General features: G+C 46.2%; 7 protein-coding genes, 1 long non-coding RNA gene and 1 other non-coding gene across 17 annotated transcripts; 3 read left to right on the plus strand and 6 right to left on the minus strand.

Moving 5' to 3' along the window:
- Positions 1-7,378: 7,378 nt before the first annotated feature.
- LOC125509557 (protein WEAK CHLOROPLAST MOVEMENT UNDER BLUE LIGHT 1) lies at positions 7,379-19,472 on the plus strand. Its single transcript, XM_048674545.2, has 3 exons — positions 7,379-8,117; positions 16,821-17,460; positions 17,548-19,472. The coding sequence occupies exons 2-3, from the start codon at positions 16,891-16,893 to the stop codon at positions 19,348-19,350; spliced, it is 2,373 nt and encodes a 790-aa protein (XP_048530502.2). The 5' UTR covers positions 7,379-8,117; positions 16,821-16,890; the 3' UTR covers positions 19,351-19,472.
- Positions 10,808-13,737, minus strand: LOC147971821 (uncharacterized). The gene is made up of 2 exons (XM_087526363.1): positions 11,871-13,737; positions 10,808-11,761 (listed from the first exon to the last, which is right to left on the minus strand). The coding sequence occupies exons 1-2, from the start codon at positions 13,586-13,588 to the stop codon at positions 11,062-11,064; spliced, it is 2,418 nt and encodes an 805-aa protein (XP_087382489.1). The 5' UTR covers positions 13,589-13,737; the 3' UTR covers positions 10,808-11,061.
- A 252-nt stretch (positions 19,473-19,724) lies between the features above and the next one.
- Positions 19,725-21,797, minus strand: LOC125509558 (galactoside 2-alpha-L-fucosyltransferase). Its single transcript, XM_048674546.2, has 2 exons — positions 21,469-21,797; positions 19,725-21,366 (listed from the first exon to the last, which is right to left on the minus strand). Exons 1-2 carry the CDS (start codon positions 21,665-21,667, stop codon positions 19,892-19,894), a joined length of 1,674 nt encoding a protein of 557 aa, XP_048530503.2. The 5' UTR covers positions 21,668-21,797; the 3' UTR covers positions 19,725-19,891.
- An 801-nt stretch (positions 21,798-22,598) lies between these two features.
- Positions 22,599-22,672, minus strand: TRNAN-GUU (transfer RNA asparagine (anticodon GUU)). Its single transcript has one exon. It is a non-coding gene; the product is annotated as a tRNA-Asn (tRNA).
- Positions 22,673-23,446: 774 nt separating this feature from the next.
- Positions 23,447-26,563, plus strand: LOC125509560 (receptor-like protein kinase At3g21340). 2 transcript variants are annotated; one of them, XM_048674549.2, is made up of 9 exons: positions 23,475-23,944; positions 24,040-24,592; positions 24,671-25,140; positions 25,260-25,395; positions 25,481-25,552; positions 25,638-25,706; positions 25,848-25,919; positions 26,040-26,108; positions 26,224-26,563. In XM_048674549.2, exons 1-9 carry the CDS (start codon positions 23,866-23,868, stop codon positions 26,255-26,257), a joined length of 1,554 nt encoding a protein of 517 aa, XP_048530506.2. In that variant the 5' UTR covers positions 23,475-23,865; the 3' UTR covers positions 26,258-26,563. The 2 variants fall into 2 exon arrangements, 1 of the variants encoding a protein (XP_048530506.2); XR_007284150.2 differs by lacking the exon at positions 26,224-26,563 and having other exon boundaries at positions 23,447-23,944; positions 25,481-25,548; positions 26,040-26,107.
- Positions 26,564-26,700: 137 nt separating this feature from the next.
- On the minus strand, positions 26,701-27,756 carry LOC125507092 (uncharacterized). Its single transcript, XM_048671786.2, has 3 exons — positions 27,554-27,756; positions 27,198-27,417; positions 26,701-26,919 (listed from the first exon to the last, which is right to left on the minus strand). The coding sequence occupies exons 1-3, from the start codon at positions 27,584-27,586 to the stop codon at positions 26,756-26,758; spliced, it is 417 nt and encodes a 138-aa protein (XP_048527743.2). The 5' UTR covers positions 27,587-27,756; the 3' UTR covers positions 26,701-26,755.
- A 1,640-nt stretch (positions 27,757-29,396) lies between these two features.
- Positions 29,397-30,673, plus strand: LOC125507093 (uncharacterized). The gene has a single exon (XM_048671787.2). It carries the CDS (start codon positions 29,483-29,485, stop codon positions 30,671-30,673), a length of 1,191 nt encoding a protein of 396 aa, XP_048527744.2. The 5' UTR covers positions 29,397-29,482.
- A 174-nt stretch (positions 30,674-30,847) lies between these two features.
- LOC125509559 (disease resistance protein RGA5-like) lies at positions 30,848-35,669 on the minus strand. Of its 7 annotated transcripts, none has more exons than XR_007284144.2 (6): positions 35,326-35,497; positions 34,331-35,238; positions 31,731-33,633; positions 31,503-31,598; positions 31,311-31,415; positions 30,848-31,206 (listed from the first exon to the last, which is right to left on the minus strand). XR_007284144.2 is itself a non-coding variant. In XM_048674548.2 (4 exons), exons 2-4 carry the CDS (start codon positions 35,149-35,151, stop codon positions 31,590-31,592), a joined length of 2,733 nt encoding a protein of 910 aa, XP_048530505.2. In that variant the 5' UTR covers positions 35,152-35,238; positions 35,326-35,497; the 3' UTR covers positions 31,242-31,589. The 7 variants fall into 7 exon arrangements, 1 of the variants encoding a protein (XP_048530505.2); XR_007284148.2 differs by having other exon boundaries at positions 31,311-31,434; XR_007284145.2 differs by lacking the exon at positions 35,326-35,497 and adding an exon at positions 35,509-35,669 and having other exon boundaries at positions 31,311-31,598.
- An 840-nt stretch (positions 35,670-36,509) lies between these two features.
- Positions 36,510-37,566, minus strand: LOC125556159 (uncharacterized). 2 transcript variants are annotated; one of them, XR_007305023.2, is made up of 3 exons: positions 37,236-37,566; positions 37,085-37,158; positions 36,510-37,008 (listed from the first exon to the last, which is right to left on the minus strand). It is a non-coding gene; the product is annotated as an uncharacterized LOC125556159 (long non-coding RNA). The 2 variants fall into 2 exon arrangements; XR_007305022.2 differs by having other exon boundaries at positions 36,510-37,158.
- Positions 37,567-69,132: the final 31,566 nt, after the last annotated feature.

A 69,132-nucleotide genomic window follows, 5' to 3' on the forward strand; every position in this document is an offset into this window, starting at 1 on the left:
GTTCCGGTAACGTCGCGTTTGTGAGGACCCGTTCGTATACGTCCGTTTGTCTTCTTCATGGACTCGTTCTTCTTCCTTGCAGGATTTCAGGCAAGATGACCATACCCTCGAAATCACTTCTATCTTTGCTTGCTAGATGCTCGCTCTTTTGCTATGTCTATGCTACGATACCTACCACTTGTTTGTCATGCCTCCCATATTGTTGAACCAAGCCTCTAACCCACCTTGTCCTAGCAAACCGTTGCTTGGCTATGTTACCGCTTTGCTCAGCCCCTCTTATAGCGTTGCTAGTTGCAGGTGAAGATTGAAGTTTGTTCCTTGTCGGAACATGGAGTTGTTGTTCCTTGTTGGAACATGTTTACTTGTTGGGATATCACTATATATCTTATTTAATTAATGCATCTATATACTTGGTAAAGGGTGGAAGGCTCGGCCTTATGCCTGGTGTTTTGTTCCACTCTTGCCGCCCTAGTTTCCGTCATATCGGTGTTATGTTCCCGGATTTTGCGTTCCTTACGCGGTTGGGTAATAATGGGAACCCCTTGATAGTTCGCCTTGATTAAAGCTTTTCCAGCAATGCCCAACATTGGTCTTACCATTCGCCACCTAGCTTTTTCTTTTCCCTTGGGGGTCGCGCGCCCAAGGGTCATCATTATTTTAACCCCCCCGGGCCAGTGCTCCTCTGAGTGTTGGTCCAACCGAGCGATGTCTGGGGCTACCAGGGGAAACTCTGGGCTGGCCTACCCGACGTCTTGCTCATCCGGTGTGCCCTAAGAATGAGATATGTGCAGCTCCTATCGGGATTTGTCGGCACATCTGGGTGGTGTTGCTGGATTTGTTTTAACTTGCCGAAGTGTCTTGTTGTACCAGGATACTGAGTCTGATCGGAATGTCTCGGGAGGAGGTATATTCCTTCGTTGACCGTGAGAGCTTGTCATGGGCTAAGTTGGGACACCCCTGCAGGGATTTGAACTTTCGAAAGCCATGCCCGCGGTTATGGGAAGATGTGAATTTGTTAATGTCCGGTTGTAGATAACTTGAACCTTAACTTAATTAAAATGAGTCAACTGCGTGTGTAACCGTGATGGTCTCTTTCCGGCGGAGTCCGGGAAGCGAACACGGTGTTGGAGTTATGCTTGACGTAGGTTGTTTTAGGATCACTTCTTGATCATAGATTTTCGACCGTGCTTTTGCCTTCTCTTCTTGCTCTCATTTGCGTATGTTAGCCACCATATATGCTAGTCGCTTGCTGCAGCTCCACCTCATACCTTTACCTTACCCATAAGCTTAAATAGTATTGATCGCGAGGGTGTGAGATTGCTGAGTCCCCGTGACTCACAGATACTTCCAAAACCAGCTTGCTGGTGCCGATGAGTCCGTGCAGATGACGCAACCAAGCTCCGGGGGAGCTCGATGAAGATCTTGTCCTTTGTGTTGTTTCGTTCTAGTTGGTCAGTAGTGGAGCCCAGTTGGGGTCGATCGGGGACCTTTGTCGCATTTGGGGTTCTTCTTTTATTTTGGTTCCGTAGTCGGACCTTGATTGTATCTGGATGATGTAATGCTTTATTCTTGTATTTGTGTGAAGTGGCGATTGTAAGCCAACTATGTATCTCTTTCCCTTATGTATTACATGGGTTGTGTGAAGATTACCTCACTTGCGACATTGCTTTCAATGCGGTTATGCCTCTAAGTCGTGCTTCGACACGTGGGAGATATAGCCGCATCGAGGGCGTTACAAGTTGGTATCAGAGCCTTCCCCGACCTTAGGAGCCCCATTGCTTGATCGTTTTAGCAGCCGAGTTGTGTCTAGAAAAATGTTTTGAGTCATTTAGGAATTATATATTGGAGAGTTTAGGAATTCTTTTTACTTCCCAGTCTCCTCATCGCTCTGGTAAGGCATCCTGACATAGAGTTTTGACTCTTCTCTTCTCAAATTTCACTAATTTTTTTTTAGGATCACGCGGGTATCTTGGAATCGTTCCGATGGTTTTATGACGAGAACATTGTCTTGGTGCCTCCTGTCAGGGGTTTTGTGGAAGTGTCCCGGGGAGTTGAGCTCTGAGGTGTTGTCGTCATAATTTTATCGTTGCAGTTCTGGAATACCTGAGTTTAGTATGCCGACATCGAAAATCTCTTTTATGCAGTTCCTTGGTGAGATAACCTCGACGCCACCCAGTACTGGGGCGGGAGTTCTGGAGTATTGCCATAACTTGTATAACGGATGCTTTTCGAAGGTTGAGGTAGACGATTTCTGAAGGTTTCTTGGTTATGTGTTGAAGGATGGATACAGCTGGATGTAGGATTTGCTAGTTTTGGGTGAGATATTATGCTTCCCCTGTATCCCCAACACCTGATTGCATAACCGGAAAGGTTCGGGAGTTTCATAAGTGGGAATTCAAGTAGCTCTTAGGATATCTTTCCAACGGATGTATGATATGAAATTGGGGTTCGACGTCTAGTGGTCCTCCTATTCACGGTCGGTTTTACAGTGGTCTCGTTGTGTCTTAAAGAGTCCTTGGCTATGCCGACTCGGGGACGCTTCGTATGTCATGTGCACTGCCTTGTACATGATGGTGTTGTACGATCGAGCCCGTGTAGGCCCCACCACAAAAACTTCGGACGAAATCTCTATCATATGTTTGTTCCGGCTTATTCTGCAAGCCAATCCTTTGTTTTTGTTTTGAGTTGTGGTATTCGAGTTGCTTCGAAGTCAACTGTTGATTCCATACCTTTCCCAAGTGGTGTTCTCATACTCCGATGTGAATAATAATCCGTCTTGATCATCGAGATTGTGTTGTCAACCCTTTTCAACCGGCGTGTTTTCTCTCAAAGTGGTTTCGAACATTTCAACATCCGCAAGATCCAGTCTCAGCTCAGTGTTCATCTTTTGTTAAGCATCTTGAATGCATCCCTGCCATGTATTTTTATGCCATGTTTGAGTGTTGTAGCATGTTCATCTCGTTGCATTTAGATGGCTACTTGCTGTAAATCGCAGTACGTGGTCATATTTGAATTGCTTGCCGTTTCCAAACCGTAACTCCGATCCCGGCGTTCTTTATATCGTTTTCAAGCGATTTCATCTCATCTTTCCAGTGGCACACTTGGATTTCCATGTTGAGGCCAGGTTCTTTCATTTCCTTGCAAATCATGCATACGCATCGCATACCGCATCCCGCATATCATACCATGTTCATATGTTGGTTGTTTACCATGTTGTGTGCTTATTTCCGGTGTTTGCTTCTTCGGGTTGGTTCCGGTAACGTCGCGTTTGTGAGGACCCGTTCGTATACGTCCGTTTGTCTTCTTCATGGACTCGTTCTTCTTCCTTGCGGGATTTCAGGCAAGATGACCATACCCTCAAAATCACTTCTATCTTTGCTTGCTAGATGCTCGCTCTTTTGCTATGCCTATGCTGCGATACCTACCACTTGTTTGTCATGCCTCCCATATTGTTGAACCAAGCCTCTAACCCACCTTGTCCTAGCAAACCGTTGCTTGGCTATGTTACCGCTTTGCTCAGCCCCTCTTATAGCGTTGCTAGTTGCAGGTGAAGATTGAAGTTTGTTCCTTGTCGGAACATGGAGTTGTTGTTCCTTGTTGGAACATGTTTACTTGTTGGGATATCACTATATATCTTATTTAATTAATGCATCTATATACTTGGTAAAGGGTGGAAGGCTCGGCCTTATGCCTGGTGTTTTGTTCCACTCTTGCCGTCCTAGTTTCTGTCATATCGGTGTTATGTTCCCGGATTTTGCGTTCCTTACGCGGTTGGGTAATAATGGAAACCCCTTGATAGTTCGTCTTGATTAAAGCTTTTCCAGCAATGCCCAACATTGGTCTTACCATTCGCCACCTAGCTTTTTCTTTTCCCTTGGGGGTCGCGCGCCCAAGGGTCATCATTATTTTAACCCCCCCGGGCCAGTGCTTCTCTGAGTGTTGGTCCAACCGAGCGATGTCCGGGGCTACCAGGGGCAACTCTGGGCTGGCCTACCCGACGTCTTGCTCATCCGGTGTGCCCTGAGAACGAGATATGTGCAGCTCCTATCGGGATTTGTCGGCACATCTGGGTGGTGTTGCTGGATTTGTTTTAACTTGTCGAAGTGTCTTGTTGTACCGGGATACCGAGTCTGATCGGAATGTCTCGGGAGGAGGTCTATTCCTTTGTTGACCGTGAGAGCTTGTCATGGGCTAAGTTGGGACACCCCTGCAGGGATTTGAACTTTCGAAAGTCGTGCCCGCGGTTATGGGCAGATGGGAATTTGTTAATGTCCGGTTGTAGATAACTTGAACCTTAACTTAATTAAAATGAGTCAACCGCGTGTGTAACCGTGATGGTCTCTTTCCGGCGGAGTTCGGGAGCGAACACGGTGTTGGAGTTATGCTTGACGTAGGTTGTTTTAGGATCACTTCTTGATCATAGATTTTCGACCGTGCTTTTGCCTTCTCTTCTCGCTCTCATTTGCGTATGTTAGCCACCATATATGTTAGTCGCTTGCTGCAGCTCCACCTCATACCTTTACCTTACCCATAAGCTTAAATAGTCTTGATCGCGAGGGTGTGAGATTGCTGAGGCCCCGTGACTCACAGATACTTCCAAAACCAGCTTGCAGGTGCCGATGAGTTCGTGCAGATGACGCAACCAAGCTCAGGGGGAGCTCGCTGAAGATCTTGTCCTTTGTGTTGTTTCGTTCTAGTTGGTCAGTAGTGGAGCCCAATTGGGGTCGATCGGGGACCTTTGTCGCATTTGGGGTTCTTCTTTTATTTTGGTTCCGTAGTCGGACCTTGATTGTATCTGGATGATGTAATGCTTTATTCTTGTATTTGTGTGAAGTGGCGATTGTAAGCCAACTATGTATCTCTTTCCCTTATGTATTACATGGGTTGTGTGAAGATTACCTCACTTGCGACATTGCTTTCAATGCGGTTATGCCTCTAAGTCGTGCTTCGACACGTGGAAGATATAGCCGCATCGAGGGCGTTACACCTCACCGGCCACGTATCGCCACGAATCGATACCGCATCTCTCCTTGACGGTCGTCTGGGGCTGTCCGGTCCAAAATGGTGCTAGACAGTTCAGCAACCACTGCCAGTTGGAGAAGCTGATTTAGCTGTTGAACGGAAGGAAATCGCTGCATGGAGTGAGAAGCTACGAAGAGAAGCTGGATCTGTGAAGTTTTGTGAACTTATAGGGTATCCGAACACACCCTTAATCATCCCTGAAAAATGTAGCATGGAGGTGATTACTCCCTACAAAAAGCCATTTCCATTGGGAAAAATGGGAGATTTGCCCATGTAAAATTATTTTTGTCTGATCTATTCTTCACCAGGGCCCGATCTCAAGGAAAAATTGCCATCACCAAAACTCTTGCCCTCCCTCTCCCCCTCTCACCCTTCCCGAAGTTCATTTTGAGAATAGACAAGACAAATATATCTGAAACTATGCCCTATAAAAAAACATGACATGCAGTAATTATTACTATGATATCTGCAATTTCCATGGTATGAATAAATCAATCGCCATGTTATTTACAAATAATTTGCCCGTGGTCCAGTAGATACAAAAAAACATGCACAAGGACATTGCCATGAAATAATAGTTGCCATCATTGTGATGATTAATTTTCCATTATATATGTAATAAAAACTATAGAACTCATACGTTGAGCAAAACACACAAAAGAACACAAAACAAATTGCAATGATTTATGGAAATAATTTTTGCCATGTGGAAAATTTATGAAAATTTCCATTTGAGTAGTACACAATTATTTAAAAAATCCAACATTATAATTTATGTTCTCTAAAATGATAGCAAAATTAGGAAACACAAAATAACAATAAAGATATAGCAACTTAAAAAAAATCTTTATAAGTCATGGCAAATGCGGAAAAAAATTCGATCGATGACATGGCAAATGTATAAATTTTGACAAATAGGTTCACATGGGCTACTTTAAAAAAATTGCCATGCCAATTGTAGAAAACAAAAAAATTGTAAATTTTGCCATGTGAGTAGGACACATGATGGCAAAATTAGGAAAAACAGATCACGAAATAGATATGGCAACTTTTTAAAAAATAATCTATATAGGACATGGTAATGGGGAAATAAAAATCATTGGTGACATGGTAAATGTATATATTTTGAGAAAAAGAGGGTCACTTGGCAAACTATAAAATGTTGTTATCGTAAATTAGCCATGGCAAATGCAGAGAGATAAAATTCTAGGTTTTGAGTATATCCAGAAGTTTGATCTCGAAAGGCAGAAATTCCAAGGCCCACTTAGCGGTTAGGCCAGCCGCATCCCTGTTGTTGATTACATCAGACAGGGGGACTTTGCTTTCTACCGTTATGGGGCAGGCCTGAAAAAAAGTGCTACAGTTTTCGGGATGCCATAAACTCCACATATGTGATCTTTTAATATTGTAAATATCTGGTTTTGCACGAAGAAAGCATCTCTAAAAACATAGTACTGGTCTCTAAACTTTGTATGTGTGTCCTTCCTCCTCGCATTCAACCACTAGGACTGCACTGACCACCCTGTTGGTTCCCTCTAGACTCTGAAGGTTGTCAGCTCCTCCTAGCCATGACTAGAAGCTATGCCCTGGAGGATGAGCTCGCCGCGATGAACTCCTGATTGCCGAAGTCGACAATCCAGCCTACAACGAAGGGTTTGGCGAGCCCGATACGGCCCACCAAATCAGTGATGTAGCACATCACGTTGGACGCAAACATCTGCCCTAGCGCGAAGACGCCGACGTGAACTGTATAACTCATCTGATCTCCGAGCTCGCCTAGCACATCTCGTTCCTGGAGCGCCACTGTCGAAATATTTTTTGGTAGATCCTTCGCTATGGTATTATGGCTAGGCGAGTAGAGCATAGAGGGAACATGAGAAGATTTACCTAGGTTCAAGCCCTCACGATGGAGATAAAACCCTACTTCTTTCTCGCATGTATTGACTGAGTATATGGTTGTACAATAACGATGGAGAGATTAAGTATTAACTATATGGCTCTTCTCTTATCGACTAGCCTAGTCCTGACTTATATGGGTACTGAGGGTGAAGCTTGTGCCTTCGTTTAAAAAAAAACAATATTGAGGGTGTAAATTTTGATGGATTTAGAAATAACTTAACAAAATGGAAATAACTTTTTATTTATTCAATCCTTTTTAAAAGGCCAACTAAATTCACATTATCAGCTCACCCTAATTAATTACTCCCTATGTCCTTAAATATAAGTCTTTCTAGAATTTTCAAATAGACTACCACATACAGATTTATATAGACATATTTTAGAGTGTAGATTTTCTCGTTTTGTTTTGTTTCGTGTGTAGTCATTTGTTAAAATATCTAAAAAGACAAATATTTTTAGGAATATATAGACATATTTTGGAGTGGTAGAAGTATATTTTTGGCTATGTTGCCAAAAGAAAAAACAGTGTGGACCTTAAGCGTCTCGACTCCATGTCCTGTTTTTCCCCCACATCGCCCAATCGCGAAGAAGGGAGCGAGGGCCGCCGCCGCCGCCGCCGATGTTTCTCATGCCGTCCCACGACGCCGGCCTGCTGCCTCGCCCGATGTTGCACTTCTTAAAGCCGCACTCTCCCCGTCCACCCATCAAATCTCCTCGCCGACGCTATCGGCGCCGATGCCGAGCACAGACGCCACTACACCCATCGGCAGCAGGTGCGGCGGCGGGGGGCAGTATCAGCAGCGGCGGAGAGCACAGGAGGGATTAATGTTGTAGGGGGGTGGCGACGGCGGCGAAGGCCTGGGAAGCGGCGGCGCATCTCAAGGTCTCCGTTCGCTCCGCACATGGGGTTAGGCTTGTGGTGGAGTTCGAGCATGGAACAAGCGGGCGAACAAGGCAGCCTCCTGCCCATATTCGCATGGTTAAATTGTGGAACCCCAAGAATAGGCGAACGCTTATCTTTTGGTGGATTCGGGGGCCTCCATGCTTGGCGCGCGGCATTGCCTCCTCACCATCCCCCTCTCTTTCTCCGCCCGTCCTCCCCCAGCCCCGATTCCAGTCCCAAAATCGTCTCCTTTCCCCATCCATCGAGGAGCTTCTTGGCAAGATGGGGAGGAAGGAGAAGGGATTCATGTGAGGTATTGCAATTTTCTCCATGTCCTGCCTTTCTATTAGCTTGATTTGTTTGCTCGTTGTAGTTTTCTGTTACAACATGATCTGCATTTGTTCAATCCGGGCACAAATTCCATGAATTTGTGCAGTTCACCTGGATAGAGTGGGGCTTTCTCTTGCTGGAAACTGTCAAATCGTTGCAAGACCCATGCGAAGTTAACAATCATGCCTTTTTGTGCTATAATTGCTCTTTTTTGTTGTTAACTTTGGCCGTTTCACTGGCCTAATGGGAATTGTTCAGTTGGGCCTAGGACGAGTGTTTGACAAAAAACTACCACTTTAAGGGTCGTCGTCCCACAGAACTACCACTTTTTAAAAAGAGTTAATACATGTTTTAGTACATAAACTTGTGGTGGTGGGAACAGTTTCATACAAAAACTAAAAAACCCCAAAAAAGTAGTACATGAACTCTACTGCCGTAACAAACGCATACAAATTGCTCACAACGTGACATTTGGCAGGCCACGTCGGATAAAGGCACGCGCCCGGCGTCTTGTTATTTTTTAGAAAGCCCCCCACTATATATATTATTTATGTTATTAGGTCCCCTGGTCAGTAGCACACAAAACTCCAAATCCTCTGCTCGCGGCGATTCCCTAATTTCAATCCCTAATAACTTCTCTCGCCCCTTGCCCTCGCCGCCGTTGTTGCTCTCATTCAACACCGCTGATCTCTCATCGCCGGCGAGAGCACAAACTACTGATGCAAGACTCACTGATGGCAGTACAACTACACTGACGTAACTGCGCTTTCGTCTGCACTAACTGAACTGACGAAAGTTCAGACTAGATGCTTACTCCTCGTCGTCCGACGACAGGGCATGAGGGCACGGGTACAGCCAGCCTCGCCGTCGTGCGCCGCCGGCTTGCGTGCGACCATCCTCAGCTGCTGGTCAAACTGTTGGCGCGCCATATATGCGTCACGCGCCGCCTCGTGGTGTGCCGCCACCCTACACACACGGTCAGAGTGTGCGGCCGTAACATGGACGTGCAGCGCTAGTACAGCTTCCTCCCTTGTTGGACGTGCGTCGCAGACGAAACGCCGGGTGGCCTCCTTGCTTGCTGCAGTGCTCACTAAAAACTGGAGTACGCGGCCGTGGAAGGCTGTAGTGAGGTCGCGTCCTCAGCGTAGAAAAGAGATATAACACGTAGTTTGAGCGAAATCCACTGATAGTGTACTGGTATATTGACTGTTGCATGTCACTGCTCATCCTGGGTTCGAGTCCCAGTACCTACAATTTTTTTTGTCATGTTACAGCAGAAGCAAAATTCAGTCATGTTGACAGCAGAAGCAAAATCTGTCAGAAATAGCCGTTAAAATTGGACAGATGTAGAAACTTCTGTTTGCACTGAATTTGACAGCAAAAAAATAGATGTTAAAATTCAGTCCAGTGCAGTAAATTTGGCAGAAACATGCATCTCCAGAACAAGTTTTTACTGAATTCAGACAAGTCTGAATTTGGTAGAAACATTCATCTAAAAAATTCAGTAAGCAAGACAACACTTAAATGTTGAATATGATCACAGTATATTGCAGAACTGATCAAGTTTTTACTGAATTTTGATCACAGCAGATTGCACACAACACTAAAGTGGGTGCATCATTACAAAAATAGTGGCTACACCATTACAAAATGAGCACTTAAAAAAATAAAGTTCATACATGAACTTCTACAAAGTAGCTTGAAGTTTATTTAAGAACTTCAAGCACTCTAGCACTGATCTCCTGGAGGTGCATTATGTGAAACTGGTACTTCATCCGTGGCATTAAGGTCTGGGATCATGTGCCTAGCTCCATCATCTCCAAACATGAGTCTATATAGTGGATACTGAGATGGATCAGTGCCAGATCCAGTCCAAGCTCCTCCTATGTCTGCTCCATTCCAAGCTCCTCCTACTCCTATGCCTGCTCCATTCCAAGCTCCCCCTACTCCTATGCCTGCTCCATTCCAAGCTCCTCCTACTCCTATGCCTGCTCCATTCCAAGCTCCTCCTATGGCCGCTCCATTGTCAAATCCTCCTATGCCTGCTCCATTCCAAGCCCCCCCTACTCCTATGCCTGCTCCATTCCAAGCACCTCCTATGGCTGCTCCATTGTCAAATCCCCTCCTATGCCTGCTCCATTTCCAAATCCTCCTGTGCCAAATCCACTCCAAGCTCCTCCTATGCCTGCTTCACTGCCAGCCCCTCCAATGTATGTTCCATTGGCATCTACTTCTCTGCCAGCTCCATTGGTAGCCCCTCTCCCAACTCCTCTTGCTCTTATTCCTCCTCTGCCAGCTCCTCTCCCAGCTCCTTTTGCTCTTGTTCCTCCTCTGCCAGCTCCTCTCCCAACTCCACTTTCAGTACTGCATGTTGTTGTTTTTCTTTTGTTTTGTCTTCCTGCTTGTGCACTAGAACCAGGTTCATCTAGATGTGTTTGCTCACTTATAGTTCTTGATTTTCTTCTGGCTCTCACCCTTCCTCTGTTGGTTGTCGTGGTCGTTCTTGTCCTTTGAGGAATTGAGTCTATAGCATCAAGCACAAAAGCTGCTTGCTCTGGCAACGGTCCTGGTGGTGTCACTTGGCTCACATATGCTCTATCCTGCAAATGTGAAGATGCAAACAAAATAACTGGATTTATAATAAGCAAGAGAAATAACTAGATTTATACAAGTGCAAGTGCTAGGAGAAGTGCAAGAAATACAGTTATGTGATACTAAAAAAACAAGTGCTTGCTTTATGAATTTTACCTCATGGCCCATCATGTACACCATGCTAGTTCTAACATTCATTGGGTCCAACCTGGGATTTAGTCTTGCTGGCATTATGTCCTGCAAAGATAATGCATGCATAATTAAGTTGGATAACTTGCAGAATTGTCTATGTTGCATAATTAAGTAACTTGCAAAAAGTATATATGTTGCAAAATTCAGTGACTTGCCTGAAGAATTGAAGGATCTTCTATTTCTTCTTCTTCATCTAGTTGAGCTTCAACTTCTGCTGCCATGTACTTGTCATGCCCTTTCTTGTTATGATCGGATTTTCCACAGATAGAGCAATGCATGGTCACACCCTTCTTGTTGAGATATATACTACCATCTTTTTTCTTCTTCTCTTCTGGGGTCTTTTTCCTATTCTTTGGTGGCCTGCCCATTACCTTTGTGAAAACTGGTGGGTGTACTCTAATCCCATTCATTTTCTGCCAGTGAGCTTTATCTCTCATAGGCATGATGTTGTGACCATATGCCTTTAGATAGGTTTCTATACTATAGCATTTGTGGACCAACTCTTCTGGATCTATCCTATCAGCTCTACAGCAAGCAATTGTATGATTGCAGGGCACCCCACTAAGTTGAAATCTTTTACAATCACAACACCTAGCAGGAATGTCTATAATGTATGTGTTGTTTCCAGACTCAACGGAATATACTCCAAGACCACAATGAGTTGGATAGCAGTTACCAGAGTACTCCGCATTCTTGTCCAACTTCTTCCTGATCTTGGGGCAGATTCTTCCTGTCCACTTCTCCATTGCTTCCCTCTGCTTACTCTCATGCCTTACAATCATCTTGTGCATTATACAATCTAGCATAGACACAATGCAAAGCTCCCTTGCATCCAAGATGTAGCTGCAAGTACATACAAATGACAAAATACATAATTAGCTCAAGTAACAAGTGTTGAAGTGACAACACAAATGCTCAAGTAACAAATCATTAAAGTTCAATCAAATCCCACCTATTGTATACTTCTGACATGTTGTTCAGTAGTATGTCACACTTCGGGAAATCTGAGAAAAATGCTTTGACCCACTGGTTCGGGTGCTTCCCATCCAACCAATTGTAAGCTGCTTCATTCTCCTCCTTGAGCTTGTCTCTATTCAATTTCCATTTGTCCATATTTGTAGACCTAGCAATGGCCCAAAGCATATTCTTCATTGTTTCACCTTTGAACTTTTGATGAAAGTTCTGGTACAAGTGTCTAACACAAAATCTGTGTTCTGCATCTGGGAAGACCTTTTCAATAGCATTGATTAATCCCTTTTGCCTATCACTCATGATAGTGAATGGAGAAGTGTTGAGAATATTTAGATCATTTTTTAGTGTAGTGAGGAACCATTCCCATGTAAATGTGGACTCCACCTCAACCATGCCCATGGCAATTGGGAAGATGCAGTCATTTGGGTCTATGCCCACAGCTGTAAGCAACTGCCCTTTATACTTGCTCTTCAAGTGACATCCATCAACAAAGATTATTGGCCTGCAACCATTCAAGAAGCCTCTCTTGCATGCATCATAAGACCAATGTAGTGATGATAGATGATCCTTTGGCTCTAGGTCATCCTTCTCCTTCACCTTTGTTGTGCAAGCTATAAATTTGCTTCCAGGGTTGCTTCTCCTCAATTCCTGGCCATAATCCCATAGCATGCTATACTGAGCTGCTTCATCTCCATTAATGATCCTCAATGCTTCTTTCCTGGCTCTGCCCAACTTCATTCTGTCTGGTAGCAACTTAAACTGTTTCTGAACTTTTCTTCCAAATGTAACCAAGTCCATCTTCTTATTGTCTCTAAATTCATCTATGAACATTTGTGTGAGATATTTAACTGTCAAGCACTTGGAGTTCCATATTTTCTGACATGTGTGGTCTCCATTGTACTCTCTCACAACAATGCTGCCTGTTCTATTGTCTTTTGAAGCTTTAAGCTTCCAAGGACAATCAGATTGACATGATGCGTTTAACCTCTCTGCCTCATTCCTTGGTTTATAAATTTTAACTCTATTTTTGACACTGTATGCAGTGAGTGCAGCCCTTAGTTCTTTCATTTCTCCAAATACCAAGCCAACCCTGAACATTGGGTTGTTGCTATCCAGCTCTGGATTGAATACTCTAAATCTGTAATTAAGCTTCTCAAGCTCTTCCTTGGACAGATTGAGGTCATCGTCATCTAATGGGTCCTCTTCGTCAAATATTTCAGCTTGCTTCTCATTATTGTCATTCAACTCTGGATCCACATTCTCAGCAAACAGATCATCATCCCCATCTTCGCAGTCAAAGTCACTCTCATAAAAGTCCGAGTCGGTCTGTGCATCTTCTGCTTCCCCTGATTCCCCTGCTTCCTCCTCCTCCCCTGTTTCCTCCTCTTCCCTCGCCTCCTCTGCATATGAACCAGAAGTCCCTTCTCCAAACTGACCAGACCTTGGCAATTTTCTAGGTAGTGTTGGGCATCTATTGAGTATGACATCGTCGCCATACAAAGTCCTTATTTTGTTTTCCTCGTCCACTATTACATCCAATGTTTTATCTTCTTTGCTTGCAGTGACCATAGCAGCAATTGCTTCCTCAGTGTCCACACAGACAAGGCCATCCATAATATCTTTCCCTGGCAAAACCCAATACACTTTGAATGGATCAGTGGGATCATAATCCAACCTGGACAAACAGTACTTCACCATGCCCAATGACCATGTATCAACATGGCAGCAGTCGAAAGCATCATGTGTACATCCAATATTTGTATATGATCTGTTTGTAGTTGTACCCTGCCCTATGAATATCCCATTGTGCTCAAACTCAACTGAAAACAACTGAGTGTCTTCTCCATTTGTCACTGCACAAAGCGGAACATTTCAAAACTCAGCAACTGAATTACTTATGTATGCAATTCAACACATAAGTGGACATATGCACTGAATAAAACTGTAACTGGAGAAATATATAAGTGAAAATGGACATAGGCAGTGAAGATAACTCTAAATGAAGAGAGACATGGCAGAAAATGTACTAACATATTTGTAACTGAAGATATGTGCACCCGAACATATTAGTAATTTAAAAATGCAGTAGAAATGAACACTTGTTAAAAATGCACTCTTTCTGACAAATGCACACTTCCATAAATTAAAATCCACTCTTTTAAACTGGAATTGCAGTACACACTTCATTTTGCAGTGATCTTAAGTTCAGTTTTCTGCCCACTCTTTTAAACTGGAACTGAAATTGCAGTACACACTCTTTTGATCTGAAATTGCAGTAGACATGTGCAGTTAAAAACTGAAGTTTTCATCAGCAAACATGGACTCAACACATGGACAGCATTACAATGCTATAAACAGCAGTACAGAGGCATGGATTCCTATCAATAGTAGTAGACAAACTACACTTCCATATTGGTATCTTCAACGGCATCTGAATGCTAAAATCACCTCTTTAATCCCCATCAACAGCACCAGACAAACTACAACAGCAGCACATCAACTACAGAATCAAACCCACACCGATTAGGTTCCTGATTGCAGCCTCGATCCCCAAAAACCTAGTCTACCATCAATCCGCACAGGAAACTCATACCAATCCACACAGGAAACACCTACTGTTCAGCACTAAATATGACGAACATGGATTGATCATCTGGGCCACCTAAACCTAACCAAACCCAGGCCAATTAGGTTCCCAATTGCGGTATAGAGGAAGGGATTCGGTACATACCGTACTCGGGAGGGAACTCCCCTGGTTCGCGAAGCCGCGGCTCCATCGATCGCCGGCGCCGCCACGCCCAAGACGGTGTCACCCTGGGTCGCCGTCGAGGACGAGACAGGGGAGGGGTTTGGGGAGGGGTTACGAGGGCGTCGGCTGTATATCTGAACCGTCGAGGGTGTTTTTGTTTAACTCTATTCAGCCTGGCGCGAGTGAGGACGAAAGACTGAATTTTGCGACAAGTCCGGGGGGTTTCTAGATAAATGCAGGTTGTTGACGTGGCACTCCACGCGGACTAGTTCGGACAGATTTGTATGCGTTTGTTACGGCAGTAGAGCTCATGTACTACTTTTTTGGGGTTTTTTAGTTTTTGTATGAAACTGTTCCCACCACCACAAGTTTATGTACTAAAACATGTATTAACTCTTTTAAAAAGTGGTCGAAAACTACCAAAAATTCTTAATTTTGTGACTAAAAACTACCAGTTTCACTTGATGATCGTTTTAGACGATTTAAATAGAAAACTGACAAAATTGGCCCACCCGTCAGGGCTAATGTGGCTGAAAAGTCAATGCCAGGGGAGACTGGCCCACCCGCAGCCGTCGCCTCCCACCTCTCACCCCCACCCGCGCTGCAGATCGACGCCGCCGGACCTGTCCCCCGTCTCGCCGCCGGACCCGTCCCCCCGTCTCGCCGCCGATGGACTCCCGGGGTCCGACGCCTGCTCCCGTCTCTGTCACGGACGCGCCCAAGGCCCCCAAGAAGCAGGCGCGCCACCGGCCTGTAGCGGACGCGCCCGGACCGGCTGCCAAGGACGCGAGTCCGATGACTTGCCGCTGCCGCCCAGTGCCCACACGCGATAGCTCTCCAGGCGCAGGGGCATGGGTTGTCTCGCGCACCAAGACAAGCGGGCGACGGCGCTAGGCACCAGCGACGGGAGGCGGAGATGAGGGGCGACCGAAGGGAACTCCGGCGAGGCGGCGGACGCGAGGCAGCGGATCTGGTCGGCGACGAGCTGCTCAACCTGTTCGCCGCCAGCCCCGACGGACTAGCTTCCGGCAGCAAGGGCTCGCCGCGACGGTGGTCCTGATTCCGGGGGAGGGAGAGCCGGCCTTCGGCGGCAACCAGGATGACGACGACGTGGAGGACGCCTCGCCGGGCAGCAAGGAGCTGGCGACCACAGCGTGCAGCAGGGGCGTCTCCCCGGCGGGCGCGTCACCGGAGTTTGACCTCCTTCCCTCCCATGCACAGAAGCTGTTTGTGAAAATGCCAAAGAAAGATAGAGAGAGGAGGAAGAAGAATAACGTGTGGGTCCCACCTGTAATAACGGTCAACTGAACGGTCAACATGTTTAAATCGTCTAAACTGTCTATTACCTGAAACTGGTAGTTTTTAGTCACAAAATTAAGATTTTTTGGTAGTTTTCGACCACTTTTTAAAAAGTGGTAGTTCTGTGGGACGACGACCCCTAAAGTGGTAGTTTTTTGTCAAACACTCGGCCTAGGACCCCTGGTTAGTCCTTTTCAAACAAAATTAACAATCTCGGTAACAATTTTAAGTGTAAGGAAGAATGTGAAATGATAGATGAGGATTGCACACGATATTACACTGTACAGGTTGATGCTTTTCAAACTATAAGCTCTTTACCTGGTATTACACAATCTTATGTAAGTGGATGCACAAGCTTAGATAAGCCAGAGTAGCCCTCAAAAGGTCATGGTGGCTATCGTCTTAGAAACTAAAGTATTTGCAAAATATAAGTGCCTTATCCTGAGTTCATCGAGATGCATAGCTTATCTCGTCTGCTTGGAGATCAGATGGCCAGCACGCAGTTCACCTAGCAACTTGACTAGATGTGTATTTTTGCCAGCACAAAGGGCCAACTAACAACACAAATAAGAATTGGGCAGACGCTCTGCCATCAAATATATATATATTTGATTAATTCTATTGATGTAAATACTAAAAGTGCGCATGGAGTTTTCTGGTAGAGCTCTACTGCTCTTGTCCTCTTATGAAAGTTGACATAAATTGACTTGATATATGAGAAGTGCTGAACTCATACGAAATTATTAAGATTTATAAGTGTATGCGTCCTTTCTGGTTGCCAGTCAAGCAATGCTAACCTACCTCATATAATTTTGGTAGTCATGATTCCTGAACATATATCAGCATAATGTTTCATTTATTAACTTGCTAGTTACTTTTCAGGTACCCAATAGTAATGCTATCCATGATAATTATTTGAACTCACCATCGCGTAATTCCTGCATGCCGTGGGATGGAGGAACTGAATGTTGAAGGAGCGCAGAAAGTGGAGGAACTGAATGTCAAAGGGGTGCAGCAAGAGGAGGAACTGAATGTTAAAGGGGTACATCAAGTAGCTGTTGTTCCAGACACTGCCGGCTCACTGGAAAACTTGACTGATTCAAAGCCTCTTGTTTCTGTTGTTTTTACTGAAAGTTCCCCAGATGGTCATAACAGACATTTAAGTGAAGATTTAAGTTCGCTTACAATTAATAATATACGTGTGAATGGGGAGGAGATTTGCCACAACCAATCTAAGGGGAATGGTCACAATAGAAATTTCAGTGAAGATATAGGTTCCCTTACAATTAATGAATGTCGTGCAAACAAAGTAGAGGAAAATTGTCATGACCAGCTTGAAGGGAAGGAACAACAACAAATTAGTCGCCATAACTCAGCTGAAAGAAACATTTTTAAGGCAGCGGAGATCGCCGAACGTTTCATTCAGGCTCTAGATAATAGAGTTCTTGTTGAAACTGCAGCACCGATTGAATCTGTTAAAGATGCTGTTAGTAAATTTGGAGGGATTCTTGACTGGAAAGAGGTGATGGCTCTTTTTCTCAAATGTTTATTGTACTTCTTATTGCCTTGTCTTGGCTCTACAAGCTTATGATTTTAATACCTTTTTCAGAGGCGTAAAAATGTTCAACTCAAACTTGACAAGGTGCGGGAAGAAGGCCCCGAGTACCAGAGAAGATTCATAGCTGAAGAAGTTGAGAAAAGCAAAGTTCTGCAGGAGCTGTGTAGCACCAGGCGGATCATAGAAGGGCTGAAATTAAGCCTGGAGAAAGCACAAACTGGAGCATTGCAAGCACAGCAAGATGCAGAGCTCGCTGAGATACGATACAAAGAGATACAACAGGGTATTGCTCGCAAAGAGAGTGCTGCAGTGAAGGCAGAGATTGTTCTTGCCAAAGAACGCTACGCGACTGCCTTAGCAGACTTGCAGTCAGTTAAAGAGGAGCTAGAGCAGCTTGAGAAGGAACACACAGCTTTAATTACGCATAGGGAGAATGCTGAGATTAGAGCACATGAATCCACTGCCGCGTCTCAGGAGATTGAGAAGATCGTGGAGGACCTTACCCTTGAGCTCATCTCACTGAAAGAGTCACTTACCTCTTCGCACGCTACCCACATTATAGCAGAGGAGCGAAGAATAAATGTGGCTTTGGCGTATGAGCAAGAAAAGCTGGATTCGCAGAATGAGTTGAAGCAAGCTGAGGAGGAGATTCAAAAGCTGAATGGCGAGATCTCGGCCAATAAAGATCTTGAGTCTAAGCTAGAAGCTGCTTCTGCGTTGCTGGCAAATCTGCAAAGTGACTTTACTGCTTATATGGAAGGGATACTGCCTGAGAAGGAAAGCGAGGTTGGAGAGAAAGTGCGATCCATGGTTAGTGTCCAGATGAAGCTGGCAAAGACCAGGAAAGAGCTTGACGATATGAGGACAAACATCGAAACGGCCAAGGATGAGGTGAAAGGGCTGTGGAATACTGCTGCTGCATTACGAGCTGATCTAGAGAAGGAGAAGGCAGACCTCACAGCATTGAAAGATAAAGTGCATCATGCAACAGTTTCTGTCTCGTCTCTCCAGGAAGAACTGAGAAAGACGATGCGTGAACTCAGCGTTGTACAGGAGAGAACAGAAGCGGCTAAAATGCCCATAGAGCTACAGAAGGCTACTCAAGAAACACAACTAGCAAAGGCGAAGGCTCGGTTGGCCTGCGATGAGGTTACAAGGGCTAGTGAAGAGGCAGACCGAGCTAAGGCAGACGTCAACATTGTCCAGTTGAAGCAAGAAGCAGTTTCAAGGGAGATACTCGCGGTTAAAGCATCAGAAGAGATTGCAATGGCCTCAGCAAATGCACTGCAAGAATACAAAGAGGAGGGAGAAATAGATCCCCAAGCTAACCGAGGAAGTGACAAGAGCATGATGGTACCACTTGAAGACTACGATGCGTTGAACAAGAGAGCAAAGGAAGCCGATGACCGAGCTAAGAAGCGGGTTATGGAGGCAGTTGAGAAGATCAAGGAGGCCAAGGAGGGAGAGGTGAGGAGCTTGGATAAGTTGCATCAGCTGACCAAACAGATTGATGAAAGGAGGGAGGCGCTGAGGGACGCGCATGAGAAAGTCATCACAGCACAAGACAACAAGTTGACAATGGAGAACGAGCTGAGGAAAAGAAGAGCCAAGCATGGCCAACATTACACGGCGGGCGATGCCGATCTCGCGATTCCCGGTGTCTGCCTTCTGAATGATAGTGCATGCTCTTTTGATGCAGCGGGATCGTCTGCTTCTCATGCGCAAGGAGGAGGCCTAGGTAGAGCCGACACCATCGCGACAACTGCAGCAGCAGAGCCAAAGGCGCGGAAGTCCTTCTTCCCTCGCTCCATAGCGATGATGTTCATGAATAGGAAGAAGACACATTCGAAGTGAACCTCCGTAGTTTGCTGATTTCCTATGGTATGATCCCTCTGTACATGTATCAAGTAGGTTACACAATTTTTTTTACACCGATTGTACTTATCGTTCAGAAATGAAATCTGATTTCGTCGGTCTGAGCTTGTCACCAACCTTGCAATCTTTTCTCTTTGTCAATGAAGCTGTCTTCGTTAGAATCAGAAGAAGCATACCTCTGAACCTGTTGACAGTGTTTTCTTTTCGTCATTTAGCTTGACGATTTGTTATCTCTCACATGAGCATTTCTGTCTCTGATGGTTTCCAGAGGCTCTACTGCTCCCAGAATGCAAATTAATAAGTCCAAAAAACAGTAAGGCATCAGAGCTGTCTGAGAATTTATAAAGCCATAATAAAATGAAATGTGTTGGGTCTATATTCCTTTTGCTTAAAGTAAGTAAGAACATTTAGCAAAACAACTACACTATTATTTTTGGTTGAACAAGAGAAGTTCACACAACACCGTTGAATCACTCTGCAGCCCTTTCCTGCTTGTAAATTTATGGGGCCATTTGAAAAATCAGTCAAATAGTTTGAGGCCATCGCCGACGTCTTCGCAGTGCCTGACGTGCCGGAGAACGGCGCCGAGGTCCCCCTTCTTCTTGGCCCTGCAGTCGTAGCTCGGCGCCGCGTGGAAGCACGGCTCCATGGACGCCGCCTGCACACAGGGCTGGTCGGCCGCCGTCTGGTTCCTCGGCGCCAGCAGCAGCCACGGCTTCACCCCGGCGAGCCCGTGCCCGACGTACCCCACGGTGGACCAGCCGCTCACCACCGACACGTCGCAGTAGCTCTGCAGGAACATCTCCACCACCGCCTTCTGGTTGCGCGAGAGGTTCCCAGCGCCGCCGCCGACGGGCTGCAGCACGCTGACGGTCTCCCCGGTCACTGTCGCGTGCTCGTAGTACGTGGACCTGAGCTTCTCGGCGTACTCCGGGTGCTCTGAGCTGACGAGCACCGCCTTGGACGCCGCCGCCTCATGGAGGACGCCCGGGGTCGTGTCGACCGCCGGCAGGATCTTCTCCTGGCTCGTCGTGCATGCCGAGACCTGCTTGAAGTACTCCTCGAACGGCACGGGGTTCCAGGCGAAGGTGGTGATCTGCAGCCCGATCTTTTCTTGGAAGCTGCTGGCCATGTACGACGTGTAGTAGCTCGTGATGAGCTGCCACACCTCGTTGGACGGGTGGAAGAGGTACCTCCCGACGTGGTGGAACGTCGTGTCGCTCGCCGGGAACATCCACCGGAGCTCCTCCTCGAACCGCGGCACCAGGAACAGCCCCGGCGCGAAGTAGAGGTTGGAGCGCAGGATCACCCAGTTGACGTTGCCGAGGACGGCCTGGTCGTCGTCGCAGAAGAAGAGCTGCTCCGCCTGCCGGTAGTCGTGCTCCAGGTGCACGTACGCGTACGGCGGCAGCGACTCCGCCCGCAACCCCAAGCCAGCGGTGGGCTCGCCGTCGCTCTTGTCCTTGTTGGCGGGCCGGATGAAGTTCCCGTAGCTGCGGTCGCTGCCGCGGCGGAGCCCCTTGATGCGGTCGGCGAGGAAGCCCCCGGCGGGGAGCTCCCACGTGGCGCCCGGGAAGGGCTCGCAGAAGAGGCCGGCCATGTCGTCGGCGAGCTGCAGGAGGAGGACGCGGCGGGTGAGCAGCGCGTAGAGGAATGCGGACGCGATGGAGAGCACGCGGTCGCCGATGTGGCCCGAGGTGGGCGCCCACACGAGGTAGCGGCACTCCACGAGGCCCATGCTGTGCGGGGAGGGCAGCTGCATCAGCGACTTGTTGTAGGAGAGCGTGCCCGGGCCGCACTTGCGGTGGAGCGCCTCGTACTTGCGCAGCCGGGACGCCAGGTACGGCGACGGCGAGTGCGGCGACGCCCTGCGGCGGTGGAGGGACGACGCGTACCGGCTCAGGCAGGCGCCCTCGCTGATGTCCGGCGACAGGAGCCCGCCGAGCAGCCTGTCCCGGCTCGCCGCTGAAGACTCTGGCTGAGCCGTCGCATTCTCTGAAGGAAACCATCGTTCGTCAAGGAGTGAGTGAGTGAGTGGACATATATATGCCATATGATCATGGTCATGTGTGAAAATGCGATCGTTGTGTCATGTACCGTGGCGCGAGGTGACGCTGACGCCCAGATGCCACACGTCCGAGAGGTTGGGGGAGAGCGCGAGGAAGAGCGGCAGGGAGAAGAAGCAGAGCGCCAGGAGCAGCCCGACGACGAGCCACACGGCGCTCCTCGTGGCTGCCGGTGGCTGCGGCGGCGGCGGCCGGCGGGACACCCGCGTCGTCGCCGGCTTGCTCTCCATTGATTGGATTCTTCCTTCGCCGCGATGGAGCGCCTTGCTTGTGCAGGAGCTCAACCGAGCATGCTTGGAAGTCACTAGCCCAGCCGAGTAAAGTTGACGGGGAATGCAGACTTTGGGGTTTCACCTTTTTGCCGATCCAAGTAACGACGGACGTATACGACGTTGTGTGAGATGCAAACTTGCGTTGTTTATGCGTAGACTCTCGCATTTCTCTTCTTTCAACTGCTTCGCAGTGAATTCAGCGCCTCGAGCTGAGTGAGTGGCCGGTGTTCTCTGTGAACATCGAGCTGCTGTCATGTCGCACGCAGTTGCTTTCTCTTTCTTCAAAAAGGCCAAAGCTCGTGAAAGTCCTCTTCTGCGCCCCCGAGCTCGGGGATGAATAGTAAATTAAAAAAAATGAAGAGAAAAAAATCTAAATTTCTTCTGGGCAAACTTCAACAAATGTTTTGTAAGTTTGACAAATTTCATCACGAAATGACATCCACAAAATCAATGATTTCCAGCGTGGATCCACATTCGCTCCACAAGATCACTGAGCAATCATACAGAGATACGAGTAAACAGAGATCAATTAATCGATCGGCAGCCAATTAGCTGTACTTTATGGCATAAGCTGTACTTTATGGTCTCCCTGGACACTTTATGGCAACACTTTATGGTGTAAGTTCTTGCTGATAAATTATTTATCCTCTCCCTGGACATTAGCACAGCTACAGGATGAATTCATGTTGATTTAGAATACAGTCCTACGTATGCTCCTGCTCATAATTTGGAATGTTCGGCTCATGAAACTACGGCCCTTTGAAGAACTATTTACAGTTTCTTTAGACATTATTTTCAACTTTTATGTTTCTTCTTATTGGGAGAAAAAATCATTTACTTATAAGACCAACTGTTTTTTCTGCGGGGTAAAATATTGGACCAGCAAAAACGCTAGAAGGAGGGCTTGAACCTCCGACCTTGTGGTTAACAGCCACACGCTCTGGCCAACTGAGCTATTCCAGCCTTAGTTCCCTTTTTTATGTTTAACAACTTTTGATAGCCGAGACATTTTTGTTTTGCAAAGTTTACCGTTCAACATTTTAAGGACATAGAGACATGCAAGGCCGTGGCTCTTTCAAGGGTTCGTGGCCCTTCTGAAACTTATGGGTATGCATTTGATGCTTTTGATATGTATAAGATTTAGATTTCTGGCAACCTCTCTAATGCCGGTGTTTCTAGCATTCTTACTGATGACCTGCCTCATTCTGATTTGGATCCCTCCCTCTAGTTCATCAAAGGTCGGCCGCTTGTCTAATGGGTAGAGGAGAGGAGAAGCATGAAGAGGAAAAAGTGGGTTCGTGGTGGCCGGTGAGGGTCCAAGGCTGAATTGGCCCCAAAAATCTGCCCTAGTCCGGCGTTTCCGGCGGCAGCGGGGCTGAGATTGCGGTGCCAATCATTGCCACGTTCAGTTGAACCGATGGAACCCTCCTGGGGGTCGTGTTGACACATCTCCGCGCCGCGTACAGCGGGCCGAGCCGCTGCTGCTGCCTGCCTGCCTGTGCAAAGTCTTATCCGCGTCTAGTATCTTCACAGAGATTCGGCTGCCGCGCGCACGGCGAACGCCCTGCCTGCCTTGGTCACTGGAGGTTCGTTGGGCAGTTGATGCGAGCACGTCGCCCTGCTCCTGAGACGGAACCAACGATCGGACCAGCACCCTCTACACATATACGTATCACAGAAAAGCAAGGGGAAAATACACATGGACTTGGCTCCATCGATACAAGCAAGGAACAAAAAACCCACGTCCAGGGAGGAACGCCAGACGCAACGAATCAACCCCAGCAGCCTCACCCTCACCCTCACGGCAAATGGCGATTCCACGACACCCAAACCCAGCGTTACGGTCACACGCACAGCAGCAGCAAACACCAGGGAGACGCCAACTGGGCGCAGATCGTGCGTGGACACTGCGTCGCACGGCAGCAGACTCCTAGCTGTGGGACGCACTCACCCGGAACGGGTCTCAACTTGTGGGCCACCAACCACCGAGAAATATTCTGTTTATTTGGACGGAGAACCTCTGAAGAAACTGCCGCCCCGCCGAGGCAAAACGACGCAGGGGTCGCGAGCCGGCAGCCCACAGCTCTTGTCCAGTCGTCGCCGGCTCCTCGACCCTCATCGCAGTTGCCGCCCCCGCGGTTGGCGCGTTCCCCCCGATGGTCGCCCCGCTCTCCCGAGTCCTCGCCGCCCTCCTCGTCATCGGCCTCCATGTCCACGCCGCCCACGCTCTCTCAGGTGGAGTAACCCGGCCATCATCCCAGGTTCTTGCTCCAGCCTCATCGGCATCCGTTCATGGACCTCACCGGCATTCCTTCGTTCGTTCGCCGCAGGGTACCAGATAAACTGCGGCGCGCGCGGCGAGCGCGTGGCCGGCAACGTGACATGGGTCCCGGACGGGCCGTTCGTGCGCGCCGGCAACGCCGCTGCCGTCCCGTCCCCGCCGCCCGGGATGCCGCCGATGCTCGCCTCGCTCCGCTACTTCCCGGACGCGTCCGCCGGGAAGCACTGCTACGTGCTCCCCGCCGCGAGGAAGGCCACGTACCTGGTCCGCACCACGTACTACTACGGCGGGTTCGACGGCGGCGACAGGCCGCCCGTGTTCGACCAGATCATCGAGGGCACGCGGTGGAGCGAGGTCGACACGGCGGCCGACTACGCCCGCGGCCGCGCCACCTTCTTCGAGGCCGTCGTGCGCGCCACCGGCCGGCAGGTCAGCGTGTGCCTGGCCAGGAACGCGGCCACCGCGGCCACGTCCAGCCCCTTCATCTCCGCGCTCGAGGTGGTGCCGCTGGACGACTCGCTCTACAACGCCACCGACTTCTCCTCCTACGCCCTCAGCACCATCGCGCGCCACAGCTTCGGCCACCACGCCGACGTCCTCAGGTAACGGTCAGTCACCATGGCCGCCATGTTTCTCTTCGATCATGAATTCTTGATCATGCGAAATGCGCGATTCTGCAGCCATCCAGATGCAGGAGATGAGTTCAACCGGTACTGGGAGCCGTACAGCGACGGCGCCCCGGTGGTGGAGAGCCAGGGGAGCGTGGCGCCGGCGGCGTTCTGGAACAAGCCACCGGAGGAGGTGTTCCAGCGAGGACTGACGGCCAGCCGCGGGGACACCCTCGAGCTGCAGTGGCCGCCGGCGCCGCTGCCCAAGGCCAGCTACTACCTGGCGCTCTACTTCCAGGACAACCGGGCGCCGAGCCCGCTCAGCTGGAGGGTCTTCGACGTCGCCGTCAACGGCCAGGCCTTCTTCGCCGGCCTGAATGTCTCGACGGCGGGGTCAATGCTGTACGGCGCCGCATGGCCTCTGTCCGGGCAGACCAAGATCACGCTGACGCCCGCCCCGGGGTCGCCGGTCGGGCCGGTGATCAACGCGGCGGAGGTCATGATGGTTGTTCCGCTCGGAGGGAGGACGCATCCTAGAGATGGTAGTACTAACAGATCCGATCAATGCAGCAGCACCTTCCATTCGCCATGGCTGATCCAGTCCCTTTCCTCACGACAACTCTGTAAACCATTCGTGCATTTTATGAACGATTTGCTGCAGTGATCGGCATGGAGGGGCTCGCGAGAGGCTTCGCCAACCCGCCGTCGGACTGGAGCGGCGATCCTTGCTTGCCCGTGGGGAACTCGTGGACCGGTGTTTCCTGCAGCCAAGGCGCACTTGCTCGAGTAACTGCTCTGTAAGTTGCAAACAAGATCAGTATGTTCTTGCCAATTTCAGTCTCTCAACTATGGAGAATGAGCTTTGTGCATTTGCTGCTGCAGCAACCTCACCAATTTCAGTGTTGAAGGGTCGATATCTGACCACATTGCTAATCTGACTGCAATCTCCAGTGTGTAAGCTTCTTGACACAAACTGATGTCAGATCTGCATGCCAAATGAAAGATTGAGTGTTTTGATTGAAGAAATGTTTTGCTGCAGCTGGCTTGTGGGGAACAATCTGACAGGACAAATTCCAGTTATGAGCTCCCTGCATCATTTGGCATCTCTGTAAGTAGAAACATACTACATGATTATTTGCGCAAAAATGAATTTTTGTAGGTTCATAATTATACTACTACTGGTCGACAAAATGAAGATGCTGTCTGTTCCATTTCACTACTTAATCCGGGTTGCATTTCTGACCTGAAGGCACCTGGAGGACAACCAATTGGCAGGGCCGATTCCTCCGTCGCTCGGAGAACTTCCAAGACTTCAGGAACTGTAAGTGGCTTCAACATGCAGTCCATGCTTTGCCAGGCTGTTGCTGCATTATCCAGTCATGATGCTGCTCAATTGACATACATGTTGCAATTTCTGACAACTTGAATTCTTGTTCAACAGGTTTGTGCAGAACAACAATTTACAGGGCAACATTCCGATCGGCCTCAACAGAACGAGCATTACATTCAAGTGAGTGATCACCGACATTGTACTACAGTATTATATTTTAGTGGAGCATTCTATTTTTGGAGAGCTTGTGATACCATATAGTCTTGCAGCGAATGACGAATTCATACTTTGACAGGTACACACCTGGGAATAACCTTAACCAACAATAATGTCGCAAGGAACAGAACATCAGATGTTCATGGGATAGTGAGAAGCCATCGACAGACAACAGTGTGAGAATGAGTACTGCACATGCATATCTAATTGGCAGAAGACAATGTTGGCTTATTTCTCTTTCGGTATTGCCAATGTTTTTGTTCTTTCTTGATTTTTTTGGGAGACAAAGGTGTTACTATTGTATATGCCAACTGTACACTATGAACTTTGTCACACTTGATTCCATTTATTTATGTGTATATGTAAATATGTAAATTTGTAAATTTGTTAGAGAGGCAATCACATAATATGCTTTTTTTATCAATGTGGATGCCAGAGGCAACCTCTCTATTCGAAGAAAGTTTAAGGCCTCATTTTTTCACGATTACAAGGAAGACGGACCCAAGTACACATAACAAAGTTCTCTGCTCTGATGCAGCTGGCGTCGAAACGATCTGACGCCGTGTGCACATCTTCTTACGGCACTCTTCCTCAATGCAGTTTTGTATGGTTCATTCGGTAGAAATTTCTTCCACACCATAGTCCGAAACAGAATGGCCTCCTTTGTATGTACTTCCGACAGGGTGCTTGATTTTCTCAGCACATACATAGCAATTTTCTATGTCATTCTTATATCCTGGGATGTACTTACACTCAACTTCTTGTTTACGGCCACCTATGAAAAAAATAACCGCGTTAGGGTTCCAAGAAGTAAATACAACCAGTCATGCCAAACATTCCATCAATGGTACTCTACAAGGAAATGGTATTCTTTCATGACAGTTAGGTACAGAAAAAGGGTCTACTTCAGTCCAAAACTAGTTTAGCATATTACACAACGGTCAGAAACATAATAATTAGTACAAGAGCAATGCATATTCCAGAGTTTCTGGAAAGAAAATAAAAATAATGTGATGGCATCAAAGCCTGCAGATAAAAAGAAAAGGAGCTTACCAGCAGAGTTATCATCAACAATCTCGCATGCGCTGACGCGATAATATCCATTGGAGGCATTGTCGTTATTATCCATTTCTGCCATCAACTCAGAAAAGAAGATTTGCTCTGACCCCGTGGCAACGTTCCTCGCCTTGAAGTTCATGTGCAAATAGGCGAAGTAGCCCTCGATGAAATCAAAAACATCGTTCAAGCGCACGTGTGTAAACTCATAGCGTTCCTGCGGATGAAAAGATACAAGTTGGAAGTCAAAATGGAGAATGTGAGCGAAAAGAACGGATATGAACAGAACTTTTTTTTTTGTGCAGATGAAGGAAGAAACATGTAGGAATAGATGAAGCAAAACAAGAGCTTACAGGGTGACTCTTATGATAGAAAACCAAGGACATGTTAGCTCTCTTCTTGTATAGACGCCTCCAACGGGATATCCGTTCATCCGGTGTCAAAAAGAGTAGCTGAAGACCCGTAAACTCTGCTCCGGCATCATATGCACCGCCTTCCTCTGTTTCGCTCTCTCACGCAGGTTTGGCTCCTGATGTTTCTGCATCGGTTACAGGTTTGCTGCGGGCACCAATATGATGCAATTTCAATATCTGGATAAAGGCAGCTAATGGTGGAAATTTGAATCAAAAGACTGAGAGTTTCTGAACTTACAATCAAAGGTAAAAGCAAACTTATTGTTTTCCTTCCTAAAATACTATTTGAAGCACGAGCAATTTGATAAAATGGCACACTTTTCCTTGTACTTTGATCCAATGGCACATCTTTTTTTATTGGATTAAACAACACACTTTTGATACATAGCTGGATAAAATGACACAAACTGAGTTTTTTTTTCCTTTTTTAAGTCTGGGCACACAAGTCATAATATTTTGGACTATTTTGCCCTTTCTTCTTGGTCAACTGGTTCGGAGCCAAGCACAGCTATGAATCCTCGCCGCTACTGGTTCGGTGTGCTTCTTCCCCACAACTATGAATCCTCGCTGCTACTCCCCGGCGCCACCACCTCATCGCGCCGCGCCCGTTCCTGTGGAGGACGCTCTGCTGTCCGCCGCACTCCGACCGCTCCCTTGGCGTGTCGGAGAAGAAGGGCGCCGCCGTCCACCACGCTCCGGCCGCTCCCTCACCCATGCAGGAGAAGAAGGGTGCCGCCACTTCAAGTTCCCTGCAGCGCGTCGTAGTCCAGGTCCCTCGCTGGACATGTTCGAGTCCTGACTGTAGCACGTGTTCGTAGCTGCTTGCAGTTGTAGTTGGCTGTAGCTGCTAGCCGCTGTAGTGCTAGCTTTAGCAGTCTACCTGATGAAACTCATGCCGTTGGCCTGAATTTAGCTTTTAATTTTGATTGCCCGTTCAGCTGTCTAAAAGCTACATATGCTTTTTCCTGTGAAGAAATTCAGCTTGTATTGATGCCCGGTCCTGAAGAAATTTAGCTTTAATTTACATGCTTATTGAATCGAATTAGAAGGAGAGAGAGATATATATAATAGAGAGAGAGAGATGAAGGGAGAGACGGGATGGGAGGGAACCTGTGAGTCTCCTCGGGATCGTTCGTCTCTGTTTTGATCGTTTCTCTGGGTCATTCGTCTCCTCTGATCTTTTTTGGTATAGTCTCCTTTCCTTTGTTTTAATGGAACCGGTTGACCAGACAGAAGGGCAAATTCGTCCAAAGTATTATGACGTGTGGGCTCAGACTTGAAAAAGGAGAAAAAACCTCAGTTTGTGCCATTTTATCCAGCTATGAATGAAAAGTGTGCTATTTAATCTAATAAAAAGAAAGTCGTGCCATTGAATCAAAGTACAAGGAAAAGTGTGTCATTTTATCAAATTGCTCTTGAAGCACTGAGTGCTTTCACGCAACATCCATAGTATGATCTGGCGTCGTTAGGTTTCAGCCCTGATATTAGCTACCGAAGGGAAGAGGATGGACCAAACGGCTCAACTTGAACGGAGGGGCAGCAGCTTACACGGAACGGCCCGCCGGCGGGGACGCATCCCGGGCACGCTTAGACTGCAGTCGGGCGCTCCTGCGCGGCTCTGCCGCCGCCAGCCGATTCATGGCGAACGCCGCGGAATCGAGGGTTCGTCTAGTGGAAGGGGAACGAGGGACGAGGGTTTCGTTTTAGGAAGATCCCACGAAACAGAAACGAACTCATCGGGACGAGGGACGAGGCTATTTTAAGGCGGCCGCTAGCTAGGCGTTTATATGCTGGCCCAGATGGGATCGCCGTCTCCGGCGCCGGCGCCGCCGAGGTGGGTTATACTGCGCCGCATTCCACAAGTGTGCCATGATCTCGACGACGACTTCTCCCTCACGCTCGGCGAGCCCCCGCGCCTCACCGAGCTCGCCGTGTCCCCGCATCTTGCCCCTGACGGCGTCTTCTACCGACTGCTTCCCCTTGGTCCACGCCGCCGATCCGTCCGGAATCCTCCTCGTCTCCGCCACCTACGGCCGCTGCTCCATTGGCCCTCCCTCCGCCGACGAGCAGGCGGGGAATTACACGACGAACTACTTCGCCTGGAATGCCGCCATCGGCTACACCCACCGCCTCCCGCCGCATGAGGACTCTGTAAAGCACACCGGCAACGTCGGCCTCGTCGTCGCCCCTCGAGACTGCGACGAGTACAATTTCATGGTCGCCGAGCTCCTGCCCGCCGGCGACGGCGACCGCGCCACTCTATTCTGCTATTGGTCATACGGTCGTGAATGGGTGAAGAAAATTCTTCCCTTTCCCCTCAAATGCCGGTGGTCTGGTGCCCGTACATTCTCGCACCAAGGGAAGCTCTGGTGGTTGGATCTCTCGCAAGGTCTTCTCTGCTGTGATCCTTTTGCTGAAGAGCCGGAGCTCCTCTTCGTGCCACTCCCTGATGATATAGATACACACACTCGAGACAGAGATGTCGGCAACCGTCGCTGCGTAAATCTGAGCAATGGTGCGCTGTGGTTAGCGGAGATGACTCACCACCGCCGTGCGCTGCTCGTTAAGATGTGGAAGTTGGGCAATCAAGGGCAATGGACTCGCGATTACGAATTCAAGTTTGCGGATATCTGGGCTGACACCAGCTACAAAGAAACTGGACTGCCGAAGAAGAAGCCTGTGTTGGTAGCCATCAACCCTGATGATCCTGAGGTGCTTTACTTCGTTTTGGAGGGTAATCCCCTCGAAGTTAACATTTGTGCCAAAAGAGTTGAGCTGTGTGTGGCTTTCAGCCCTACCACAAATTTGAAAATAGACCGGGGGTCCTCGCAATTTGTTCTCACTTGGAATCTTCCGACATCGGTAGTTTCATCATCAGGTGATATAAATGTTGTGTTTTTGCAAACTGCTCGTCATTACTTGTTACCGTTTGAGTTATTGTGTTGCTTTGCTGACTTGATTTTGTGTGCCACAAAGTCTAGGTACCATTACTCATCTACAATGCCATCCGTTTATACTGCCCGGATTACATGTGAAATCGAGAATGTATTAGTAGTTTGAGCTATGTCATTCTGGAGTTTGCGCCACATAATATTGTTTGGTTTTCTGAATCGGTTATGTTTGCTGCATAGTTTACCTATATGGATTAACACACATATACTGTGTAGCTTATATGTAAGACATCACGAATGGGTTTGAAAGTTGAGTCGTGTCGCTCTGAAGTTCGTCTTTACATTGTTGTGTTGAATTAATTATGTTTGCTGCATACCATGGTTCTCATTTCTCCTCTAAAATCTTGTCCATGCGTACTGTTTAGATTACACAATAAACCGAGAAAGGTTTTGACACTTTTGAGTTGTGTGGTTCTGGAGTTTCTGTCGTATATCATTCTGTAGCTTTGCTGAATCGATAGTGTTTGCTGCATATACTCATCCTTGGCCGCGATGGAGCGCCTTGTGCAGGAGCTCAACCGAGCCCAGCCGAGTAAAGTTGACGGAGAATGCAGACTTGGGGGTTTCACCTTTTTGCCGATCCAAGTAACGACGTTGTGTCAGATGCAAACTTCCTTCTTTGCAGTAGTAAATTCAGTGCCACTGCAAAGAAAAAAAAGAGTAAATACAGTGCCTCAAGCAGAGTGGCCGGCGTCCTCTGAACCGGACGGCACTTTGGACGTCAACACTGCTACAATTTCTTTTACCCGAGGTGCATCGCTCCAAATTTTTATCACTGAAAATGTGATAAAACAAGCCACATGCACGCCAAAGGGTTCACCTCCCCCACAAGAGGGTATTTCCTCTTTGCCCTACAGCGACAACAGAACGCTACAAACTAAAATAATCCATGGTGCTTAACCACACAAAAAACTAAGCACATACTCCCAACTCTGTACCTCGTTCGCTCCACATCTTTCTTTACTTCATCGCTTCTTCTTTCTGTCTCTTATGTATATATTGGCCAGCTAGATACTTGGACGCCATCATCGCCACTTCAAATGGGACGTCAAAGTAAGTAGATGAAGTAAGAAATTAATACACGCCCAAGGTAAAGAAACACGAATTGCTGACACAGCTAACCATCTAAATATGTCGTACTTTGAAGGGTGAATCAGTACAGTTACCTTGCTGAGCTCGAGTGTCGGCCGGTTGGGATTCATGCCAAGCGCTTCCCTGACTGCAGTCTCTGCAGCCTCCACCTCCCCGGGCTCAGGCTTGGACCACCTCCCGACATACACATGCTCAAGCGAATAGACATTCTCCAGGCCGAAATCCAAATCGCCAAACTGATCCAGTGTTTGCCGCGCCGAGAACCGTAGCTTGAGGGTTTGGAGCTTCTGCATGGCTCCCTGGGCAAACCGTAACTCCATGACGTGACTGGCGACCTTGAGTGTTGTTAGACAAGGGAATGGATGACCGATGTCGATCAATAACCTATCTTGTCTCTCTTGTGTGGGTTCAACAACCCATATGTCAAGATAACTCAACGATGGTATGCTCCCAAGCACTCGAAGGTCCTCCGCTCGCAGCGTTCTTAGGCCATGGATTACGAGGAAGGAGAGGCAGGACAGGGACGACATCCATCTTGGCAGTGCACAGTTGATGTTGTTGATCAGATGAATTGTCTGAATGTATCGAGGCCGCGGCAACAAATAGTCGCTTCCGGAGTCTAAGCCGAGATGGGCACCAATTATTTTTATCGTTTTGAGATTGACCAGATTCGAGAGACACCGGCAGAAAGGTCCCTCGTAGCTCTCGTTCCATTCATCGAAACTGATGAGAAGGTTTCTCAGTTTCGTCAGCTTCCCTACATCATGCAGCATGGATGGAGACGTTATAGTGGGGATAACTGGAAAATCTTGCAAGGATTTCAGATCGCCAAACTGATCTGGCAGCTTGGTCCGCCTGTCAATATGCAGGTACACTAGCTGCGTTAGCCGGACAAATTGCGGCGGCAACACTTCTATTCCAGTCTGACTTATGTCCAGTACCTGCAAGAACTGCAGATTCCCGATCTCTTCTGGGATCTCAGTTATGGATGTATTGCACAGCCGTAAATATCTCAAGTGAAGCAGATTGCACATAATCTTCACATGATGATTATCCACATTCAGACAGTAACTTAAATCCAATGCACGTATGACTGGAAAGCTTGAGAGGGCTGGCAGTAAATTGATATCTTGCCCAAATACAAAAAGTGATCTCACATGAGACAAGCTCATGGTTGCCAGCTTTTTAAAATCATCTTCATTTCTGGTTTGTACAGACAGTCGATGTATCTTGCTTGATGCAGACACAGGCTGCAGACCACCTACTTTTGTTAGGAAGTTCTCTTCGCTTGAAAGGGAAGTGATGAGGTCAAGCACCATATCGTGTACACGACAAGCCCTCGCTTTATTACCACTCCCAATATCTACAGGTTGAATCAAACTTTTGTTAATCAGCTGAGCAAAGTATTCCTCTCCTACTTCATACAAGCTCTTCCCATGCTCTTCCTGAACAAAACCTTCACCAATCCATTGCCATATCAAATCTTCAGCAACAATGGTATAATCCTCTGGATACACACTGATAAACAATAAACATGTCTTCAGATGTGCAGGTAGGTCGTAGTAACTCACTGATAATACCCTTCTCATGTCCTGCATATCAGAACTATCTTGTGGCCCGGAACCCATAGATTGGTACACCTTGGGCCAATCATTTCCTCTTTTACTAGCTAGCATACTAGCTGTTGTCATTATAGCCAATGGTACTCCACCGCATCTCTTTAAAATGTTCTCAGATACTTCAGCTAATTGAGTAGGAGGGTACTTGTCTTCGATACCAAATATTCTTTGGTGAAATAACTTTCTCGAGTCGATAGGAGAAAGAGGCTTTAGGTCATAAACACTACCAACTTGTTTGGCAACATCAAGAATACGAGTTGTTATGATTATTCTACTTCCACATCTGTTCTCAATGAAAGCATGTTTGATTGTTTTCCATACAGAAATGTTCCATATGTCATCAATCACAATGAAATACCTACAAGGGGATACCGAAGGACCATACATTAGTAACCTATATGTGAACTTCTCTTTTTTCGAGTGCACACAAGTGAAAGCATATCAACAGAAAGGAAACAAGGGAGTTAGCTGTGATGTACTCCCTCCGTCCGGAATTACGATGTATCTAGGCGTATTTTAGTTAATACACCCATTTTATCCGTTTCTGCGACAAGTAATTCAGGACATAGGGAGTATTATCAGTATTTAGTCAACCTCTAATTGCTTAGACATGAGCCTCCGAGTTAGAACAAAAGAAATTAGAAACATCAGAATAATGAAGATACAAACTGAGGAAACAAAGCATATCATCTTTCTAGAATTGGATCCTCTTATTCATGGTTAAATTAGAAGTCGTTCGTGCTTAAGGGATTACATTTTATTTAAAATATCATATTAGTAAAGGATCATACTTTAAGAATGATAAGAACACTCAAACCCTGTGACTTGCTTATTTGGGTGATATACTTATGGACTGAATGTCTTTGATTAGAAAAGTGTCAAGCAAATATTAGATATATCCACTAATTAACTACTTGTGTAACATGGAATAGCTCTGTAAAAACTTTAAGTCTACTTCGACTCCTGTTATTCAAACAATTGAGCAAACATCGATGACCTGCTAAACTCGTAAAGTTTGACCACTTCAATAGTGCGGTTGATGCTAAGATATATACCTCTTTTTTAGAAGAAAATCTCTTAGCTCACTGATGAGCTGTGCTTCGCCCCACACCGCTTCATTGATGTTACTATACTTGTGCTTGTCAAGTTGATGAAGAATGTTCTTGAAAATCTTCTCAATGTCCGGATTAAGAGACACGGAAACAAAAGCCCCACAATCGAATTGTGATTTAAGCTTTTGATACACCGCATTAGCAAGAGTTGTCTTGCCTAATCCCCCAAAACCAACAATGGAGACTATCTTCAGCTGCTGCTTAGACGCCTCGGTCATCGTCTTGACTAGCTCTTGGATCTTCTCTTCGGTGCCAATGAGCTCTGTCTCCTTTTTGTAGAGAGCTGACAGGCGAAGGCTATCAACACTCGTGACAACAGGCCGTTCAACACCTTTGTCAACCTTGTACCTATCGCGCCGCGCGCTGACCTCCTGGATGCGTCTCTTGATGTGTTTAACCTCGGTGCCGATCTTGTGGCGCGTCTTGGCCCTCGTCAACAGGTCGATGCTCCTGTGGATGAAACCCATGAAGCTCTGCGCCTTCTCCTCTGCACGGCCGTCGAGATGCACCATGAATTTGTCGACGCTGTCCTCAATTTCGTAGGACAGGTCCTTGACATCCTTGGCCCAAAGCTTTACAAGTTTACTAGGTGGGTGGTCAATCGGGGCCTCCGAAACCTCTATGAGAGCAGCCTCCATTCTCTCCAGCTCGGCCGTGAGGAACAGGATCTCGCCCCTGACCTTCCTGTGCAGGTTGTACTCATCCTTGAGCATGTTTCCCAGCTTGGGCAGGAGGGTGCTCATGGCCCCCGTCACGACCTCCATCCTCGATTGCTAGCTCGCGCTGAGTTGTGCGCAGGTGGCCCTCCTGGAGCACCTCCCTACGCGGCTTCAGAGTTCAGAGAGGGGAAGCTGCAAAATCCGAAGAAAACCCGAAATCAGGCCATGGGGACAGGAGTACAGGCGCAACGGACAACGCGGCGATCGAAACCACCGGACCTGTGGCAAGTCAAGCGGCGGTCGCGACTCCTGGGAAGCTGGCCGGCCTGCTGGCGAAGCTATCGGCGACGGCGGCACACGCGGTAGCACGAGGACATGGGTGGTCCGTGACTAGATGGATGGGTGGGAGGAAAGGATGCAGGGGATGGCAATAAATGGAGCCAAGCGGGAGGTGTACCTTACCTACATCGTCGGAGGAAGTCGTCCCGCGCGCGAGCAGTGCCGCCGACGGCGACCGCATGGTGCGATCTGCCGGCCACCACTCCGGCGGTGGGTCCAATCCTAGGGCCCACCACCCAATGAGCCAAGTGATGTTTTTTCACTAGGTGGAAACACGAGACACAATAGTCGTGACCGAGAAAGACTTGGCGATATCTATCGTGCGGCTGCGGGCTGCGGCCGTGAGAAATTTCGCCTCTCTTTTTTTATTTTGCGGGAAGAGAAATTTCGCCTCTCGCCGCGACTCGCTGCCAACCGCACCGGTCGCCGTGCCGTTGTGATAGGTGTGAAAATGGAGCGGTGTCCCTCAAAAAAAGAAAAAAGAAAGAAAATGGAGCGGTGAAAATAGAAACGGAGAGGAAATATGAAAATGAAAATGAAAACAGAAATTAGTAAAATGAAAATGAAAACGCAAACCACCTACTATTGTCACGAAGTTCTCTTGGCTTGAAAGGGAACTCCCAACATCTTCAGGTTGAATCAAAGCTTCTATGAATAAGGCATCCGCCACCGCCCCATGAATGGATAGTAGATGCAAAAAATAAAATAAAATAAGAAGGTTGATATAAGACGCGGGGCGGGGGGGTTGGTCGCGCCAAGCGTTTAAAGTTTTAGGTCTAGTCGCGAATATACACGCGAGCATACACCCTATACAAACTAGAAGATATCCCGCGCGTTGCTGCGGGATTCCAACCACTTATTTTTGGATAGAATAATCATATTTAAGGGGTGAAAGCATTAAGATCCATTTCCATACGAAAAAACACTATATATCAGTGCACCAAAAATTTGAGAACATATTGGATATTAATGATACCTGAAAGTAGTGTTCCCTAAAGTATCATAAAAGTACTTTGGTACCTGTATTCATAATACATATTGGCAGGTTGGCCCATTGTTCCTAGACCTAGCAACATATATATGAAGAGCCTGGTTTCAAATCCATGCAAATTCTACTGATTGAATATTGATAAGGATCTTGTTCGAAAAATATTTATAAGAATATACTAAGACAAAGGTATTTGAATGAACTAAAAAGAGGTGTGCCCTTAGCTGCCACATATGAGAAACGGAAGGAGAGTATTAACACCAAAAAGTTTCATTTCAAGAAGCAAGCACGTGGTTTGCAAGTCTGATATGCTAATCACTTCACAGAACTGCTTCATGTCCTGGAATAAGAACACATCCAACCGAAACTCCTGGACACCCGTCGACGGTATCTCCATGGGACACATCCCATCCTTTGAGCTGACTTAAACACTCCCAGCTTCAGCACCGCTGCCAAACGTCTTGGCATGGCGAATCCTGAGCTGAAGCAAACATAATGATTAGTACTCCCAAGTCACAACCATTAGTGAATGGATAAAACAAATTAATCATAAACTTCTAAGGCAGATGACGAAGATCTTTGAGGCTGATAGGATGGCACCGGATGTTGTAGCACCCATCAGATCCCCTGACATGCTAAGAAGGGAAGTCAGAGGTGACCCTTCAAAAACGAACGCCAACATTATGAAAGAAAAAGGAAACAAAAACAGACTTGCCCATGCTCAGCCTTCACGCCGTTGTTGATTCGCCAGCGCCGCCAGTGATTTTTTTGTCTTGCCTGCATGTCTGTTCGCTCATCATTTTTCGTGTCTCCGGTCGTTCGAAAGAAATATGAAAGCTGATGGCTCGGAGGAAAGTACTACCAGGGGCTCGCCGGCGACGATGATGACGGGCGGTCCGAGAACCAGAGCGCCAAGAAGGTAGGCTGGCTAATTCCACACCAGCGGCTGCTTCAGCTCCACATATTCAATTTAGTCGATCTATGTAGTGCAAATATGGGATTGACATCTCCTTGCCGAAGTAGAAATTCACTGGCGTGAGCCGGGGAGGAAGACGCATGGGAATTGGGAACATAGCGCTATAAAGTACGATCTCCGGCCGACCGGCCGCTCGACTGCCTTGTCAATTAATCCTTTGGAATAAAGGTATGGTGGCTCGAAGATTAAAGGAAAGGACGCGATGGGAAAACACTTCATCAAGGAATAAGCCAGCAAGCGATCGGGTGTGAGGGTGGAGTACAGAAAATAACGAAGAGGCATGGGTGGGAAAATTGCTGAGGTGGCTAGATTCTGACGTGGACATGTTGCATGTGTTGCTCCTATTTAGTATCGATGATGTGGCATGGTGATGATGTGGATAGTGTGCATGTTGAGAGAATAGGTAAAAGTGGAGAGCAACTTTTTAAGAATGTTAGATATGATGTACATCTAGCATAGCTTTCCTTTATCACTTCATCTAAGTGAAGCATGAGATGCCTCCTTATAAATTGGTCTAAACATGTGGTACTAAGAGCAACTCTAGCAGACACCTTTAAATCGTGACCCGTAAAAGCGGGATAAGGGTTGAGAAAATCACGTTTTCGAGTATTCTCTTTTACCGCTCGGGTTTGCGGGTTTTGTTCCGCTGCCATCGATTTCGGTCCCGCAAACTGTAAAAGCACACAAATTAATTGACCAAGATTTTGAGCAAATAAAACATAAACATTGAGAATTCAAACATGATCTTGACACTACCACACAGTTTTGGCGACATTTTAACATAGTTTTTGTACCACAACCCAAAATACATCACCACACCATCCGTCATCACTCCATCATCATCATCATCATCATCATCATCATCATCATCATCATCATCATCATCATCATCATCATCATCATCATCATCACAAGATGCCACCATTGCCATCACCACTTGCCTAACCACCATGCTCATCGAACCTTGGCACCTCATGGCCTCTTCTGGCTAGCCTCCTCCTCTCTAAGATCTCCAACCATGCCATGCCATGTCATTCTTTGGTGACCTCGTCCATCTCATTCCGGTTCATCATCATGATCTTGTTATCCTCAGCAAGTGTAGGATCAAAAGTATGTCTAGAGGGGGGTGATCAGACTACTTGACCAAATAAAAATCTAGTTTTTTCTCAATTTTACTTCTTAGCAGATTTTAACAACTTAGCACAAGTCAAGTAAACAACCTACATATGCAATTCTAAGAGTATAGCAGCGGAATGTAAAACAATTGCATATGAAGGTAAAGGGAGGAGTTTGGAGGGAGCAAACGCAATATAGACACAGAGATTTTTGGCGTGGTTCTGATAGGTGGTGCTATCGTACATCCACGTTGATGGGGACTTCAACCCACAAGTGTAACGGTTGCGCGAGTCCACGGAGGGCTCCACCCACGAAGGGTCCACGGAGGGCTCCACCCACGAAGGGTCCACGAAGAAGCAACCTTGTCTATCCCACCATGGCCATCGCCCACGAAGGACTTGCCTCACTAGGGTAGATCTTCACAAAGTAGGCGATCTCCTTGCCCGTACAAACTCCTTGGTTCAATTCCACAATCTTGACAGAGACTCCCAAGTGACACCTAACCAATCTAGGAGACACCACTCTCCAAAAGGTAATAGACGGTGTGTTGATGATGAAATCCTTGCTCTTGTGCTTCAAATGATAGTCTCCCCAACACTCAGCTCTCTCTCATAGGATTGGATTTGGTGGAAAGAGGGTTTGAGTGGAAAGCAACTTGAGGAAGGTTAGAGATCAAGATTTACGTGGTTGGAATGAAATATCTTGACCTCAACACAAGTGTAGGTGGTTCTCTCTCAGAAAATGTATGTTGGAAGTGTAGGCATGTTCTGATGGCTCTCTCCATGAATGAAGAGTGGGTGGAGGGGGTATATATAGCCTCCATACAAAATCTAACCGTTACAAACATATCACCAAACTCGGTGGGACCGAATCATGAAACTCGGTCAGACCGATTTAGTTCAAAATGTGAACGTCAGGATTTTTGGTGGGACCGACATGTCAACTCGGTGGGACCGGTTTCATTAGGGTTAGGTCATAACGTAATCTTGGTGAGACCGATTTTGGTAATAGGCAAACAGAGAGTTGGTCAGGCAAACTCGGTGGGACCGATTCGCTCATCTCGGTTAGACCGAAACGTTACGAAGGGAAACAGAGAGGTTGCAATCCCATCTCGGTGAGACCGAGATCCCTATTGGTGAGACCGAAGTGACTAGGGTTTTGTGGCAGTGGCTATGTCAAGTGAACTCGGTGGCGCCAGGTAGGAAATTTCGGTGGGGCCGAGTTTGAATTTTGGTTTGGGACATATGTGGATATGAGAAAGTAGTTGAGGGTTTTGGAGCATATCACTAAGCATTTTGAGCAAGTAACTCATTAAGCAACACCTCATCCCCTTTTAATAGTATTGGCTTTTCCTATGGATTCAATGTGATCTTGGATCGCTAAAAGTAAAATGTAGAGTATTGAGCTTGAGCCGACATGTGTTCTTAGTATTTTGAGGGGTCCACTTTCTAATCCATGCCATGCCAATCATTGAGCTTTCCTGAAATATTCATCTTGAAATAGCATTAGCTCAATGGGCTATATGTTGTTAGGAATTACCAAAACCACCCAGGGATAGTTGCACTTTCAGCAAGAAGCTTGGCCATGGCTTTGTTCTCGTCAGCCATGGCTCTTCTCTCCTCAATGGCAGCCTTGCAGTCGGTCTCCTCCTTGAGTAGTTGCCGAGGGAGTCCTGGATTTGGGGGTCCTCAGGTGTCCGGCCTATTCGATATGGGCCAGGCTGATGGGTCGTGAAGACGAAGCAGAAGACCACCCCCCGTGTCCGGCTAGGACTCCTATGTGCGTAGAACGGTAAGTTTGGTGTCCGGGTGTAATACTCCTTTCCTTTGAACCGACTTTGTATAACCCTAGGCCCCTCCAGGATGTATATAAACCAGAGAGGTTAGTCCGTAGAGGGCATCTGAATAATCATAGGCTAGGCTGCTAGGGTTTAGCCATTACGATCTCGAGGTAGATCAACTCTTGTAACCCCTATACTCATCGAATACAACCAAGTAGGACGTAGGGTTTTACCTCCTTTGAGAGGGCCCGAACCTGGGTAAACATCGTGTCCCCATTGTCCCTTGTTACCATTGATCCCAGACTCACAGCTTGGGCCCCCCTATCTGAGATCTGCCGGTTTTGACACCGACAATGGTGCTTTCATTGAGAGCTCCGTTGTGTGGTCACGAAAAGCGATCTATGGCTCGCCTCATCATCAACGACGATATCACTTCTAGAAGGAGCCTAACTTCAGGACAGGTCCTCCAGCTCAGCGGTTTCACCATGGGCGCCTGCATGGCCATTAAGCCAATAGTGTCCTAATACGTCCATTTTGCATCATGCTTTTATATCAATATTTATTGCATTATGGGCTGTTATTACACATTATGTCACAATACTTATGCATTTTCTCTCTTATTCTACAAGGTTTACATGAAAAGGGAGAATGATGGCAGTTGGAATTCTGGGATGGAAAAGGAGCAAATATTAGAGACCCATTCTGCACAACTCCAAAAGTCCTAAAACTTCACAAAAGTCAGTTTTGGAATATATAAAAAATATTGAGCGAAGGAAGCACCAGAAGGGGGCCACCCACCATCCACGAGGGTGGAGGGCGCGCCCCCTGCCTCGTGGGCCACCCGGAAGCCCCCCCCCCCCCGATGCCCATCTTCTAGTATAAGGTCTCTCTTGCCCTGGAAAAAAATAAGAAGGAAGCTTTTGGGACGAAGCGCCGCCGTCTCGAGGCGAAACCTTGGCGGAACCAATCTAGGGCTCCAGCGGAGCGGCTCTGCCGGGGAAACATCCCTCCGGGGGGGGGGGGGGGAATCATCACCATCGTCATCACCATCGATCCTCCCATCAGGAGGGACCAATCTCCATCAAAATATTCACCAACACCATCTCCTCTCAAACCCTAGTTCATCTCTTGTATCCGATCTGTGTCTCAAAACCTCAGATTGGTACCTGTGGGTTGCTAGTAGTGTTGATTACTCCTTGTAGTTGATGCTAGTTGGTTTATTCGGTGGAAGATTATATGTTCAGATCCTTTATGCACATTAATACCCCTCTGATTATGAACATGAATATGATTTGTGAGTAGTTACGTTTGTTCCTGAGGACATGGGAGAAGTCTTGCTATAAGTAGTCATGTGAATTTGGTATTCGTTCGATATTTTGATGAGATGTATGTTGTCTTTCCTCCAGTGGTGTTATGTGAACGTCGACTACATGACACTTCACCATTGTTTGGGCCTAGGGGAAGGCATTGGGAAGTAATAAGAAGATGATGGGTTGCTAGAGTGACAGAAGCTCAAAACCTAGTTTATGAGTGATGACCCACAAGTATAGGGGATCTATCGTAGTCCTTTCGATAAGTAAGAGTGTCGAACCCAACGAGGAGCAGAAGGAAATGATAAGCGGTTTCCAGTAAGGTATTCTCTGCAAGCACTGAAATTGTAGGTGACAGATAGTTTTGTGATAAGATAATTGGTAACGAGCAACAAGTAACAAAAGTAAATAAAGTGCAGCAGGGTGGCCCAATACTTTTTGTAGCAAAGGACAAGCCTGGACAAACTCTTATATAGAGAAAAGCGCTCCCGAGGACACATGGGAATTATCGTCAAGCTAGGTATCATCACGATCATATGATTCGCGTTCGGTACTTTGATAATCTGATATGTGGGTGAACCGGTGCTTGGGTATTGCCCTTACTTGGACAAGCATCCCACTTATGATTAAGCTCTATTGCAAGCATCCGCAACTACAACAAAAGTATTAAGGTAAACCTAACCATAGCATGAAACATATGGATCCAAATCAGCCCCTTACAAAGCAACGCATAAAGTAGGGTTTAAGCTTCTGTCACTCTAGCAACCCATCATCTACTTATTACTTCCCAATGCCTTCCTCTAGGCCCAAATAATGGTGAAGTGTCATGTAGTCGACGTTCACATAACACCACTAGAGGAGAGACAACATACATCTAATCAAAATATCGAACGAATACCAAATTCACATGACTACTAATAGCAAGACTTCTCCCATGTCCTCGGGAACAAACGTAACTACTCACAAAGCATATTCATGTTCATAATCAGAGGAGTATTAATATGCATAAAGGATCTAAACATATGATCTTCCACCAAATAAACCAACTAGCATCAACTACAAGGAGTAATCAACACTACTAGCAACCCACAGGTACCAATCCCAGACTTAGAGACAAGAATTGGATACAAGGGATGAACGAGGGTTTGAGAGGAGATGGTGCTGGTGAAGATGTTGATGGAGATTGACCCCCTCCCGATGAGAGGATCGTTGGTGATGACGATGGTGATGATTTCCCCCTCCCGGAGGGAAGTGTCCCCGGTAGAACAGCTCTGTCGGAGCCCTAGATTGGATCCGCCAAGGTTCCGCCTCGTGGCGGCGGAGTCTCGTCCCGAAAGCTTTCTTATGATTTTTTTTCTCATTGAAGGACTCCATATAGCAGAAGATGGGCATCGGAGGGCCATCAGCGGACCCACGAGGCAAGGGGCGCGCACAGGGGGGTAGGGCGCGCCCCCACCCTCGTGGGCAGGGTGTGGCCCCCTTTGGAACTTCTTGTGCTCACTATTTTTTATATATTCTAAAAATGACTTCCGTGAAGTTTCAGGACTTTTGGAGCTGTGCAGAATAGGTCTCTAATATTTGCTCCTTTTCCAGCCCAGAATCCCAACTGCCTGCATTCTCCCTCTTTATGTAAACCTTGTAAAATAAGAGAGAATATGCATAAGTATTGTGACATATTGTGTAATAACAGCCCATAATGCAATAAATATCGATATAAAAGCATGATGCAAAATGGACGTATCAACTCCCCCAAGCTTAGACCTCGCTTGTCCTCAATTGAAAGCTGAAATCGAAAAATATGTCCACATGTTTAGAGATGGAGGTGTTGATAAAAATAAAATACGGACATGAGGGCATCATGTCATTCTTAGAGTAACGACTTATATAATTCTTGTTATATGATCTCTTATGCTAGAGTAACAATTCAATCACAATTTCAAGTATGAATCATAAACTTCATTGAAAACTAACAAACTATAATATCAGTCATTGAAGCAATTGAAATTTATCATAACATAGGAACGAGTCAATATAAGAGCTTTTCAACAAGTCCACATACTCAACTATCATATAGTCTTTCACAATTGCTAACACTCACGCGATACTTATGGGTATGGAGTTTTAATCGGACACAGAGAAAGATGGGGGCTTATAGTTTTGCCTCCCAATGTTTTACCTCAAGGGTAATGTCAATAATAATAGTTCATGAAAACTCACATCCAGTTAGCCATATATACCAGGATCTTTCCAACATATTGTGCTTGCCAAAGGATAAAATGCAAAAAGGAAAGGTGAAGATCACCATGACTCTTATGTAAGGTAGGAGATAAAGATAAAAGATAGGCCCTTCGCAGAGGTAAGCAGAGGTTGTCATGCGCTTTTATGGTTGGATGCACAAAAATCTTAATGCAAAAGAACATCACTTTATATTGCCACTTGTGATATGGACCTTTATTATGTAGTCTGTCGCTTTTATTTCTTCCATATCACACGATCGTATAAAGCTTATTTTCTCCCACACTAATAAGTCATACATATTTAGAGAGCAATTTTTATTGCTTGCACCGATGACAACTTAATTGGAGGATCTTACTCAATCCATAGGTAGGTATTGTGGACTCTCATGGAAAAACTGGTTTAAGGGTGTTTGGAAACACAAGTGGTATCTCTACTTAGTGCAAAGAATTTGGCTAGCATGAGGGGGAAAGGCAAGCTCAAACATGTTGGATGATCCAAGACAATATGATTTATCTCAGATGTAAGAAAACATAACCCATTACGTTGTCTTCCTTGTCCAACGTCAACTCTTTAGCATGTCATATTTTAATGAGTGCTCACAATCATAAAAGATGTCCAAGATAGTGTATTTATATGTGAAGACCTCTCTTTCTTTATTACTTCCTATTAATTGCAGTGATGACCAAAACTGTGTTTGTCAACTCTCAACAACTTTTATTCATCATACTCTTTCTATGTGAACTCATTACTCTCCATAAGATCCATATGATCTCTTTTATTTCCTTTTTATTCTTTTTCTCTTTTCTTTTATTCACTCAAGATTATAGCAAAATAATCAAGCTCTTGACTCAACAGTAATCTTTATTATATATATAGCTTACGGACTCGATTACATAGAAGAGATCATAAAGCAAAACTCACAACTAGATCATACTAAAACTTTATTCTACTAGATCAAGATATTACCAAAAGGATCGAACTAAGAAAAACGGTAAAGATAGGAGTGTGATGGTGATACGATACCGGGGCGCTCCCCCAAGCTTGGCAGTTGCCAAGGGGAGTGCCCATACCCATGTGATTATGTCTCTTTTGCCGGTGAAGGAGTTGATGGTTTTGTTGATGGCGTAGGCTTGTCGTCCCTCTTCCAAGGCATAGGTTCACCATCATAGAAGGATGATCAAGTCTCCTGAAACCTCAAATCTGCAGCCAAACTCATCCTCTTGAATCTATATTCATACTCACAGTTTTGATTTTGCAGGTCATAGATCTGGGCTTGGAGGTGCTCGATTTTCTCATGAAGCTTGAAGATGGCCTCCCCAATGTCCTTGACGTCCAGCTTGTGGTTGTTGGTGAACTCCGTGATCATGATGTGATTGGAATCGAGTCCACACTCCACCATCTCTTGACACTTTAAAACTTCTTGATCCAATGCCTCCAACCTTGCCTCCGTGCTTCCGGTCTTCCTTGGTCCCTCAGCATCGCGGATGTGCAACAATCCCTCACGCATCTCAATGGTTTGAGGGTGTTGTAGCACTTCCGCGAGGTAGGGGTTGATGACCTTCTCGAAGAGCTAGTCCTTGGGGGCACTTGAAGACGACATGACGACCTGGATCTGTCAGAAGAACAGCTCGAAACAAAGACAGAGGATATTTGTGTGATACGGGAGTTAAAACCTTCGGGAGATTATATAGTGAATTTTTACCGACCAAAATATGTAACGTGCAAGAAAACGGGGTCCGGAGAGCACACGAGGTGCCCACGAGGCAGGGGCGTGCCCAGGGGGGTAGGGCACGCCCTCCACCCTCGTGGAGCCCTCGTGTCCTTCCCGGATTGCTTCTTATTTTTCTATTTTTCTAAATATTCCAAAACAGAGGAAAATTGCCATAATAACTGTTTTGGAGTCGGTTTACTTATCGTACCACATACCTATTCCTTTTCGGAGTCTGAAACATTTCGGAAAGTGTCACTTATGTATTCCTCTGGGGTTATGGTTTCAATAACATTGGTTCAACATTTATAGGATTACCTGAGATATAATGTTTGATTCTTTGACCGTTCACCACCTTCGGATTTGTGCCTTTGAAGTTGTTGATTTTTATGGCACCGGAATGATAGACCATATCAATGAGAACCCATCTAATGAGTCTAGGTTTAGCATCTTTCTTTTCCATAAGATATTTAATAGCAACATGATCAGTGTGAATAGTTACTTTAGAATCAACAATATAAGGTATGAACTTATCACAAGCAAATACAACTGCTAAGAATTCTTTTTCAGTAGTAGCATAATTTCTCTGAGCATTGTCTAGAGTTTTACTAGCATATTGAATAACATTTAATTTCTTATCAACTCTTTGCCCTAGAACAGCACCTACAACATAATCACTAGCATCACACATAATATCAAAAGGTAAATTCCAATCAGGTGGCTGAACAATAGGTGCAGAGATTAATGCTTTCTTAAGTATTTCAAAGGCTTCTACACAGTCATCATCAAAGACGAACGGTATATATTTTTGTAATGAATTAGTTAGAGGCCGAGAAATTTTTGAGAAATCCTTAATGAACCTCCTATAAAAACCGGCAGGAAACTTCTTATACCTTTGATGTCCTTGGGACACGACATCTTTTCAATAGCATCAACTTTAGCTTTATCAACTTCAATACCTCTTTCAGAAATTTTGTGCCCCAAGACAATACCTTCATTAACCATAAAGTGACATTTCTCCCAATTCAAGACAAGGTTAGTTTCTTCACATATCTCCAAAACTCGATCAAGGTTGCTTAAGCAATCATCAAAAGAGGATCCATAAACGGAGAAATCATCCATGAATACCTCACATATCTTTTCACAAAAGTCAGAGAATATAGCCATCATGCATCTTTGGAAGGTAGCAGGTGCATTACATAAACCAAAAGGCATATGTCTATAAGAAAAAGTACCGAACTGGCAAGTATAAGTGGTCTTAGATTGATCATCAGCTGATACAGGTATTTGAGAGAAATCAGAATAACCATCTAGAAAGCAAAAGTGTGTATGTTTGGATAATCTTTCTAGCATTTGATCAATAAATGGTAAGGGGTAATGATCTTTTTTAGTAGCCTTATTTAATTTGTGGAAATAAATTACCATCCTATAACCTGCAGTAATTATTTACGGAATCAGTTCATCTTTATCATTAGGAACAACGGTAATACCTCCCTTTTTAGAAACACAATGGACAGGGCTTACCCACTGACTATTAGCAACGGGATAAATTATACCTGCCTCAAGGAGCTTTAGTATTTTTTTTCTTACCACTTCTTTCATTTTAGGATTCAGTCGTCGTTGGTGATCAATAACTGGTTTGGCATCTTTCTCCAGATTTATTTTGTGTTGACATAGAGTGGGACTAATGCCCTTAAGATCATCAAGAGTATATCCAATAGCAGCACGGTGCTTCTTTAGAGTTTTCAATAATCTTTCTTCCTCCTCCTCTGAAAGGTTAGCACTAATAATAACCAAATATATTTTCTTTTCATCAAGATAAGCATATTTAAGAGTATGAGGCAATGGTTTAAGCTCAAACACGGGATCACCCTTGGGTGGAGGGGGATCCCCTAAGATTTCAACAGGCAAGTTGTGTTTCAAAATAGGTCCCTATTTAAAGAACACTTCATATATTTCCCTTCTTTCATTCATAAACATATCATTTTCATGGTCTAGCAAATATTGTTCTAAAGGATCACTAGGAGGCACGGCAATGGAAGCAAGACCAATAATTTCATCTTTACTAGGCAATTCTTCTTCACGGTGTTGTCTACTAAATTTAGAAAAGTTGAACTCATGAGACATATCATCTAAACCAACAGTAACAACATCCTTTTCACAGTCTATCTTAGCATTAACAAAGAAGGGTCTACCAAAAATAATGGGACAAAAGCTATCTTGTGGGGAACCAAGAACAAGAAAATCAGCAGGGTATTTAGTTTTCCCACACAAGACTTCAACATCTCTAACAATTCCAATGAGTGATATGGTATCTCTATTGGCAAGATTAATGGTAACATCAATATATTCTATCTCAGTGGGTACAATATCATGCATAATTTCTTTGTATAAGTAATGAGGTATAGCACTAGCACTGGCACCCATATCACATAAGCCATGATAACAATGATCTCCTATTTTAACAGAAATAACAGGCATGCCTACCACAGGTCTATGTTTATCTTTAGCACAAGGTTTAGCAATTCTAGCAGTTTCATTACAGAAATAAATAACACGCCCATCAATATTATCAGCCAAGAGATCTTTAACAATACACTACAAAAAAGACACATCCATGACATTTTGGGCCGAACGAATTTTTTTTCTGTCATACATATGACACTTCTATGACGATAATTGTGACACAACCCGGTATCATCATAGATGTGGTGGGCTCCTACTTCTATGATAAAAAATCATGACAGAAAATGGGCTTTTCGTCCTGGGCGGGCCGGAGACGCAGCTACATGACATTCTTTAGGCCGTCCATGACGGAAAAAACCGTGGTAGAAGCGAGGGGGAGGAAAATTTCGGGGGGTTCCCGGTTACGGTGGGAGGTCGGGGGCCGAGCGATGCGCGTTTCTCTCATACACGTACGCGCGTGTGTGTGAGGCGTTGGCTCTAACTGAACCCGAGCGAGGCGTTGGGCTCTAACTGAACCCGAGCGATTGCACTGCAGGCTACGCGTTACTGAACCCGAGCGATCGATCGATGGCTGTTAAATGAACCCGATCGAGCGATTCCTTCGCTACTGCTGCTAACTGAAGCCGATCAAAAAAAATGTGTTCCGTACGATAAATAGTATGCGCTACGTACGGTACGGGGCACTAAAGGATCGAACCGTGCAACGACTTCCAAAACATTGTGTTTGTCGTTCTAACAACACATTTATTCAACCAACAGACGAAATATACTACTGATTGTACATTGAAAACAGCAGCAGCAGCAACCAGGGCTGGGGGTGCAACAGAAGCAGTAAGCAGGCCAGAAGAGTGAAGACACAACTCTCTCTTCCAAACCAAACATCAACTATCATTACAAAAGGGCTTCCAAAAAAGAACAAAGTGTATGCATCAAACTAAATAAAGATCCTACTACACCAAGTCTACGCATCTAACTAACTGGCTCAGTTAGACGTTACTATTTATTAAGCTGTGGAGATTGGCTGACGGCTTGAACCAGATGGGTGCCTGACGGGGGAAACTCCAGCCAGCAGGTCGAAGTCTGATACTTGCGACCCTCTCTCCTACTTTGGGCTGCAGAGCATGGCGGCACATATCAGGGTATGGTGCATGCAGAGACGCATGGTACGCTGTGTACACACAGTTTTTCCCGATGAACGAAACTGCGCTGCCATCATGATCCTTGCCGTCAGTTATCTCCTGGTTAATCGGATGATTCAGTCCGACAAATAGAGAGCGTGTACAAAGGCTACTTACCAGCCTCCAGTCAAAAATTCCTAAAGGCCTAGAGAAGCTGGGATCCTGCTCAAAGACCTTACAGTGACTGTGATTGTATTCCACGAAACAACACGTCCGGTACGTGCGAACGATCATCAATCTTTCGCCGTTGTCTAATCGAGCCAGGAACCACCTGCAACTGCCATGCCGCTTTTCTTTGAAAGGTTCTGGGATTAGGAAGGGTAGGGACACCAGGTGGCCTACAACATCATATCAAGTTGGAGTCAAATAAAAAAGGGCTCTTGATTTAGTCAATCTTAAGAACAGCATGTTATGAGCATGAATATTTTTTCAGCAAATGTTGACAGTAATATAAGCAAGCCATCATGATATCATAGGAAAGTAACATACTGCTGTAACAACCGTTTGTAGCGATGACTGGAGTAGGCCAGCAATACGTCCAGCCATAGAAGGAGTCGGCAGCGTAAATGAAGCCCTTGTGTTCAATGGCATCAGAGAACCATGGAGGATGTATGATCCTGCGATGGACGTGCATATTTATCCACTTACCGCAGTGACCTGTCAAATAGGCGAGACCGCGGTTGAAGAACGCAATTAGCCTGAAGTCTTTATAGTTCGCAGATCTTGTGGGCACTTGGCAGATTACAACCTTGAGCAAATCAAACTTGGTATCGTGTTGGCTACTGTAAGATTCCGAGTATTCTGGGCCGCGGTGACAAAGCAGTGCAGTGTTAATTAAAGGAAGGGGGATCAATCACCGGGTGTAGACCTCCACGAGCATCCAGCTGCCGCGACCATCGACGAGCACCATCCAAGACGTGTTCATGCCGACCCAGTGCATACCGTTAATGTAGTTGAGGCTGACGGGGATCGGATCGCAGTCAAGGGGGTTGATGCTCGCCACCCTATGATCGTTATGCTGCATGACACGCCGTTTCTGAAGATCAGGCGGCATCAGCAAGCAAGGAGCTGGCTTAAAAAGCTCCGGCCTGAGGGCTTTGAGTAAATGGTACATCCCCGATGAGCACGCGACGAGCGGCATGGTACTGAGATTGTCCACACATGAAACAATGAGCTTGATTACCTCTGTGGGGAGCAAATTCCAGCCACTCTTTCGGCCGTATTTTATTTCTTGCACCCTGCCCGCTGTACGTACGTGTAAATGCTACGTGCGCGCCTCTACTACGACACGTGCGTGCCTCTACTATGACACGTGCACGCCTCTACATCGACTAGTATGTACGTACACGTTCGCGACCAGAATGACAACGCTATGTACGCTTCGACCAGGTGGGTCCTGACTGTCAGGCACTTCCTTGCATGCAAAGATGTAGCTGGTCGGTCCCAGCAGTCAGGGGGCGAATCATTTTTTTTGCCCGGACGCACTTCCTTCCGTGCGAAGATGTAGCTGGTGGGTCCCAGCAGCCAGGGGGAAACATTTTTTCATGAAATACAATGGCCCGTCCGGTGGGTCCCTGCTGTCAGGTGGAGGAATAATTATTTTGCACGTAATAAGGAGGCACTTCCTTGCTGCGGCCGTGGACCCAGCTGTCAGCCTCTCCACATACAGTCCACGTCCGATGGAAGCCGTTCCTTGACCACGTTGACCACGCCGCACCGAGAGCACCAGGGCGGTGGACGACGGCGAGGCCTAGGAAGGGGACGACGCGAAGCCGGGGAAGACGCGGCAGTGGATGCCCACGCATAGAGGAGTACGAGGGTTCACTGGTTCGCTGCGGTGTGAGGCTGCCGTCGTCGCAGAATAACAGGGGGTGTGGGTGAGTAGAGGGATGGCCTGGCCAGCGGTGGGAGTAGTAGGGGGCGGTGAGGCCTCCACCGCATCGCAGCCGGCCACGGGAGGCAGGAGCACGAGGCACGACCGGCGCTGGTTTGGGCGGCTGGAGCAAGAAAACCAGAGGTTGAAGAAGCACTACGGCCGTTGGATGGACATCGTACGGTCACTGGAGCTAGAATCGTGCATATTGACTAAGTTGACAAAGCCCTTCGTCCCCGTCAACTTAGTAGGCCCACAAGTCAGCCTCCCACCAAGGTGGGTCCCAGCTAGCAGGGGGGTATTCATTTTTTTTGAGCATAATAAGGAGGCACTTCCTTGCGTGCAAAGATATAGCTGGTGGGTCCGAGCTGTCAGCGGCGGTAACTTTTTTTCGCGAAATACAGAGGCCCTTTCGGTGGGTCCCTGATGTCAGGTGGAGGAATCATTATTTTGCGCGTAATAAGGAGACATTTCCTTGCATGCGGCTGTGGACCCAGCTGTCGGCCTCTCCACGTACAGTCCACTTCAGATGCATGTCGGTCGTTGACCACGTTGACCAGGCCGCGCTGGGAGCACCAGGGAGGTGGACGACGGCGAGGCCTAGGAAGGGAATGACACGGAGGCAGGGAAGACTCGGCAGTTGTTTCCCACGCGGAGGGGAGTACGACTATACGAGGGTTTACTGGTTCGTCTGCCGTCGCTGGAGAATAACAGCAGGTGTGGGTGAGTAGAGGGATGGCTAGGCCAGCGATGGGAGTATGGTGGGGCGGTGAGGCCTGCGCGGAAGCAGAGCCAGCCGCGGGGAGGAGGGAGCAGGCAGTCCCGCCGGCGCCTGTTTGAGCGGCTGGAGCAGGAAGAGCAGAGATTGAAGAAGCACGACGGCCGTTGGATGGCCATCCAACAATCACTGCTTGTGCGTCAACCTTTTTTTTAGGAAAGCCTCAAATCTGTGGAAAACAGCATACAACCCATCTGCCATTATTTCTAATAATTTACAACCCATTTGCTAATTATTAATGTTTTTTTGGAGCCCATATTCTTTTTGTTAGCATTACAGCCCATATTGTGGCCACGGTTAAAAAATTATACGAAATTTTGCATATTTTGGTGCGGTCCGAACTGTTTTTAATCCTGAAATTTCGACTCACATTCAAACTGATTTTAAAAATATATGTATATCAATATAAAATCCAACAAATTCTCCATGCATAAAAATTAATGTAATTTCAAATCTCGAAATGAAGAAAAGATATTTGAAACTAATTGCCGGTTTGATGTGTTTTAAAAATGTACAGCCCATTTCTCATTACTGATGGGCCATTTTCTCGGCCAGCCGAATGAAAGCTCTCCTTGTTTTGAAAGATTTGCAGCCCAACAGGCCTGACAAAGTGACTTACTTGGCAAATAAAAAAAACTGGGCTGTGGCCGTGGACCCAGCTGTCAGCCTCTCCACGTACAGTACTCTTTCGATGGAATGTCATTGAGCACGTTGACCACGCCACGCCGAGAGCACCAAGGTGGTGGACGACGGCGAGGCCTAGGAAGGGGACGACACGGAGCCAGGGAAGACACGACAGTGGATGCCCACGCGGAGAGGAGTACGAGGGTTCATTGGTTCGGCTGCGGTGTGAGGCTGCCGTCGCCGCAGGGCCTGGCTAGCGGTGGGAGTAGTAGGGGGCGATGAGGCCTCATCGGCAGCACTGCCGGCCACTGGAGGCAGGAGCAGGCGGTCTCCCCGGTGCTGGTTTGGGTGGCTGGTGCAAGAAGAGCAGCGATTGAAGAAGCAGCAGGACCGTTCGATTCAAATCCAACAGTTACCGCTGCTAGAATCGTTTGTTGACTAAGTTGACAAGCCATGCGTACGCGTCAACTTAGTAGGCCCACAGGTCAGCCTCCCAACCGGTGCGCCCCAGATGTCAGTGGGAGGAATCATTTTTTTCGCGTAATAAGGAAGCAGTTGATTGCGTGCGGCCAGGCCAGCGGAGGGAGTAGGGTGGGCCGGGGAAGCCTACGCGGCATCACAGCGGGCCACAAGAGGAGGGAGCAGGCAGTCCCGTTGGTGCTAGTTTAGGCGGCTGGAGCAGGAAGATCGGAGATTGAAGAAGCACGTCGGCCGTTGGATGGACATCCAACTGTCACTGCCGCTAGAATCATGTGTTCACTGACAAAGCCTTGCATAAACAAGTCAGCCTCGAAATCTGTTGCGTGTACAGCCCATTTGCTATTATTTTTATAATTTTTACTCATTTTCTAATTCATATGGAATTTATTGCAGCCTATTTTCCATTTTTAGAATTGCTGGCCATTTTCTGGTCAGTACGAGGGTCAAAAAATTAACTAAATATGTGGGAAATTTTGAAAATTCGCAAATTTTTGCTGGGAAACGAAATATTCTTAATCCAAAAATTAATAGCCATACTAAAACAAATTTAAAAATAAATTAGTACTATGTCATGTTAAATCCAATGAAATACGTATAAGATATCAGTGAAGAACAAAAACAAAAAAAGAAACTTATATCCCATTTGCTATAATTTTTTTGGAATTTTCAACCCTTTTTGATATTACTTTTAACAGACATTGACCATACTCTTAAGCCAGGCCGGAATGCATCCCTCCTTGTCTTGAAAGATTTGCAACCTAGTAATTCGGAGAAAACTAATAGGCCTAGCTTGGGTATTCTTCAAAAAGAAATACTGGGCTACCTATTTTTCAAAAAAACTGGTGCATGAGCATTTAGCTTTATTTATTTACTTATTTATGTTTAGGGGACCATGAGCATGTACCTCGACCGGATTCATGTGAGAGCCTCCCTTCCAGTTAATTATGGGCTTCTTATTGGGCCTTCATCAGTGGGCTGCATGTTATCAACAAGTGGAAAATGTGTTCCGAGTTTCAAAAAAAATGTGTTCTGTATGATAAATAGTATGCGCTACATACGGTACGGGGCACTAAAGGATCGAACCGTGCAACGACTTCCAAAACAATGTGTTTGTCGTTCTAACAACACATTTATTCAACCAACAGACGAAATATACTACTGATTGTACATTGAAAACAGCAGCAGCAACCAGGGCTGGGGGTGCAACAGAAGCAGTAAGCAGGCCAGAAGAGTGAAGACGCAGCTCTTTCTTCCAAACCAAACATCAGCCATCATTACAAAAGGGCTACCACAAAAGAACAAGTGTATGCATCAAACTAAATAAAGATCCTACTACACCAAGTGTACACATCTAACTAACTGGCTCAGTTAGACGTTACTAATTTTTTTCGAAACGGAGGCAAAAGAATTGCCTCATCGATTAATTAAGAAGAAGAGAATTGTTTGGTTAATCTACGGAAAACCGGGCTAAAACCGAAGACGTTACTATTTATTAAGCTGCAGTGGAGTCGCAGATGGAGAGGAGTGGGAAACTTCACTGGTTCGGGTGCACGGCAGCACAGCCACCGTGGTTAGAAGGGAAAACATAAATTGGACACGGCATTACTTTTATAAGAGACCTGCGTTTTATACCCCACAGTAGGCATACTAACAAGTTCACACACAAATACAACAGAAAAGGTAAACATTCATATCAAACTCAGGTTCACAGGACACGTTCATATCCATAGCCAACATTCACAATCAACAACTCAAAAGATTCATATATACACAAGCTCAGCATATCTATGCATCCAAATGATTGATAGATCACACGACAATATTCATACATAATTTACAAAAAGATTCAGATATACGCATGTTCAGTATGTTTATGCATCCAAATGATTGAGATCACAACCAATATGATCCATGGACGAACTATAATTACCTAGGGTATAGACTCGTAAATGGTGTTCAATCGGAGGTACTTCTTGCTAAAATTAGTTCTTGTACGAGTAAACTTTCGAGTACATAAGAGGAAGCACAGACAATCTGAACTTTGCTTGTAGGTTTATCCTCAAATAGTGGCCTCGTGCCCAGGGAGGTTTGAGCAACTTGGCCACTACTTTCATCCAACCAGTTTACTGGGTCATCTTGGTCCTGTATCTCGCCAAAATTCTACATTGAAGACAAGAAAGGAGGCGGTTGAGAAAATGAACCACCCAAATTTTTTGTGCAGTTCAACTGAAATGGAGCATCCTTGGCGTGCAGACTGATTAAGTGCCAGATGAATATACGCGTCAACCAACTTGTCTAGAATCTTTAGACTCTATGCCATATAGTTCGCTACCATATGTGCCGATAACCAAAAGGCACAAGTTGGGACCAAAGACTGGACTACGTTTTTCTGGGATATGCACCAAGCAATATTTTTGGAGTTCACTCTCCTAACACTTGGAGTTTGACAATTGGTTGACGCCAGTTGATACTCGAATGAATATAGGCACTTCTTGTCAACATCGATGCTTGTCTGAGTGAACTTTGGAGTACATAGCAGCAACATAAGTACCTGTCCATCTGATCATTTTGTGCAGTTCTACTGAAATCACCCAATGTAATGATTTGCCTGCGAGTTCAGGCTCCAAATCACCCCTTTATGAAATCGGCAAACAGTAGCACAATACCAAATTACCAATACATATGACAGGCACAGTAATCAGGATAAAGACCAGTACCAACCGGTGTGAGGTAGCATATCAATTACTATTTCCTTTGACTGGAAGCCGAGATAAGCCAAGCAACTGACAGCAAAGGAAGAAAGCATGCGGAGTTTAGCAACTGACATGAAAGGATGGAAGCTGTCGAGGCAATGAAGCACCCAAAGTTTTTGTGCAGTTCCACCAAAATTGAGCATCCCTGTTGGCACATATATTGAGAGAGTGAGATTACTGTAATAGTGGGACTAGTTTATGAAACATACACTAACAAATAGAAGCACCCTCATTATCTTAATGGGTAAAGTTAGCAACATAGCAGTCTTGCTTAAAGAGAGGTATTAGTTTATTTAATCAGTGCCAATTAGCTCAACTCAACACTCAAAGCATTGCCATTTATCATAGGTTGCAAAACTTTAACGTGCAAAGATAAATGAGTTTCTCATGACAGTAGCACGATACAAATAGAGATGACAGAAAACTAATATGGATGAAGGCCTTAGGCCCGTACCAACCTGAGAAAAAAGCTTATTCATGTAGTCCCATAAGAGATGATAAAGCACTCACTAGAATCACACAATAGTATATATTTTTGTGCACTTCAAATGTATGGTTGAAATCACTCTTGTTTACCAGTGCTGAGATTATATCGAAAGATTATCAAGAACTTCCAGTAGAGTTAAAGCACTGGCTGGGATACAGTTCATTGTATTGTCTTGTGTAGTTCCATTTAATGTATGATTGGCACAACATGATCCCTGTTTGCACAAGTAGGAACAAGGTGAAACCTTCATTAGCTTAGTGAGAAAGGATAGGAAGACATTAGCATATTACTCAACCAGTAGCATCAAATTCATGATGGACAATACGCAAAACATTGCCTCATTGAGCCAATGACATGCAAAACAATATCACTATTATGTCATGACACTAATAATATTCCCTCCCTGCTCCACCACATGATTCACCTCCATAGACAAAAAAACACACGTACATGATTCAGCATAGGGTCCTACTAAAGATTTGTTTAACTCCAATAGGAAAATTAGGCAGTAATAAATTAGTGGTACTTAAGTACTCCTAATTAATTAAGTGAGACAGCAGAAGTGGAAGGGCTCCCTGGAGGATCGTCTCACATGTAAGGTAGTCATTGCCGGAGCCCTTGAATGGCCTCGACTGGGGCCTCTGGCTTCAGCAAGATCGCCTTGGCACTGTTTATTCTTCTTCGTCTTCCTATTCATGCTCTGTTTCTCTTTCTCCTCACCAGTTGGTGAAACCAAGTACATGATTGGCCTTCTAATTTAGAATTGGTTTTGTCAGTGAGGGAGTACAAGTGTACTAGTAAAAACAACATTATTTTCTCATGGCAGTCAGAAAATAGAGATGAACACATGCATTAACTATCATTCTTACCTAAAGGAAGGTTATGGCGCCAATATGGATGATGAGGATTGGAACACAGATATCCCTTTGTGCAGTTCCACCAAAATAAACCAACTGTTCCATTCTGACATTCCAGTTAAACAGCACAAAAGTCACTTCTTTTAAGAAGAGTTTTGTGCAGTGCACCAAAAGGTCACAACAGCAACCAGGTGAATTGGATATCCTTGTTTGCACAAAAAGGCACAGAGGAAATAGTCAGAGTCAAACAATTACAGGCAAAAACATTTGGCTAAACTTGTCATGGCTTATAACAGTGGGTGCACCAGCAATCCAGCACCATGTACGTAAACAGGGGCATAAAGTGGTGATTCATAGTTTGTTGCCCCGAGAAACAAACTTCCAAGAAACATATCTGGGTTGGTCCCATTTTTGTTCACTCTAGCCACCTACTCCTATGTGTGGATAGCAAATCTAGTCCTGGTCATACCACTGTGTATAGCGTTACCCCTATATTTCCCTTTTCGACCAAGAGACCGGTTGGATGACCAGTCTGTACTACTTTCACCCCCTTTCCTTCCTGTTTGTACCAAGTCCGATGTACACACAAGCGGAGCTATGTGTATGGCTGAGGGGGCTGTGCCCCCCCAAACCTGGTAGCTTTTGTGAAGAATTTTTTTAAGATGGCATAGATTGAGAAAAATAGGGATTTTTACCCCTTCATAAAGCCATATTTTGCCATTGCTCCTCCCAATGATCCTGTGCTAGCTCCGCCACTGGATGTACATACTAAATTCCCCCACCCCCACTTTATTTCTTGTTTGAACCAAGTACTCCCTCCATCCGGAATTACTTGTCATCAAAATGGATGTGTCTAGAACTAAAATACATCTAGATCCATCCATTTCAATGACAAGTATTTTCGGACGGAGGGAGTACAAGATTCGACTCCATTAAGTAGCTTTACCTCTAACAATAGAAGAATAAAAAATATGTGATGTTGGACCATCCGATCGAGAGGGGCTGAGAGGTAGAAAATGATGCACATGCAGTGACGTAGCGAGCTGGGGACGTAGAGCTAAGGCGGTTTCGAACGAAGATATACCTGATGGTCGTCGGGATGTGGATAGGTGGGCGGCGGGAGGCCGGATCCGCCCACAGGCAACGACAAAGGGATCGGAAGACCTCCCGCGCCGGCATTCGGCCAGAGATAATGGTGCGGCAGGCAGTGGGTCTCCTCCCTCGCTGTCGATGACGGCCTAAACGCTGCCCCACCTCCCCTTCACCGGCGGAGGGGGATACGTCCGGATCTGTAACCAGCGGTGAGGATAGAAAGCCAGTGTTTTTTGAAGGGGGAAAGACGGTGTTACTACCCCTATCTTGTTTAAATCTGGCGAGGATGAGAGTGTGTGAATAGAGCAACCCTAGCAAGCAAGCGCGGAGGCTCCGGCCTATATATACGTAGTGAGCAACCCTAGCAAGCAAGCAACCCCTATCTTCGTCAACTCGTACAAGACCGAGAAATTTCATTACTTCAACGCCCTCTCCCTCGCGGACTGAGCTCCGGTGCCTTAACTGCACCTGCCTTTGGCTGCATGACAGGAGGGCCAACCACCTGTTGGGCCCACCTGTCATGGATGCAAAGGCAGGAGCAGTAAGTTGAAGCTTTCGCTATCCCTCCCGCACAAGGTGGACGGACATGCAGCAGTGCATTCGATACTGTAGAAGTAGGAGTAATCATTATTGTTCATCTTCTCGAAGAGGCGAAGAGCCAAGCGCAACCCGAACGTGGCAGTTGCGAACGCTCGCGTGGTGCGGTTCCTTGGAGTACTAGCCAGGCTCTTGCATGAGACAAAATTGCTATTGTTTAACAATTAAACTCCATTATCCATTGGTTGATACTCATTCTGCATAGGTCCATGCGCTTAGCACCGTTTCCTCCTGGGGTCACCAATGTTTATTTGCTAATTAATAGCATTGCATGCAATGGACTAGCCATTGCAAGTCATTAAAAGCATGCACACCTCTCATCTCTTATTGGTTGATATGTCAAGAAACAAGAAACAAGGTAGAAGTTAATGCACTGCGCCTAAGTGTTTTGGGACTATTTGGTTTTCGTAAGGCTGGTCATAGTGGGGAGTAACTTAGACTAGTGTCATGCATATGACACTAGCCTAAATTACTACCTTCATAATGCAAAGTAACATAATAGTAGTATTTTAGATGGCTTCATTTATTAGCTTGTAGACTCATCTTATCTTGAAAAGCGCTATGTTACAGTAACATATTATGTTACCACCTCTCATTAATTACTTGCCACATAAGCAAAAAATTCTTGGAGTGCGCTATGTTACTAGCTAAGTTATTCCCACTATGGCTAGCCTAAGATGACTTAAACACCTAGACGGAGGGAGTAGTATAGCCCTGTAAATCGGAAAGGAGTATTTGCCTTTCTAGAGATTTCAACAAGTGACTAGACTACACCGTGTGCAGTACTCCCTCCCTTCCGGTTTATAGGGCTCAAATCTCAAATCTCATGAACCAAGGCATTTTGCGATTGGAGGAATGTATCTCGTACTTTACAAAACCACCCTAATTAAACTCATGCATTAATTACGTAGTTCTCTCGTTTTCCTCTTCGCCTTGGTCGCGGTGCACAATATTGAGCACTCCTATATGACTAGCCGGTCTATCTACATGCGGGACATTTCAAAGCATCCGGGCCCATGCCATCCACCAAATCACAGCGAGGTGCTACAGTCGAGACTCACCTGTAACCCTGGTGTGGCCGTCATGACCCGTCATATCACAAAACCCACACCTTTACCAGCAGTGGTAAGGTGGCCTCCAAGTTGGACTGGACGAAGCAACCATCATTTCACTGGAACGCTAGTTCAAGCCCTTTCTTCCCTTTCTTGAAGAAAGGGAAGCTCCAGGCTACTCACTTCTGCCATTTTTCTTCTGTAACGACGAAGGAAAGGTGGGCAAATCAGTTATGCTGCTATATTTTCATTCCAAGAATCTTCTTTTTGCGAAGCACCGACCGATTCTCACATCCTATTGTTTTCCCGTTTTCATTGCGATTGTGGTTTCCTTTCGATTGCTTTTTGTTTGTCAGTTCATTGATGGATCCTGGAGCACTAGGCAAAGAGTTGTCGGCGGATAACCCACTGGAGACAACGATCTCCAGGAAGCGAGCACCGACCAACGAGTTGACCATGTTGGCGGGCCAACCCATGGAGACGAAGAACTCCAAGAAACAAGCATTGGCCAAAGAGTTGAGGACGTTGGTGGACGAACTCCTCAAAGGAAGTTGGAAGAACGGCAAGGGCCCCACCGTGCCTACCCCAGGAACTCTGATTGCCACCTATGTGAGGCTCAAGACCGAGTTTGAGGAGATAGTCACCGTTGAGAAGCAGTATTCCCCTGGCAAGGTGATGGCCCCCATCGAGGACGAGGAGATGGCCCCCGGAGGGATGAGATCCCCCGGTGAGCTGCACAAGGTAAAAAATAATGGCTTATTACCATAGTTGTCGTTTTTGATTATTTGCAATGTGCTTGCTAATATGTTAGGGTTGTGCAGGTGTCGGTGGACGTCCTTGATGATTCCGATGTCGTGGCCCGTCCTGTTGGCATCGCCCCGGAGATCGATTCCGATGCCACTGTCCATCCTGTGGACATCACCCCAGAGATCGATTCCGATGTCGCGGTCAGTCCTGCGGACATCACCCCAGAAATCAATTCCCATGCCGCTGTCCGTGCTGTGGTCATTGCCCGAGAGATCGATGACAAGAAATAGTTGGTCGGGCTAATCCTTCAGGGTAGTTTGCATTGCCCTGTGTTTAATTACCAGAACGATGCGTGTTATCAAACCATCTTAGGGCTAGTGCACTGTCTTGTGTGGGCGGATCTTGCTACTTTTGTTTGATAGTGAATCGTGCGATGAATCATGTGAACCCTCTCCGAGTTATGGAAACAGATGTATCCTCACCAGCTTTTGATGTAATATATGGCATGATTAGGTGTAAGTTTGAACTGTTTATCATATCAGCAGGGCTTGTTTGATGATTCTTGGCGTTAGTAGGCTAGCTACTGTGCGAGCTATAGTACTTGCAAAACACTCACCGAAGAGAAACGTTGGGGCTGATGAGCTCGTGGTACGCTTATACTTATCCCTCGTCGATCGACCAATAGCCCTAGCTCCTAAAATTGTAGGCTTAGCGATCGATGACCTAGGCGGGCTAGTATGGCCTAGTGGGTTTCAGTGATATGACGTGCAACACAAAATCGTAGCAGTGCAAAGACGTACTCCCTCCGTTCCAAAATAGATGACCTAGGCGGGCTAGTTTGCCCTAGTGGGTTTCAGTGATATGACATGGTACAGTGCCATCCAGTCTTCACGTGTGGTAGCAGTATTGCGGGTATAGTAAGTTTTCTTGAAGAAGCGGAATTCAACGAAGTCATGATGGTTCCTTTGTCCGAACAACTTACAGTGGGAAAGGTTGGGCCTGCGATACGACCGGGGTGGACCAGGATAATTTTGTGCATGGCAGGTGGACCAGGATGGTCGACGTCCCACATGTCGGCGAATGAAAGTATTCTTTCCGATATAGAGGACGAGCAACGAGTATTCATTGTTTATTTTTGATGAAAGCTATTGTCTCCACTGTTACGACGGAGGAGTGTGAAACACGGCAGCCCAGTGAACTTGGCATGTGCACCACTCCCTCATTCCTCATGTAATGCCCATGTTACAGCTTTTTCTCACTTTCTCTCTATCTATTTCCTCTCAAATGTTTTTTACCTTTCTTCTTTAAGACACAATTGTTTTTATGCCTTTTTTTAGAATTATTTTTTTGTACCTAGGAGCACGTGTAGAGACGGGCTCTTGCAGAGCCCACTCCTTGACTTTGTCAATGCCTCTCTCTCCTCCACATAAGGAGCACTACTTGCTATGCATGCATGCGGCGGGCAGCTGGCGTCTTAAGGGGCCAGGGCGGTGAGAGCGGGCTCCGGAAGCGGTCCGGACTCTAGCATAATTTTGGTTTTTACAGTATTTCTTTCTCCATTGACAGGTAGGCCCGCATAGATAGATAAAGAACACGAGCTGATGAGGTGCATGCGGACTGTTTGACTGGTCAACCAGACAAATACGGAGCTATACGTTGAGCCAATGACCGTATAATCACCATATCTCGTATACAATGATCAAAGTGAGCTATCAAGACAAGTTCGATGACCGCCAATGCATTTTACTCGGTAATAAATGACCAGGATTTAAGGGGAATCCAAATTTTCTTTGTCTTCTGTCCTTGAGCTCTTGACAAACCAATGCACTATACGGTTGCCCGGCCACTCCACCCCAGAGCTCTCACCAAGCGTCATTCATCCCACCGCGCCGCACACTAACCGGTAAGGCAGCGATGGCATCCCGCCGCGCCGAGTTCCTCGCCGCCCACGACCGCACACAAAATGGTAGGGAAGCGATGGCATCCTGCCGTGCCGAGTTCATCGCCGCTCGCGACCTCACAACTATGTGGGAGGAATTTGAAGATGCCAAGGCCGAATGGGCGGTAGAGCAAGAAGCGGCCAAAGCCGCACAGAGGGAGCGGAAAAGTCAGAAAGCACTCAAGAAAAGAGAGGCCCGCCGCCGCAAGAAAGAAAAGGACGCACGCGCTGCTGCAGAGAGGTCGTCGGAGATCCAAGCACGGTGGGTTGTCGCCGACAAAGCCGTGAAGGAGAACGACGGCGTCTGGCCAGCATGTGAGAAGTAGTAGTACTAGTAGTTAGTGTGTGTGTGTGTGTCTGAGTACGAGCATGTACCAGTACTACTAGTTACTACTGTAGTTTTTAGAGCAAATTACCAGTACATTGGCCTAGACTAAATGGAAAAATTCCTATCCTAAGCATCAAATGGCATCTCTTTCTCTATAGGAATTGAGATGCATGTCATCTCACTTCCTATGATTTTCATATTCCTATCCTATGAACAAAAGGAGGCCTCTGTTGGAGTAACTACTGTAGCTAGCAGTACTGCTGGTACAGTAGTTTTCTTCAAGAAGCGGAATTCAACGAAGTCATGATGGTTCCTTCGTCCAAGCAACTTCAAAGTGGGAAGTGGGCCTGTGATTTGACGGCTCATTAGTCATTGTTACTGCGGCGCGACAACCTGGGTGACTCCCTTGGAGTTCTGCGTGCATGGCAAGTGGACCAGGATGGTCGACGTCCCACATGTTGGCGAACGGAAGTATTCTTTCCGGTATCGAGGAGCAAGGAAACCGCGTGGTATAGTATACTTGCTGATTGGTTTGCAAAAAATAGTATCACTGCCGATTTATAATTATTTTTTATTTCTGATGAATGCTAGCGTTTCAACTCTTACGACGAAGGGTGCCAAACACGGCACGTGCTGGATGTCCCACACGTCAGTGAAAGGAGTGGGACATGAACAGCATGGTAGAACCCAGCCTAAAAAAACAGCATGGTAGAGCGTCTCCACTTCTTCCACTTCTGGGTTAGAGACCACACGTAGTAGTTCTTAGTGGCAGGAACGATACAAAGTGCGACCTGGAGACAAAGACACGTCTAGTTGGAAGGTCTCGGGGCATACACGTAAACAAATATAAAAGTTAATATGTGCCTCCAACTAATATAGTAGTAGTAGAGTACTTAGGCACGTACTCCATAACATCACCGTGCATTGCACGTACAACATTTAGTGGTAGTACGTAGTAAGAGACAAATGCCGCCCAAGAGTTCCCTTCTCGACCTACTTTTGGGTGTTTGTAGAGTGTATGGAGGGTGCATGAGTCCACACTAGTTTAGCACAAATACACTAGAAGCATGCATGAAGAGGGGTGTTGAGTTGAGCATGCATGAAGAGGGAACAACTATGCTGAGACGAGAACGCAACCAAACACACCCTATATGCCACGATGTTCATACCATTTGTGCCTTTCTACTTCACTTACTGTGCTACATTACTCAGGTTCGTATGTCCACTCCTGGGTACATGTTCGTCTCATAGTTCCAGTCCCACGTGTTCTTCATATAGATGGAACTATCCTTGCATAACATGTGCACCTTGATGCTAGATGTCTCGCGTGTTGGCAAAAGGATGAACAAAGCTCACGTAAAAAAATAGTGGAAGAACATAGATTCCGGACGACCGAGAAGGAGCAAGGAACCTCGTGGTGGAGCGTCTGCACTCATAATATTTAATATTATTCAGCGATATAAAATTAACCAATCATCTCCACAATGGACTGGAAGAGTACAAAACACGACAGCCTAGTGTAGTATCATAGTAGTACATGGCTAACCCACGCTATCACCATATTTCTTGGCTTCCATGCGACACCTATCTCTAGTAATCCAGCAGCCTGTATCGCTTCTCCCTCCTCGTCTCTATCAAAGTGCGGCGGGCTGGCGTTTCTGCCATCTATTGAGGTCGGTTAACTATCACATGTTAGCGACATGCCAAGAGCATTCTAAAAAAATTCCTTTCTCATTCCGTTTTCAAAAAGAAAAAAAATCCTTTCACGTACGAATTTGCCTGTATGCTTTGAGCAACTTGCATGTCCTATACTGCTCCTGTTTGATACTCTAACTTAGCTAGAGGTTAGACTAACTCATGACTAACCCTGAACTAACTGTAGCCAAAGAGGTGTTTGGGCGACAGGGTTAGATTGACAATAAATGCACTTCATGGAGAGAGAAAAGTGATTTTTCAGTGGTCCCAATGAGAACTATCTCCAGTTAGCATCTCTTGGGTGGGATAGTTTTTTTTGGTGGGTTCGGTGCAACTTGCTCCAATTTAAGCCCTCATGCTTGGATAGTTTAGGCTATTTGAGCCCCAACTAGCTCAAACTAACTCTAACCCATGGATCCAAACAGGGCCTATGGCCAGTCTTGACGCGGAGCAGTCGTGTGCACCGGGAAGCGGCGCTCTCTCGGCCGTCGCGCCACTTCAAAGCCGGCACCAGTGAGAGGTCGCCTCCGCTCTGGCCGGGCATTAATGCGGCACTGACGCTCCAGGGGGACGCTGACCGTTTCATGCGGGAAGCGCGCGCTGGCAAGGGAGTATAGGTTTTGAACCGTTTCAGGTGTAGTACTGGTAGTTTGCAAAACTACTCAATTATTGCACTCAGTTTCCTAAGAAATTGTGGTAAAAAACGTTACTCCACAGCCCGCTTCCCTTCTCCTTCCTTTTCCACCGCTCACGCACGTCCGCGGGAAGCGACCGGTCAACCCTTATATAGGAGTGCTAGCACAAAAAGATGCATGCATGACCACTAAAATTTCCATATTAAAGCGCCGCTCCAACGGGAGTATGGCGTATGTTGTTACCTTCGGCCGGCCCATGGCTACCGGGCGACGGCGACCAGAGAAGAGGCGGCGGGAGGGGAATGAATGCAGCTACTGTTTGGGTTCGCCTTCCGGCTTAAATAAATGCGCAGCATCACGTGTACCCGCGGGTGCACAAATTGTAACATACGTGTCTGCTTAAGTGGGCGTCACGTAACTGGTGTGTGTGTGTGAGAGAGAGATTCTGAGAGACAGAGTGTGTGTGTGCGACTCTACTCTTCGGACATGTACTCAACCTTTTGCATCGGGATATAAGTATAATGGTATTTACTTTAGCTAGTGATTTACGTGGCCATGTTAACGTGGTTGTGTCAAAAAATGTCACTTCCTGCTCGTGATTTGCGTTATATGATTACAAGCAAGATTGTCGTGCATTGCACGGAAGTCAATATGCTTTTTTTTACAGAACACCTGTTGTGATTGACCCATGCAGGAGTAACCCCATGTGTAAAAACTAGTGGTATCTCAAGAATTTTATCGGAAAACTGGTATCTTGAGAATGTCATCGAAAAAAATGAAAGATGAGAGATAAGGCAAGGAGGAGTGGAGCGTGGTGGTGACTGGTGGTCGGAATGGGTGGAGGCATGGGGATGGACGGCGCCGGCAGGAGGTAGCGGCCACCATGCATGCTAGATTGTTCCAGAGACTTATTCCTTTTTGAATTGCTGAGCAACGAGGTTGCGAGAGATAATGATGTGGAGAGAGGTGCCAGTATCTTTTGTAAAATTATCATAGTTTGCTTTCTATCCTCAGATATAGATCATATGGTCTGTATTACAAGATGGTAGGCACACCATCACCACCAACTCGTTTGTTTATAAGGGTACAGACGATAAGTTTGCTGACTACTAAAGTAAAGTGGAATTTGTCCATGTTATGCAAGTAAATAAAGGTGATTGTTTATCATACGGGTAGGGTTGGATGAAGGGTGGTAGGAACAAATGCTCCGCCTAGAGCATGTGTGTGTGAGATGGAGTCTTAGTGTGTGTGAGAGAGAGAGAGGAGAGAGATGGAGTCTTAGTTTGTGTGTGTGTGAGAGAGAGGGAGAGAGATGGAGTCTTAGTGTGTGTGTGTGGGGGCGGGCGTGCGTGCTTGCGTGTGTGTGTGTGTGTGTTTGTGTGTGTGTGTGAGAGAGAGAGATGGAGTCTTAGTGTGTGTGTGTGTGTGTTGGGGGGGGGGGTGCGTGTGTGTTTGTGTGTGTGTCGCGGGGTCCTTTGTGGCGGATATAATTTAAGTGTGCATGGCTTTCATCATAGAGAGGTGATGTGTATGGTAGAGGCCACCAACGATGGGGTGCGAGAGAGAAAATACCCATAGAGAGGGGAGAGAAGGTGTGTGCGCGTGAGAGGAGTCGACTTCGAGAGAACGTGTTTGTTCGAGAGACACCGAGGAAGACTACTATATATCGATGGTGCATGTAGGCGGGAATTAAACTAAGGGATGGTCTTATTGGTTTCGGGGATATAGGGGAAGAGTGAGAGGCGGGGGGGGGGGGGGGGTAGCTAGAAGGAGATTGTTAAGTGTGAGTGTGTGTTTTACCCATCCAGGCGGAAGTTATGTGCACGAAAGAGGAGAACGATTCGATGTGGCGTTAGGATTGAGGGTAATTAACTACGTATGGAGACATAGAGACCTTGAACGTGCATGTGTGAGAGGTATACATGTATACGTGGGATGTGTGTGTGTGTGTGCGCGTGCATGATCGAGATAAAAGAAAGAAGACATAAGTCATAAGATCAACGACATGGGAGAGACGGATCGGTATGACAATATGCATGCATGTGAGAATGCATGGAAGAAGTCCCGACAATTGAGCATGTATTTTTGTCTTTAAGAGATAGTGGCGTGGGCTGGAGCATGCATCTATGGCGAGCAGAGGGAGTGAGGCGCAACGATTGTGCAAAGGAGACCAACCTATAAATGCATATGTATGGAGAGACATATATAGTGTGGGTGATAGGAAGCAAGACTCCGTGCGAGAAAGAAATGTTGACGGAGAAACTACAGATAGATAGAGAGATGGAGATGCTAGCTAGAGGGACATCCGCTAGTTTGGGTGTTGGAGATGACCGTCGGGTGGTTCAAAGGGTGAAGTTATATATGTGTGTGAGAGGGCACTTGACTGCATGTAGAGAGAAACATATGTAGTGTGCGTGATAGGAATCAAGAGTGAGGGCGAGAAAGAAGGTTGATGGATAAACAAATAAATAGAAAGATAAAGATGCTAGCTAGTGTGCGTTAGAGATAGGAGTCGAGTGGATCAGAAGGCTGGGTTATGTGTGTGGGTGTGAGAGAGATAGAGAGAGGGTGCGTGTGAGTCACATACAAACAGATATCAGAGAGAAATGAGATCTAGAGAGACAGAGTTTTGTGTCTGCGAGAGAGAAAGATATTTCACAACTAGAGTGATAGCTAGAGAGACATACGAGGGAACGCAAGATATCTCTAGGGAGAGAGGGTGTGTGTGAGCGACATACAAGAGAACAATGGAGAAATATGAGACCCTGGGAGACAGAGTTTGTGTTTGTGTGTGAGAAAGAGATATTGATGAGGAAGAGTCGTAGGTTCTCATATCTAAGGAGCGAAAGACATCTCTGTATGAGGGGTGTGCGAGTGGCACACATGGGAATAGTAGAGAGAAATGAGACCCCGGGAGACAAAGTTTTGTGTTTGTGTGAGAGAAAGAGATTCCACATGGATAATCATAGTTAGAGACACATAGCAGGGAGCGAGATATACTTAGAGAGAGATAGAGTGATGAAGGTCGAGGGAGAGAGTACCCTCAGTGTGTTACAAAGATAAAAGATCATTGTCGACATACAGGTAGCACGAGAGATACCTGAGAGACGATGAACACGTATAGGTCCAGAGAGACAGTCCTATATAAGCATGAGTGATAGCTATATGAGACGAATATCTGGATTAAAGGGGATTCAAATATTTAAACTGGAGATCATGACATCGATAATATCATAACGCAAATTGGTGTATCAAATATGCATATTCATTTGAATTTGGGCACACGTGTAATGTTATATAGTTTATCAATATTGGTGATCCATAGATTCTTCAATTACAAACAATGCATGGTTTATATGCAATTAATGTCTAAACGGGATTACACTATATGTTGCGTGTGTGAAACACATTATACATGTTTGAGAAGTAAAAAAAAACCCGCATGAAACACACATTAATTGGAGACAGTTAGCGAGGAATGCATACATTGGATTTCAACATAAAGTGGTTTCAAATATTTGAAAATCCAAATTGATGGATACAACCTTATGAATCTGAGATCATGCCATTTGTAAACCATATTTTTGTATAAATGGTGTTGTGCTTTTGAAAGTATATATAAAAAAATGATGTATATAGAATGTAATTCCAATTGAAAATGGATCCCGCCCGAAAAAATAGAATACAAACGGGATTCGAATTGAGTTGGCACAGTAAACGTGCACTCTGCAAAATTTGAGCGAAGCGGGGAAAGTCGCAGTAACCGCCCGGAACCAAAATCTGTGAGATGGAAATCACATCTGCCTATCCCTGCCACGCAAAGCATATATGCTGGATTTCTATAGGTTTCGATAGGGGTAGGTTTGTAATTTCACCCAAACATGACGTAACCGCCTCTCACCCGGATTCATACACGGTGGTCGCCAAAACACAGTGTGTCCTCGGCCGAAATCGACTCCCTCCCCGATTCATATTCATACACGGTGGGCGCCAAAAACAAACTCTCGTCGGCAAATATTCGGTGTATGCGAGATTACCGTCCTATCCCCG

Source organism: Triticum urartu, chromosome 5A (genome assembly GCF_056163025.1).
Source record: "Triticum urartu cultivar PI428250 chromosome 5A, HENAU_Tu73, whole genome shotgun sequence".
Classification (NCBI taxonomy): domain Eukaryota; kingdom Viridiplantae; phylum Streptophyta; class Magnoliopsida; order Poales; family Poaceae; genus Triticum; species Triticum urartu.

Coding starts and splice junctions, on each gene's coding strand:
- LOC147971821 (XM_087526363.1), bottom strand. CDS start 13,588: ATGGTGAAGTACTGTTTGTCCAGGTTGGATTATGATCCCACTGATCCA. Junction 11,762..11,870: donor ATGTCAGAAGTATACAATAG/GTGGGATTTGAT, acceptor ATGTACTTGCAG/CTACATCTTGGATGCAAGGG.
- LOC125509557 (XM_048674545.2), top strand. CDS start 16,891: ATGGAGGAACTGAATGTTGAAGGAGCGCAGAAAGTGGAGGAACTGAAT. Junction 17,461..17,547: donor GGATTCTTGACTGGAAAGAG/GTGATGGCTCTT, acceptor TACCTTTTTCAG/AGGCGTAAAAATGTTCAACT.
- LOC125509558 (XM_048674546.2), bottom strand. CDS start 21,667: ATGGAGAGCAAGCCGGCGACGACGCGGGTGTCCCGCCGGCCGCCGCCG. Junction 21,367..21,468: donor CAGCGTCACCTCGCGCCACG/GTACATGACACA, acceptor GGTTTCCTTCAG/AGAATGCGACGGCTCAGCCA.
- LOC125509560 (XM_048674549.2), top strand. CDS start 23,866: ATGGTCGCCCCGCTCTCCCGAGTCCTCGCCGCCCTCCTCGTCATCGGC. Junction 23,945..24,039: donor CGCCGCCCACGCTCTCTCAG/GTGGAGTAACCC, acceptor CGTTCGCCGCAG/GGTACCAGATAAACTGCGGC. Junction 25,920..26,039: donor CTTCCAAGACTTCAGGAACT/GTAAGTGGCTTC, acceptor CTTGTTCAACAG/GTTTGTGCAGAACAACAATT.
- LOC125507092 (XM_048671786.2), bottom strand. CDS start 27,586: ATGTCCTTGGTTTTCTATCATAAGAGTCACCCT. Junction 27,418..27,553: donor TCTATCATAAGAGTCACCCT/GTAAGCTCTTGT, acceptor TTTCATCCGCAG/GAACGCTATGAGTTTACACA. Junction 26,920..27,197: donor TGTTGATGATAACTCTGCTG/GTAAGCTCCTTT, acceptor TTTTTTTCATAG/GTGGCCGTAAACAAGAAGTT.
- LOC125507093 (XM_048671787.2), top strand. CDS start 29,483: ATGATCTCGACGACGACTTCTCCCTCACGCTCGGCGAGCCCCCGCGCC.
- LOC125509559 (XM_048674548.2), bottom strand. CDS start 35,151: ATGGAGGTCGTGACGGGGGCCATGAGCACCCTCCTGCCCAAGCTGGGA. Junction 33,634..34,330: donor GATTTTCTTCTAAAAAAGAG/GTATATATCTTA, acceptor ATCCCCTTGTAG/GTATTTCATTGTGATTGATG.